At 39.0% G+C, this 71,854-nt stretch overlaps 2 protein-coding genes across 3 annotated transcripts; one reads left to right on the top strand and one right to left on the bottom strand.

The window, feature by feature from the left end:
* Nucleotides 1-510: 510 nt before the first annotated feature.
* Nucleotides 511-22,448, top strand: zbtb11 (zinc finger and BTB domain containing 11). The gene is made up of 10 exons (XM_028444571.1): nt 511-820; nt 6,027-6,277; nt 6,358-6,589; nt 6,860-7,821; nt 9,405-9,704; nt 9,775-10,180; nt 10,833-10,950; nt 11,031-11,189; nt 16,973-17,148; nt 20,745-22,448. The coding sequence occupies exons 1-10, from the start codon at nt 511-513 to the stop codon at nt 21,269-21,271; spliced, it is 3,441 nt and encodes a 1,146-aa protein (XP_028300372.1). The 3' UTR covers nt 21,272-22,448.
* A 5,880-nt stretch (nt 22,449-28,328) lies between these two features.
* Nucleotides 28,329-57,730, bottom strand: LOC114461386 (tumor protein 63). Of its 2 annotated transcripts, XM_028443366.1 has the most exons (12): nt 57,455-57,730; nt 53,707-53,964; nt 40,036-40,222; nt 39,812-39,927; nt 35,698-35,807; nt 35,476-35,600; nt 35,268-35,350; nt 35,055-35,179; nt 30,789-30,934; nt 30,379-30,526; nt 29,414-29,507; nt 28,329-29,310 (listed from the first exon to the last, which is right to left on the bottom strand). In XM_028443366.1, exons 1-12 carry the CDS (start codon nt 57,494-57,496, stop codon nt 29,014-29,016), a joined length of 1,731 nt encoding a protein of 576 aa, XP_028299167.1. In that variant the 5' UTR covers nt 57,497-57,730; the 3' UTR covers nt 28,329-29,013. The 2 variants fall into 2 exon arrangements, with proteins under 2 accessions (XP_028299167.1, XP_028299169.1); XM_028443368.1 differs by lacking the exon at nt 30,379-30,526 and having other exon boundaries at nt 29,169-29,310; nt 57,455-57,727.
* Between the last annotated feature and the right edge of the window lie 14,124 nt (nt 57,731-71,854).

The raw sequence follows: 71,854 nt of genomic DNA on the forward strand, positions 1-71,854 counted from the left end.
TAATAATAATAATAATATCCAATATTATTATTTAAACATCTTACCGTTCAAAAGTGCATCACAAACTGTCTAATTAGCTCTAGCTTCATTGCCTACAATAGTAAACTGCTCACTTACGTGGAACTATTGAGGCTCCATGAGCCGCCATTGCTGAAAAAAAAAACGAACCATCGGAGTGAACGGAGTTGTCGCAGCTCTCTCTTTATACGGCTCTGGGGAGAAGGGTCTGTCTGCGGCTGGGAGGGACTATTCGGACGCAGCCATGCTTCACCTACGCAAAATCCGGTTGTGCAGCAGCCATTTTGTCTGCTCGGTCTCTTCTGACGGCTTTGAACTGCAGTTCCACTTCAAGGAAAACATTTTAAAATAATGCCGCAGCTTCGTTGTATAATTGTATCTACTTTCTAAGCGGCGTATTAAATCAGTATACATTTAGGAGAGGCTGAATTGGGTCAGTGTATTGAAGAAAAAGGCTTTGTTCGGGCGGGAACAGCTTGAGTCTGCTGAGACATGTCGTGTGAGGAAAGCTACTTGGCCATCAATCGCTATCTAACCAATGAACGAGAGCCATACGCTCCAGGGACGCCTAGCAACACAAAGAGGAAGATCCGTAAAGCGGCGGCCTGTTACGTAGTGCGGAACCAGACTCTGTTTTACCAGCGGCGGCTGAAGGGCCAGAATGCGTTCACAGAGCTGGAGGTGGTGCTGGAGGACAGCCGGAGGAAGGAACTCATCAACCGGGCGCACATCAAGTTGGGAGGGGAGCACTTCAACCAGCACGTCACCTGGGAGCTGCTCTCCCAGAAGTACTGGTGGAGAGGTGAGAGACCAGGACTCAGATTACACACATATACACACATCGCTGTTAACCTGAACCCAGTTTGAAGGTTTATTAAAAACAAACCAAGAGTCGGGGTGAATGTAAAAAATAAACGTACAGAAGAAAACTCTAAACTGCGTTCTGGCACCTCCCAGTGACCATAGAAGTACTTGCAGGGTCTCGGCTATTTTGCTGTGTGTTCAATTGTCTTTTGTATTTTTTTATTATTATTTTTTGACTGCACGGTAGGAGGTGTTGGATTCAAACTGAGCAATCTGAGCAGTCTAAAAATAATATTCCTTTGAAAATTCCTATTTCCATTTAACTAAGGTGTAATTTAGCATTTCTTAACAAATATCTGGGTTTTATTATGCAGTTTTACTTAAAAAGGCATTTTTATGAAAAAAGAAAAACACTTTATAATGGTTTTGCTACAGTATATATTAGGGATGCACCAAAATAAAAAATTGTGGCTGAAGCCGAATTAAATACAAACGTTTGGCCGAATACCGAATAATATATCGAATGCGGTTTTTAAGTTTTTCACTATTTTTTTTTAATAGTGCATAAATAGCCTAGAATAAATTTTTAGACATGTTTTTAAAGAAAGTAAATGTTTATTGAATATGTTTTTTTAAATATTCCAGTAGCCTTTGCTTTTCAAAAAAAGCACAACAAAGTTTTTCGTTTATATTAGCCCTTCAAATAAAAAAAATAAAAACTCAAGTGCATTAAAGGGGAAGTATGATGAAAAAATCACTTTCGCATGGTTTTGCTACAGTGATATACTGTACATTGTTTTTGCCTCATTCAGAGGGCCAAAGTTGAAAAAGTTGTGTTTCCTCCCTTGTTATTCCACATTTTGTAAAAAGTCAGCTTTAAACGGGCGAGTTGGATTTTTTGGGATGATTTGACGTGTTTGTGACGCAATGCAATGCAGCAGTCGGACAAAACAATGGACTATTGTCTTAAATGGACTATTTCTGTGCTCAGACAAGTAAGGAGGAGAAGGAAGACTGTTAATGAGTTAGTGCTGCTGCTCTTGTGGTAAATACACAAGCTGAAGTAGTGTGTGTGTTTATGCCCAAAAATTCGCCTGTTTATAGGAGCGCTCTGAAAGTGACCACCATGCCAGGATAGTCAAGTGGTCTAAGGAGCTGCACTCACAGCTAATGTGGGTTTTGCTAATGTAGGTTCGAGTCTCACTTTTGACAGTTTTTTTTTTCTTCATTTTAACAAATTTACCACGGCAAATTCCACCTTTGAAAATACATTTCCGACAAAATTAAACATTTTAGGCTTAGGGTTAGGGCTAAAATAAAAGGGTTAGCAGGGTAGCTAAAAATAAATGAGCTAAAATACAAATGACGGAACTTTAAGTCATGTGGTGCACCTATCACGTGACCTAAACTGGCCAATGAGGAGCGCTGTGTATCCATAGAGTGGCAGGCTATGGATACGTTTAACGTAACCGTAGCCACGGCCTTTATTGTTAAGCAATTGGTTACATCAATTTTAACCTTAAACATAATATCTACAGTATTCTCCAATTGAATAAATATAATATATATTGGAGATTTTAGATGCAGTCCGATAAAATCCGATATTCATTTTCTGGCTGTTATCGGACTGATATCCGATATCCATATCGGATCAGGACACCCATAGTCCTGACCCCAAGGTTGAAAAAAAACTGCAATAACCTAATGACTCTATATCTATTGCTTGTATTTTGTAAATCTGTTCTACTATATTTTAGTGATTTATTGGTCTATTCTCCCATCTGTACTTGAGTGCTTTTTTGCGCACCTGCAGTTACGCAATTCTCTCCTGCTCGTATTTTCCCCTTGAGGCTGCTGACATGCCCATCGCGCGCAAGGAGGCCAAAAGCGCGCAGTCTGTCAATGGAGGAGGTGTGATGGAAAGGAGGCGGTGATGTCATTTGTTTGGGCTCTCTACAAATCCCGAAACATGGAGTTATCCCATCACTTGTAAATGTCATTGAAATCCGTGAGAATTATTAAGCGCCTTTTTAATTTGAAAAGCCTTCTGATAAACAATGTAACAGGTTGATTTGATCAGATTACTGCAGTGTGAGGATCAGACACATATTTCTATCTGAACCACAGTTACAATCTCTCCTTATTTCCCTTCATGTGAACTATAGATTAATGTTTGTTTGTGTGGAAAGCCTGATTTTATTAACTCCTTAAATTCCTGCAATCAGAAATGATCAGCGCGCATCATCATCGTCATCATCTGTCACCAATACGGTACCTGCTCTAGAGCGTGACGCGTTACAGGGAGGAAATAATCATCTGCTTTAAGAGGAGACAAAGCTGTTTGCATCAAACTGTGACTTTAAGTTGGACATAGTATGAAAATAGTTGGACATCACTGTGCCAACGTGGACAGATGTCTGCGCCTGTGTTAATTAATCGAGCAGCAGCAGCTGTGGCACAACTCGTGTGCGCACAGAGCAGCTGTGTCCATATTTCTAGTGCAATCTAATGTTTCACCTTATTAGGCTTAGAAGCATGCATGAGAAAAACAACTTAAGCAGACGGGAGAATGAGTGTAAGGCCAGATTTAAATGGGAACGCCCACATTTCAGAGCTGCTCCACCCAGAGTGTGTAACTGGGATGGAGGCGCGTAGCGACTGACTTAAGTACAAGTGGAGAATAGCGTGCAGCCAAAAACAGCGCCGCTTTTTTGACTTATGCGCATGGGAAAATAGAGCCGTTCTTGAATATTGTGTTTGTGACTCGGGGTGTTGAAAAAAAATGGATTCGGCGATATATCTCAATATTACGTCGCATGATTCTCGGATTTATTCAAAATGCATCCATATCAATTTTTTTTTTTTTTTTTATTTAATTTTTTTTTTTTGCCAAGCTGGTCATGTTGGTCATATTGACCAGCTTGTGTTTTTTCAAAAAAATCTAAAAAGAAAGTACTGACTGCATTTATTTGTTGTTCTAGACATATACCTCAGCACTACAGCCATTTGCACTAAAGTCAAAGTTGGTTTAAAAGCCACAGGCAGATTGTATGTTTCTTTTTTTATTTTAAGTTGTTGGCACATGGAATGTAAAGCCAATGTTTTGAGTATAAAATATACTAAGTACACATTTACAGATTAGTTGTTTCTTAAGAAAAAAATAGCAATAATCACCATATACTTTAATATTGGGATGTATTGTATCGTGACCTGTGCATCGGGATACAAATCGTATTGCCAGATGCCAGGCAATACGCACCCCTATTTGTGACATACCTTTGCAACAATTTAGGGGCTGCTGGTAATTTTTTTTGTGGGGAGGGGGAGGGGATATAACTAATTAGTTACAGTTATTTTGTCGGGTTTTGTTGTAATTTTGTATGTTTTTGGAGTCATTTTGTGTATTTTTGTCCATTTCTGTTGTTGTTTTGTGTACTTTTGGTATAAATATTGTTTAGTTTTTTGTTTTATTTTCCTCATTTAGTATATTTTTATTATAAATAAATTTGTGTGGTGAGGGTGTGCGTCTCTCTCTCTCCGCCCGCGGTGACGGTAACTGGATGCACACACTGGGACTGTGCAAGCTGCTGGGTGTGCGCTCTGCTGTAGTGCACACGCATGGCTACAGTGTGCAGTGATTGGCTGCAGTGCGCCACGTGACTAAAGGGTCCGGCAAAGGATGATTTTTTAAAATACAATTATTAATTAAATGGACCATTTCAGTCCAAACAAATCCCACTTCACACAGCTTTGAACCAAGCTGCAGCTATGTAGCAAGTATGAGCTCTGACACCAGAGACGTTTGAGACACACACACACACACAGAGAGAGAGAGATTCCTTGTTTTAATAGATAGATAACAACTCTGGGTTTGATGTGTGACTTCACTGGTGGGTTTAATTGTATAAGCAAAGTAATTAAAGACTTTTACAGAGGGGTATCCGATAAAGGAGGGTTAACAAACTTAGAGTCTGTCCATAAACTCTGGGTCAACATACCCTGCGATGGGAAAATCTGGGTAACCACCCGGAAAAGAGTGATTTATTCACGCTGATGGGTGAAATAAGCCAGCGTTTAGGAATATGAGCCTATTCTAAATGTGTGTTCACACTGAACGCACCTGCAGTGACTATAGTGGCTTAAAATCACCTGTGATTAGACGCGCTTTTTGGTCACTTCATCGCTTCAGTGACATGACGAGTGGGGAATATAATGAATAAAATGTGTTTGAGGAGACGTGGCAGCAGCATAGGATGGCTGCATAGAGAGACCTCCCGTTACACTGGATGTAAAGACAGGGACTGCCACTAGATATTGCATCATTTATATTGATTTTTAATGTAATATTGTCACCAGAGTCATCTCAACATCCAAACAATGTTATAAAAAAAGACTGAAGCGGGACGTGAACCCTTGACCCATAGCTTCCAAGAGTGGATTTACAATTCACTGCGCCACCATAACTTTAAAGTTAAGTGACCTATAGATCAGACTATATTACAATATGAAACAACAATCAAGCCTTAAGAGTGGATTCATTTCATTTGTCATCTCCCCTTTACATTCTCCACAGGTTTGTATCCAGGGAACTTTACTACAGACATCAGTAGGTGTTTTAATGCAGATCAACCTCTTTCACTTAATACTCTGCATCCACAATGTAATAAAGAAAACCACCATTTGCACAAAAAAAACATTAGTTAGTAATGATGTGAACACGTCTGTGGTGTGTGATGTTACTAATGTGTGTCAGATAAAAGTGTCAAGATACAGTAAAGTGTTCAGAAGTGGTTTTTAGGTTAAAACCTGCCAGTGACCAGGTTTAGTTCACTGACAATGTTGCCATGGTAACATACTCAGAAAAGAACATACCTCGTGTTTAGGAATGGGATACTCAGTTTCCCTCATTTGAGTCCGAACATACTCAGAGTTTGAACATAACTCGCTTTATGGAATACCCCTCTGTTGTAATAGGTAGCCATTTTGGTCATTTTTGCATCATTTGAAAAAAACTTTCATAAATACAAATTATCAAGTGATTGAGTGAGTTGTAGCTATTTGGTTTGGTTAGCAGGAAATAAATACCTGCACTATACTGCCAAAGATATTCACTCTACTGCCTACAAATATGTTTGAACCTAAGTAACCTTTCATTCTTAATTCATAAAGATTTTGTCACTGACTCTGTTTTAAAATCATGCTAGGTATCCTTAAGGCTGTCAAAGACTACATCAAGGAGTGTTCCCACTGTCAGAGCAAACGAAGTACAGATGACAGCGTGGGACTCCGCTCGCTTTCACAAACGGGGCGGCGCAGAATTGCTGCCTGCATGATGGATGAAGAAGATTTAGATGAGGAGGAAGAGGAGGAAGATGACGGCTTACTTTTCACAGATCCATCTATTGAGCTCGGGGCCAAACAGGCCAAAGGTTCGGCAAAGCACGAGCTGGTTTTTGTAAGTAACTAAAACAGCATTCTACAACCTCTGAGGGGTAAGGGGTGCATTTTAATGGTTAGTTGTTGTGTGGTTTTCAGGTGGACAGTAAGGGGGAGGTCAACCAGTTCATGTCCAAGCACAGTCAGACCATGTTAGAGAAGCTCAACCAGCAACGGATCACTGATCAGTTCTGTGACATCACATTGCTGGTTGAAGGAAACGAGTACCGCGCACACAAAGCTGTGCTGGCAGCGTGCAGCGAGTATTTCCATGAGCTGTTTTTAGAAAAGGGGGCGGCTTCCACACACGAAGCCGTTGTCGACCTCTCAGGTGAGCCTTTGATTTTTACATTTTATATAATTGAAGTTGTTGGTAGCTAAATAGGTAATGATAATTTATTTATTCTCTTTAGTATTAAACTCCTTTAACTGAAAAAAAGTTTTCATAGTGACTTATAAAAGTCTAGAATACCCTGCGATATTTTGAAACTGATTAAATTCTATGACATTTCCTAGGCATTTTGATCCTTGCTAGATGACTGAATGACCAAATCTAGTTGTATGGCTGATAAAGGGCTATCCTTGGCTCATGTCTCTGCAGGCTTCACCAAAGCCAGTTTCCTTCCTCTGCTGGACTTTGCCTACACCTCCATGCTCACTTTTAACTTCTGCTTCATGGCCGACATCGCCAACCTCGCCCGACACCTCCTCATGTCAGAGGTGTTGCAGTTATGTGAGTTTGTGCACAAGCAGGTGGAGGAGCAGAAGCTGACAGTGTATCAGAGGGGAGACGTGCATACAGTTGTTGCAAGTCATATCAGTCCTCAGGAGGATGAAATTGAGACTACGTCCTACATGATGACCATAGAGAGCGAAGATCAGGCGGTTGTAGAGCACAGTGCTATCACTGTGCCAGAGGAGGATTTGAAGTATGTCTCGCCATCTGAGACGGCATACATTCAGAAACCAGTGGCTATTGTCACGCAGGCGGTGGAGGGAGACAGAGTGCACGGTGGGGAAAATGTGACTCTGATCAGCAGTGATGTGCAGGCTGTCACAGGGGAGGCCGTTACTCTAATCTCAGGCAGTGCAGAGGAGGCGATGATGACTGTAGTCACCCATAGCGGACAGGCTGGAGCCAAGGAGTCCCTCGCCATGGTGACAGCGTGCCTGGCGATGGAGCAGCCACAGGACAATTCTGAAACCAAATCATTTGTCATAAATGTTGAGCCAGACGTAGAGCCGACACCTGCAGATTCTCAGGAGACAACTACAGGTGTGCAGCCGGTCGAGCCAGCGCCCGTGCCGATAAAACGTAAACGAGGCCGTCCAGCTAAGTTGAAGAAGGAAGTGGACGTGCAGGAAGTTACACCAGCAGAGGAGGAGAATCTGCCCGATGAACCTCTTGTGGACACTGAAGACGCAGCGTCTGATGACAGAAGCAGGAGACGCCTCAGGCAGCGCTCTATCGCTGAGGGCGGTTACGCTCGTCTGCACATGGGGCTTGAGGAGGAAGAGGAAGAGGGCAAGTCTTCAACACAACCACACCCTGCCATGCCAAAGGTCTGCTTTTATTTTTATATTTTTTTTTTTTCAAAGGTCTGCTTTTAATGATTAACCAATATTCCTGTATCACGTGTATTATGTAATTGGGTTTTTGATTTGGGATTAAATATGACTTATGAGCTGCGTTTTCGTCACCCTTGGAAATAAGCAAAATCTAATTAGCGCAGTAAAAAACAGGTAATGGAAACAACTGAATTTAGAAAAAACAATCAAATATTGATAAAAACCTTTACGCTATCATGAGGAGGTTTTTCGGATGTTTCGATATTGAAATGTGTCGCAAAAGCGCTATGGAAACACTTTTTCCGCAAACACACTTTTCTCCGAGAAAACATGTGAGGACACCGAAGAATTTCTTAGCATTATACTTAAAAATGATTAGTGCCACATTAGATGTGAAACAACAAAGGAATACAGAGGGTTAAAAGGAGATTCTGAGCGTCCTTTTTCCTGCAGCAAAGTCTTGCGGGAAGAGATTTCACGGGAGTTGCAAGGTTCCTGCCCAAAACAACCTTCGATGGAAACACGTTGAAAGCGCAATTATACTTTGTCGACATATATCACTTTTTTTTTTGCGAAAATCAGTGATGAAAACCCAGCTATTGACTGAAAAATGACAGTAGCGTAGACTTATTTATTTGTAAAACAGACGACAATACACTTTCATGAACTAAAACATGTAACTATGCAACATAATTTCAAAAGCTAAGTTCCATCTTCAGTCCCCAGGACAAACCAATTCCAGAATAATTAAAATAACATTATATTACAGTATAATATTTTTAGAAAAAACAGAATAAAAAATAATGTGGAAAACACAGAATTAGAAGAAAAAAATGGAGTGTAGAAAAAAGAAAATGTTTTTTATAGTGCCCTATCTAAGTCATGTTAATGTTTGCCAGTTTTTTCAGTTCAATTCAACTTTATTTATATAGCGCAGAATACAACAAAGTCATCGCAAAGCACTTGGCAATATAAAACTCATAGTAACAAAGAAAGAACCCTACGATGAAAGTGCGGCTGAGAACAAGGCAAAAACAGAGGAGAAAGAAAGAGCTCATGGATCAACAAAGAAAGCTGCTCTGAGAGGCTTGTCCAGACCAAGAGGAAAGAAATGAGGCAAATGATGGAAACTGTTAAAAGGACTATGAAACCAGTAGCTCAGCAGCAATGGTGTTAAGTAACAAAGCAAATAACTGTACAAATGTTAGGTACTTTTATTTTAACATCACAATTCTTCATATATATATTTTTGCTGTTTTTCACAAACCACAACTTGAGTGGCGTGAATACATGTTTTTTTTTTGCTTGAAGAAAATAGTGTATTTTGCCTTAGTGTACTCTTCAGAGTGACAAGGTGCTAGATTTCTATTTGAGAAAGTGGAAGTATAGAATGCAGTTGTTTAATATAATGTGTGGTGTTTTAATAAAAATAAAAAAACTAAACATTTAAATATATAATTTTTTACAAGTAATTAAAAAAAAAAAAAATTACTAGACATTTCACTCTGTTTTAGGGAATCTTAACACTTGTGTTTGTTACACATCTTCACCCTAATATGCATTTGTTTGGTGTGTAGGTATGTCCGAGGCCTGGGCGTAGAGGAAGACCTCCAAAGCATCGCCCAGAGGATGACACGGGGCCTCAAACTGTGTCTGCTGCAGAACCAGAGGCTCACACTGTGGTGATCACAGAGACAGAAGTACTCGGCACAGAGAATATGGTGACAGCAGTGGCTGAGCCAGAGGTTGGAGCCAAGCAGGAGAGTGCCACTAACAGAGAGCACACCTGCTCAGAATGTGGCATGTCCTTTCCAAGACGCTACGCCCTCATCATGCACACGCTCAAACACGAGAAGGCTCGTGGATACAAGTGCAGCGTGAGTGTTAGCATTGGTTTACATTGTCAATGTTTATCAAACTTTTATACAATCATGTTTGTGTCTCCAGCTGTGCAGCAAAGAGTTCCAGTATGCTGCTTCACTCCGCGCACACTTAGCCCGACACAAGCAGCTCAGCAGCCAGCGGGCGCCGGTCAGCAGAGTCCCAGCTGAGCCGATCACAGGGGACAAAGAGGACAGTGACACTGATGAGAAGATGCTCACCAAGAGGGAATTTGTGTGCGACATATGTGGAAAGACATTACCTAAGCTTTACTCTCTGCGTATCCACATGCTGAGTCACACGGGTGTGAGGCCGCACTCCTGCAAGGTGTGCGGCAAGACCTTTGCCCACAAGCACAGCCTGAAGATGCACCGAGCGCTGCACGACGTCACCAAACAGTTCCAGTGTGAATACTGTCAGAAGACGTTTGTGAGCAAGCGTAGCATGGAGGACCACACCAGCCTTCACACAGGTCGGCACTTAGAGGAACTAGTTCCTTTCTAGTCACCCTGTTAGAGGTGCCTTTTTACCGTCACATTTTAATGTTGCTGTTCCAAGGTGTCCTCACCAAAGCAACATTTTAATTAGATATTTAGAGCCGTGATTGCTGCATGAGCACATTGCAGGTAATGAGCAAGAACCTTTATCAGTTGATTTCTGGTAAATTAAATGAGTTTCCTAGTTATTAAAAAAAACACACACACAAAAAATACAACCTTTTCAACAAAATGCGATGCATGGTGCACTATAATTATTTTTCCATCAGGCCAGCAAAGGTTTTGTTCCAACTTTCTATAAACATTCTTAATAAGGATGACAATGAATTTAAAGAATTTCAAACAATGCAAAACTGCTAAAGTGTCCAAAATATTAGACATACATGAATAAATGTATTAGACTTCCAGTTAATGTTGCTGTAGAAAAAGTTAAGGAGAGCCTAAAACACAATAAAAACATTTGGACTGAAACCCTATCTGGTTCATATCATTTATTCTTTCAAAATAGAAGACAAACAAAGCAATGCATCTTTTTGTGTCACACCATTATTAAGACCACTTTAAGCATAGTATAAAACCCTCTGTTGCTGTGTGTGTCACCTCGTGTATCTTCTACTCCATGTCCAGGGGAGTCAAAGTACCTCTGCAACATGTGTGGTGCCACCTTCCACCGCGGATCTGCCCTCAGCAAACACCTGAAAAAGCACCAACCCAAACCTGACGTGGCACCATTTGTATGCGCTCAGTGAGTCTCCTATTTACTCTCTTCTCAACACTTAATTTTAGCAATGTGCTTGGATTCAACTTGCTTAAAACCTCTTACAGCTGTGGTAAAAGATTTTTTGAAGCCAAAGATCTCAAGCAGCACATGAACAAGCACATGGGCCTCAAGCCGTTCCAGTGCCAGGTGTGCGGGAAGTGCTACAGCTGGAAAAAGGACTGGTACTCCCATGTCAAGTCCCACAGCGTGGCTGAACCCTTCAAGTAAGTCCAGAACAATATAATCTTTTTTTCTTTTCATTTTTTTTTACTTGCAGAATACATCAACTCTAAATTCTCCTTTCTACCACCCTCCCTCCTGTCCTGGCTGCATTAAACTCATGTTAAACTACCACAAACACCCTCTAAAGCAATGCAAAGAATCACTCACTCCTAAAGACAGAGCTTCCAGTGCCCGTTTAACTTTGCTGTGCCTGTATAAGCTCCATCCGTTTTTCGTGTAGTGCAGCGGTGCTCTGTGAGAATGTGATCAGCTTTAATCATCTTCACCTGCTCAGTGTTCGAACTGTTGTGTCTGGCTAACTAAGAATAACTCAGTCCGCGTTGTCCTTTTGTTCTTTATATTCCAGCCTTTTGTCTGTGCATCGTAGGTACAATAGTACATGTTTGCACAGTCAGCAAGCTACCAAATACAACCGTTTCAGTGGGAACTTCTGGTTTACAAAATAAAAGTCAGTTGGAGCAACGTTATTAGAATGTTACATTTTAACAACATCTCATCAGAGCTCCAGAAAATAGGATAATTTAAATTAGGTTAATTTAAACTAAGTTGATCAAAACTTAATCAATATACCTGATCAGATTCAGTAAACCATTTATCCCTGAGAGGAAATTGTGACATCAATGCTGTTCTCATACATCTTTATATAACATATAAATAATTGAAAAGGAGCAGTCAGAATAATCCATGTCACTACAACTTATATCAACCAATTAATTGTATCTTACTTTATTTTTGACATACATTTTTGTTTAATTATAAGGTTTTTTTTTAAATTTATTAGTATTTATTTTGTTTTCTCACAGGAGTTGATAACTGATGATTTATTTAAGAAATGAAAATTTTTCTAAAAAAATGGAATTTAAAGATTAAAGTGGAAAAAACGGAAATTGGAAAAAAATATGATTTCGAATTACGATTTAAAAAACTATTTTATACATTTAAATGCATATGCGTTTTATTTTATTTTTTTCTAAATTCTGTTTTCCACATAACTTTTTTTAGAAATATTAAGCCATTTTTTGAGAAAATATTAGTTTTTAACTTCTGTGAGGAAACGAAATACTAATAAATAAAAAGCCCATAATTAAACAAAAATGTATGTCAAAAATAAAGTAAGATACAATTAAAAGGAACATATAAGTTGTACTGTGAGGAAACAAAATAAATACCAATAAAAAGAAAACTATAATTAAAAAAAAAATGTTTGTCAAAAATAAAAATGTAATTTCAAATAATAAGTAAGATACAAATAAAATGTAGATATAAGTTGTAGTGACATGGATTATTCTGACTGCTCATTTTTATTTATTCATGTCTTATAAAGATGTAAGAGATCAGCATTGTCAATCAATTTCTTGAGTGTTGTTGTGGTCTATCCACAGATCTTCTGTAGCTCTGATGAGATGTTGTTTAAACATGCTGAGCAGGTAAAACTGAATAAAGCTGCTGCTGTTTTCACAGTGTTCATGAGAAGGACAGTGCTTTACAGGCACTTTAAAGTTAAACGGGCACTGGTCTGCTCTGATTTAGGAGTCAGGGATGATTTGCATAGTTCTTTGCCAGGTTAAACAGTGTTTAGGTGGTGTTTGAAGCGGCCAAGATGAGAGTGGGAAGGACATTAACGCATAAAAAAACGTCCTTTCCCTAAACGGTGACTACGTTTAAACCCGATTCTCCAGCATCTGAGATTACGTTTTTGCAGTAGTGAAAACCTTAATATCGATGCGATTAAGGTTAATCGTTCAGCCAAACTTTTTGTGCCCAAAGTACACCAAAGGACAAGTAAACATCTGAAGGCACATCTATTGTGTAAAATAGCTTTTATAACACGTTTTATCACTCAAATCATGTTATCTGTAAATGTGCATAATTATTTATGAAAGCCAAATAAAATGTGACAAAGACAGCTATATTGCTCATGAAATATGTTTACGAAATATATCTAAAACAAATTAAGTCTATTTTGTCTATGTATTATGAAATAATAGAAAAATAATTATTTTTGTGTTGCAATAATATTGCAATGATTAGGGCCCTATAAAATCAGTTTTATTTTTTCCAAATTCTGTTTTCCACAATTTTTTTTTTTTAATTCTGTTTTTTTTTTTTTTTTAATCTTTTTTTTCCTCCATAAAATATTAGGTTTTAACTCCTGTGAGAAAACTAAATGAATTCTAATGAATAAAAAACAGTAATAAAACAAAATGTCAAAAATAAAGCAAGAATTAAAAGGTAGATATAAGTTGTAGTAACATGGATTATTCTGACTGCTCCTTTTTAATTGTTTATATGTCATATAAATATGTATGAGAACAGAATTAATGTCACCCAATTGCAAATTCCACTCAGAAATCAATGGTTTACTGAATCTGATCAGGTTTATTGATTAAGTTTTGATCAATTTAATTTACATTCACCTAACTTAAATGGTCCTGATGACATCATTCCAGACCATAATAATTAAACAACAAATTATTGGTCTCGTCCACAGCAACAGACATCTTTATCCACAGATGTTGTGTAGCACAGATGAGATGTTGTTAACACACAGTAAAGTGGTGGCTCTGTATTTAGGAGTCACTGCTGATTTCAGGTGGTTTAGGAGCTGTTTGAAGCATCCAGGACGGGAGGGGAGTGGGTTAGGGTGCACCTATTAAACGGTCCCCGGAAACATTTCCCCATAAAAAAATGTTGCTTTTCCTCATGGTGACTGCGGCACACGGTTTTGGAACCACTGGCGTAGAGGTTGATTTGCCCGCCTGGCCGCCTCTCATTGCTCCGGACAGTGGACAGTTTACATTATAAGCAAGAGAAAACCAGATATTTACCTGATGCCCTCACTGCCACGGGCCCTTTAGAGGTCGCGGGCCCCAGGGCAATTGCCCAAATGGTTAATCCAGCCTTGACCGGAGCTTTTCTAGCCTAAGCTACCACCTTAATGCTAAATATGTTGCGGCTGCAACATGCTCCGAGCAGGCCACACTCGACAAAATGACAAGGTTCAAAGCCAAAATGAATAAGTCCATGACTGCTGAATAGGGATGTAACGATTCACTCAACTCCCGATACGATTAGATTCACGATACTGGGTTCACGATACGATTCTCTCATGATTTATTTTACAAAATGGGACTGCAGACAAATTTTTTTTTTGGGAAAAAAACTAGAAAAATCGGTACTGTTTTCCTTTTATTTTTCATTGTCAAAAGAATTCCTTGATAAACTATTCAAAACAATGCAATTTAACTAAAAATAAATCTTGAATGAAATAAATAAAGGAATAATACAAATGAAAATGAAGCCTATTAATTTAAATTCTGGTTCTATAATAAACAATGCAAAACTGCATAATAGTTCTTTTTCTTTTTAAAAGTGCAACTGAAAACAATTGGACTTAAAAAAAAAAAAAAAAAAAACGTGATTACACTGATTTACGTCATATTTGTTTGGACCAGCAGAAGGCGCTGGTAACACAGTGGTCGGTTGGCATGCAGCTATTCTAGCAGTGAAGAAGAGAAGCTATGCTAGCAGACAGAGCTAATAGAAAAACGAGACTTTTACAGATATTCAAGTAATATTACAGATATTCTTTCGGTGCTAAAGGGGTAATGAATCATTTATTAACATATTTAAGAGTAGAAGGCGGCCAGAAAGAAAGTATTAGCAGACCCCGCCCTCTGCTGGTTAAAAAAAGTACTGCGATTCAATTTTCAGAAAATCGATATCAACCGTGATACCTATGAATCGATTTTTAACTGCCTTACGATTAATCGTTACATCCCTACTGCTGAATGAACAAATTGACTGGCTAAATAATTGCAGCGATCTCACCAGTAATTTCTCACAGCATAGCGGGATTGCGTGGCACTTAGTGGGGAAAAATTTGTACTGTATAAGTTTCTGAGGGCTAATTAAGTGACGTAAAGCTAAAGTTGGGTTTGGTTTTGTTGGGGCTTTTTTTTTTTAATCTCGGTTGCAGCCTTACTTTAAAGCTAAACGATATTTGTTAAATTGGTGAAGGTGATGATGAATGTAGTTATAGAGTTACTCATGCTTAGGTCCTCTACTAATAAATACTCATAGACACTGTAGAGACAAGAAATACAATTTTATTCAAAAGACTGATTTTAAGATGCGCTTGTCAAATTTAAATAAGTATTATGTGGGACCTGCAGTAATATTGGAACGACCAAACACACGGAGAATGCACACATTTAATCAGGCCGAAAAAAAAGACCTGCCTCGAGAGAACACGACCCAAACCTGTCCAACCAGAATTAATCCGATGTCTCTTTAAACCCGAACACGTTTCAATCAGACAGTATTTACATCCGTGCACGCGCATGTAGAGTGATCTGTTGAGTTATAAACATGACAAGCAGGTCCTGAGGTAAAGATGGGCATCCGAGCAGATCGCCTGTGTTAAATAGATAGTGGGGCTGATGAATTCGTGTATCATTTGTTCATTCAATTTTCATGATGTAACAAAAACGTGAAAAACGAAAAAAACACTCCAAAACCAAAATGAAAAAACGGGAAACGCCTTGTTTTTCAAATTCAAGCTCTTTTGCTTCGATACAGAAAACGGAAAATTAACACCTTTATTTGTTTTCTCCGTTACCGATTGGCCAAAGTACGTAACCCGGAAGTGAAGCTTTACACATTCCGCGATATCTTTAGCTTTGCAACACTTAGGAGTCTCTAAATCCTCCGAAATGTCCATGAGTAGGTTCTTCGCCCAACACCCGCTAGAGCAAAAAGTGCACGTTTTGGATGCACAGTTGGAAGCAGCGATCTTGTCATGCCGAACTGCCGTTAGCATAGCCGTTAGCGTCGGATGAGAGTACACTTCCGGGTCACGTACTTTGGCAATGGAGAAGTAATGGAGAAGACGAATAAAGGTGTTCGCTTTCCGTTTTTTGTTTTATGTACTGAAGCAAAAGAGCTTGAATTTGAAAAACAAGGCATTTTTCTGTTTTTTCATTTTGGTTTTGAGCAAACGAATGATACACGGAAAGCTAGAAGCGGTGCTGTAGCACCATCTGACCCAACTTATGAACTACTGTGTAGAAAGACAATTTCAAACAAAATTCATCAGCTTCATTAGCTTTTTTTTTTTCATGCCACAGATATTCTGTTTTGCACTGTTTAGTTTCCACATCTCTAGATAGAATGTACTGTACAAAGTGCTGTTTTTTTATTTTTAATTATTACACAAAGGCAAATTTGTTTTAGAAAGTTTACAAAAAAATCCAGAAAAGCATGAATTTGTGCTTTGTGGACAACGCAATCATAATAATAGTTATTCATATTGCACATTATGTTAGCACTCAGTGATGAATGAACATTGTTTTATTGTTTAAGCTTATTTATTGTTTTCATTGATTAAGTCTATTTAAATTGAAAAACCTTGCTTCTTGTGTCAAATATTGTTACGCTATTAATTTAGATTTATCAAGATTCATTTATTACAAAGTCTCTAATTAATTAGATATATTTTTGTAATCGAGTCCCACCACATCAATATTACTAATAATAAATTCCATGGAAAACAATGGTGAGGCTGCTACACATCATCTCTAACTAGTCTTGAAAATGCACGAATGGTTGATTGTACTGGTTGATTGATACTGTGTTTATATATATATATATATATATATAAACTGTGTATATATATATATTCATTTTTTTTTCAAAATTGAAAATTTCCTTGATTTATGTTGCATTCAATGAGTAAGTTAAAGTTGTTTGATGGTTCTTCAAGGTGTAATGTTTGTGGGAAAGAGTTTTTTGAGAAAGCATTGTTCAGGCGCCACGTGAAGAAAGCCACACATGGCAAGAAGGGCAGAATCAAGCAGAACCTAGAGAGAGAGTGTGAGCACTGTGGCAGGAAGTTCACCCAACTCCGAGAGTACAGACGCCACATAAACAGCCACCAAGGTAAGAGCACAGAATCCGTGTACCTTTCGTTCTTTGTGGTTATTACGTTTTAAAACCAAATCAAGATAACACACAGTTTGGTTATTATTTAGTTTTACTGACTTCAAACCAAAACAGAAATACAGAAAAATTAAAAAACAGACAAGCAGCATTTTTCTTCTAAATGATAATTTGCTTACATGAATCAAATTTCTTTTCTGAAAAGTACCCTGACCTAAATTATTTTTTTATCTCTTTTTTCCATTTAGGGCAATTATTTTATTATTATTTTAAATAGGTGAATTGGTTTGTTTTACAGGGGTGTATTCCAGAAAGGGGTTTCAACAAAGTCTGAGTCTATTCATAAACTCTGGGTCAACATACCCCGTGATGGGAAACCCTAATTATCTGATTCATTACAGCAGGTATGAAGTGGGTCAATCAATCCTGAGTATGTAAACCTTGGGTTAATTACGTGCACGAGTGCAATAAAAAGCCATCATCAATGGAGCAAAGATTACAGAAGCTGCCATGGCAACTACCCGGAAGAGAGTGATTTATTCACCCCGATGGGTGAAATAAGCCCGCATTTGTGGAACATGAGCATGTTCTAAAGGTGCGTTCACACGGAACGTTTCTTCAACAACGATAGTCACTTAAATTGCTCGTGATGAGTCACGCTTTTTGGTCACTTCATCACTTCATCGCGCCAGTGACGTGACGACCGGGGAATAATATGAATAAAACGTGTCTGTGGAGCAGGGCAGCTGACGAGGACTGCTCGTCGATCACTTCTTCTACAGCCATAGGTTTACAGCACTTATCATAGACAGATCCACTAGTACTTACGGTTTAAATGCTGAAATTACAAAGTTGCTAAAGAATGAGTTCACTCAAAATGTAATTATAATTTAAAAGGTGTATTCAGGGAGCATTCCACTTTCACTTGGTAACAGTAAGTTGGGTAAGTGTACAGCCCTCCCGCTACAGCGACTCTAAATACAGTGACGGCTGCTTGATGTCGCTTCATTTATATCTACTAATAAAAGCAAGTAAAGTCTGTGTGCGTGTGTGTGGAGCAAATATCTCCCCGATGCCATATGAGTTCGACCTGAAACTTGGTCAACGGCTTCCAAATACCACGTGTGTGTATCCGTTATTTTGGAGTAATTTGAAGTTAAATATTAAAAACTTTTTTGTACTGATAAGTTAATATTTCATTGTTATTTAAAATTGTTCCTGTGATCCCAAACTTCCTTTAAATCGCGGGTCACGGACTTCACTTCCTCCTCCGTCTCCATGACTGTGGGCGGCGGCTGTGCTGACGGTTATTAGCCGACCATATCACAAACATTCTGCTTCTTCAGACAGAGGAATGTAAACGTTTTTGTGAGCGGATGGGTCCACAACACGGCTCCACTATCATTATTGTTTGTTCTGCGCAAGGGTGAGTGTTTCTTCTTGTATTATTTTGTGTTAAGATGCTAGCAGCTACAATGTAAACACACACACAGGGCTGATGCACGTGCGTGCTGAACGCACACAGAGCCGTTTAGTGAGAGTTGCGACTTTGGTGTTGCAAAACGTTTATTTTTCGTGGCACTTCCGTGTCTCTCTTTTTTTTTTTTTTTAAATCTTTCAACAACCTGCGATGTGTGAGAGATAACGCACGGAGGAGATGGAGGTAGACACACACACACACACACACAGTATTTATAATAAAATTATACTAAATAAGTAAAATAAAACAAAAAACTAAACATTTATACAAAAAGTACACAAAACGAGGACAGAAATGCACAAAAATATACAAAAAGGCTCCAAAAATACACAAAATGACTCCAAAAAACAAAAATTACAGAAAAATACGCCAAACAACAAAAAATATGAAATGACTCAAAATACACAATAATATATATTTGTACAAAAAATACACAAAATGACGACAGAATCGCACTACAATGGCAACAAAAAACTATAATTACAGAAAAAATGCACAAAAAGACAACAGAGAGATACAAAAATACACATGCCTCAAAAAACATACATTACAGAAAAATACACCAAACAAAAAAATATAAAAATGAGTAAAAAACAAACACATTTTTTATGCGCATGTCCAATAGAATTAAACCAGGTAAGTCGCACTATTTTACTTTGCACCCACACATAAACCGCTTTATAACACCACAGAGTACAGATTATGTACATCCAACCTTCAAACACATACTCATTTGGACATAACTGACAACTATACTTAAGCTCCTCCCACTATATGAATACATACTTCTGACGGGCACTGTACTAGTCTATCTATAAAAGCAAAAAAGGTTTTTGCGTGTGTGTGTGTGTGGAGCAAATATCTCCTGAAACATAGTCAACGGCTTCCAAATACCCCAAGTGTGTGCATCTGTTATTTTGGAGTAATTTGGACATTTCCAAATGTTTATTTTAATTTTATTTAACTTCTGGACGCCCCAGAAGTTATTTGAGGTTGAAAAACAGGATTTGACGCCATGATTGATAGCCTCTGATCTTGCGTAGCTCTGTTTGTGTATAGCATAAGCAGTTACGTCGTGAAGGAAAGCCGAGATGCCATTAAACTTTTCCGTTCAGTTTTTTTGTCTTTTTTGATTTGATCATCTGAACAAGACATTGGTAGAATTTCCAGTGGGAAAGATACTTAAGTTTGTGGCTTAGCTGGGCTATGTAACTCATTGGGGAAGTATGCTAAATGGGCGGGGGTGTGTTAACCAGGGCTCCTCCCGCTGGACCGTACTGCGCAGACTCTGGTTCCAAATGATGTCAATTTGCAAGATGGAAGCGCCCCTAAGCTTGTGATACCCGATCCATGACTCTACAATCGATTCATCTTGGAATTCATGGATACTTCCTATCGATTAAGGAGGCTGCTACCAATGCAGCTGTATCTCTCACTTGTTGAACCGGATATCTGGTCGCATCGTTTTATTGTTCACAACCATACCATGGTGACATATTTGGAGAAAAACATACCTCGCCTTCAGGAATGGGATACACAGAGTCTCCCTCATTTAAGCCCAAACATGCTCAGTTTGAACATAACCAGCTTCCTGGAATGCCCTTCTGGTAAGTAACTTGAAAATAGTCTAAATGACCTGAATGTAAAATCCCGATCTCAATTTTATTGTAAATTTTTCAAAGACAAAACCGTGATAATTTTTTTCCCCATATCGCCCACCTCTATGTATTAATAACGTTTCAATTCACCAGTTCATCATGTGTGACTTATGCATTGCTCCTTTTTTTGTCAGGAGTAAAAGTCCACCCCCAACTGTGGGTCCCCTCTGTGTGGTGAGTTGAAAACATGAAGCTCTTGTCCACAGTTTCCCCGTAAATATCCAAATATTACACAAACAGAAGATTTAATCTTAAAACAGAAAAAGCTGCTTCTCTGTTTTGGTTTTAAGTCAGTAAACAAAATAACCACACTGTTTATTTGTTATTCTGATTTGGTTTTAAAGCAGAATAACCAAAGAATGAGGGGTACACGGATTGCTCAGGTGCATGTGTGTGTGCACTTTTTTTTTTATTTCAGTTTATTTAATTTACCCAATATGCTCCTTCTCACCAATCAGGGGTAAAACCATTTGAATGCCTGACGTGTGGTGTGGCCTGGGCAGATGCACGCTCTTTAAAGCGCCATGTGCGCACACATACAGGAGAGCGGCCTTACGTGTGTCCGCTGTGCCAGGAAGCCCACATCGATGCACGCACGTTACGGAAGCACATGAGCAAGTACCACGTGGACAGCCTGCCTGGAAAGATAATGCTGGAGAAGGAAACGCTGCAGTTCCACAACCAGGGCACTCAGGTGGAACACGCCGTCAGCATCCTGGCGTCCGACCTCCCTCCGGAACTGCGCAGCTCCCAGCAGCCTTCAGAAGAGATAGAGACGGTGCTGATCACCGAGGAGACAGTGGAGACCATGGAGGCGGTGCAGGCGGTTCAAGCTGTGAGCGACGGATCGGTGGCAACGCTTTCAGATCAGGGCATAATGCAGGTGGTCAACTATGTCCTCGCCCAGCAAACCAAACTAGAAGATTCACCCGAGGTCATTCAGAGTATGGAAGTGGAGGTGTCTCATGTCGCTGAGGTTGAGTAACTGACTGGCTACATGGTCTCTTCAATCTGTACAGAATATATAACACTCAATGAGTGACAGAGAGCATCAGAAATTCCTATTTTTGTGAACATGTGGATACAGATCATTAACCCAGACAACAGTGACTGTCTCTCTCTCACACACACACACACACACACACACAAACACAAAAACAACAGTGGAAAAAAGCCCTAACCACTGCACTGAGGTGACTTATATTTAAATACAATTTACATAAATTATGGAAAACCTACCATCTGTCTTCTTTATTTTTTGTTGGACTTTCCATCCTAAAAAGTATTTGTACTTTAAACAATTATAAATAAATCAATGTGACTTTATAAATGGAAGGATTATTAAAGTAGGAGAGCGATTGTGTGTACTGTGACTAAAGGAAATATTTTTTAAGTTACCTCAAAGCATCCAGTAAAAAAACAGCGAAACAAGGTTAAACCGTTGCCAAAATAAAGCAGGTGTTATCAAAAAGATGGACCAGTGGTTCTAATTGACAGGTCTATGGTTAAAAGTTGGTGTCTCACCTATAATTCTTGCTGATGAATCACTTTTTTAAATTGACCGACTATAGCATGTCTTTTAGGGCTTTGAATTATGTTAATAAAAAAAAAACCCTGCTAAAAGTATTGAGACTTTTTTTCAACCTGGCTACACATTGTCTGTCACACAGATTAGTTACTTTGATGTGGAGAAACATGACTGTTTTCCAAAGCAAAACCTGTTGGAACACCTTTGGACTCAAAGCAGTCCATATAAGCTAGACTTTCCAATTCATTGTCAGTGCCTGACCTCAAATGTGTCTGAAGAAGAAACTGTTTTGGTTCAGCTAGGACTAAAGAGGAAATGTAAAACCTTTGTGTTGAGCCTAAAATCAGCCTCTGAGTTGGTAGTTATTGGTTAATTAATGAGAAGCTTTTCCTGGAACATTTGCAGCCACTATTTTGCTGTTTTGACGTGTCTGTTTTGTATAATAAGTGAAAATATAGCTGAAATAAGTTTTCCTGAATCAAAGCTCCGTTTAATTAATTTTGCTGCCGCTAAGTATTGCTTTCACTGTTGTTTCCCACAAACAGAAGAGTGTAGGCACTTGATTCCACGATGTTTCTATAATGTGTACATGACATTCAAAGCTTTCACACAATATTAAAAATACCTTGCTTTATTTTTTAGTTGTTTATTTCATTTTGCCAAGTTTTGTTCACATTTCGTTATAATGCATTTCACGTATATTTTGTAAAAGTAATTTCATCAGTTTCTTTTTTGTTTGTATATACACCGCTCAAACAATGTAACTCGTACGAAAACGCATAATTAGCTAGGACAAAGATAAACACATTTATTGTCATATCTTGACAGGTACATACACAAAATTTGATCACTGCTTGTAACCCATCCCTGAGGAGCAGTGGGCAGCCGCTGTGTAGCACCCAGGGAGCAGTTTGGTTAGTGTTCAGGGACTTGCCCGACATCCCATGGAAAGGACCCAGTTGGACAAGTGACATTTAGTTTTAGACAGCAAAATGGTTCTAAATAAGTGCTTAAAGTGTAAGTTAACCCTAAAACCATTTTTTTTCTTTACAGTTCATATATGATTAGGTATGAAGTAATGTAGTTTATTGATTCTAGTCCCACTTCTCACCCTTTAGTCTAATGGCGAAAATAGAAGGGTTGTACATCTGTTGTGGAGGGCTCTGCATGTCGTAGCAATTACGCAGGTGTGCTGGATCGCATGCATCGGAAATTGACACATTGATTTTAAGTGAAACGTATCAGTACCGTTGCTGTTCCACAGCAGATACGCTATGCAGCAGTTGGCATCTGGTGGAAATTGGGGATTAATATTAAAATGTATTTTTAAATGTAAGAGTTAATGCCCTCTATAGGTTGAACGCTGTCTATTGTAACTGATTTTTGCTATTGGCTGAGATCATTCACGACCACTAACCGTCACTGATGGCCCCACCCTTCCCATACAACATTGGGGGAGGGACTGGTTCTCTCCTCAGCCGATTGACAGCTCCATGTGGAACTGCCTGCACTGTGGGAGCCAGCCAGCAAGTCTTAACTACTCAAGGAGCAACGCCCCCAATCAAGACATTTTTTGAATATATCCCTCGTGGCAGGTCAGTAAAAACTTGGGGGTGTACTTACACTTTAAAGTACTGAACAGTAAGGCTGGGCGATATGGACCAAAACTCAGATCTCAATATTTTTCTCTCAAAATGATGATATACAATATTAATCTTGATGCAGAATGCCACACTGGAACATTTATTAACAGTTGCACAAAATGTAACACTTATGGCGTTTTCTCTTATAATGGACAGCATGTGTGAGTGAGTTCTGTAATGTAGCTTGTTAAGGGAAAGGTCTGGGTTAGGATGCACTCAGAAATCCATTTTACTGAGCTTTTCATGCTGTTCTGAGAAGTAGTGAAAGCAGCTACTCCTAAAACAGATTGTTTAAAACAAAATAAGCTATAATATATATGGCCAGTATGTGTATGTATATATATATGTGTATATATATATATGTGTGTATATATATATATGTATGTATATGTATACATATGTATGTGTATACATATATATATGTATACATATATATATGTATACACATATATATATGTATGTATATGTGTATACATATATATATGTATATGTGTATACGTGTATATATGTATATGTGTATACGTATACGTGTGTATACGTGTATACATATATGTATATGTGTATACATATATGTATATGTGTATATATATATATATATGTATATGTGTATACATATATGTATATGTGTGTATATATATATATATATATATATATGTATATGTGTATACATATATATATATATATGTATATGTGTATACATATATATATATATATATGTGTATATATATATGTATATGTGTATACATATATATATATGTATTGATATAGGCGATCTTGTAATTTTTTACATCACCAAAATAGAAAACTTGAATGTTGATATATCGCCCAGCCCTACGGAACAGCTTCAGATCCCAGTGTGAGTACTTAATGTGCACAGGCTGATGATTAAGTGATATGTACAGTAGGTGCTGATACAGTATAGGAGATCATATGTTTGAGGATTGATTTGTAGAGGATGTTGTACCTGTGCCCAAAGTCTGTGGATATCACTATCCACAGGCAAGTTAGCACAGAATACAATTAAACAACTTCCTTACTTGGTGTACGGGGTGGTTACAGTCATCATATGGGAGGAGTATTACACCATGGGTGCAAAATCAATAGCTGGTCAGAAAGTGAATTTTACAAGTTGTTTCCTTGGTTTAAAAGAAAGATCTGGTTCATTTCTGAGGAAGAATCGATTATTAGGTTTAAGTTGGCTCTACTAGACCTCAGTACCGCTTTGGACACCGTAGACCACACCATTCTTTTAAACAGACTCAAACACCTGGGTCCACATGTACAAAGCTTTCCTCTAAAAATGGCGTGAAATAAGCGTAAGTCTCAATCCAGAGACAGGCGTACGCTCGTAAAAAGTCAGATGTTTAAATCTGTGCGTAGGACTGGATCCACGCACCTATCATTTGAACATCTGAATCAGTGTGAATGTGAGCGCACATATGTCACCTCCATGTTCATGCCTACATTTACATATGTAAATCATATTGAAATTAGAGTGGAATTCCACTCAGATGATCAGAAAAAGCTGCCCTTTTACCACCAGTAACACAGGAAGGAAGAGCTCTTTATTATTTGACTGACAGCAACTCACTGAGATGATTCAACAATGAAGATACTTGAATTATTATAAATATTAATATAGACACAATGCTTGACTGTGGGTGCGTTAAGAAGTGGGAAGCGGTTGCTATACTACAACAACTAATAATAATATTAATCGCAAAATGACGTTCTGATCGCACACATCAGGCTTAATGTTTGTCTCTGTCCTTCATCTGAGCATCAAACAGGCTGTGAATGTGTAACAGATAAGTGTAAAACGAGTCACATTTAGCATTCAAGTGTCCTGATGGAAATGTGTCTGTTACTCAGGAAATCTGATCAGTTATAGTAAATCCAGCTCACAGAGCTTTGACAGGCAGTGAACAACATGTGTCTGACTCACATTAAACTGATAAAAAAAATAATATAGAAACTGCAACTCACAAAAACTCTTTGATACTGGTCAACAGCAGCTCAGAGGTTCATGTGTGAATGTATTGTATTATTTTGGTCGTGTGCCTAATTAATCCTTAGAATTTAAAGCATCAACTATGTAGAAACATTCGTACCCACCTCAGGACTTGACATGTAAAACCGCACATTTCCACCCTCATTTCAGTTTTTGAACATTAGAATTTTGCCGTGGATTTTAAAGACGCATGTTTTTGGGTGTATCTGGTGGGCCTCTTTGGTGCTGTACACAAATGTTTTTTTTCTACCTCACAGACAGAACTTTTCTGGTAAGTTTTGATATGTTCTCCTCTAAGGTCCATAAATTAACATGTGGTGTCCCTCAGGGATCAATCTGTTCTGTTTAATTTGTATATGCGCCCTCTCGGTGATGTCATAAGGAGTGAACTTCCACACTTATGCTGATGATACACAGCTGTATATTTCTATGTCTCCAGATGACACCAGTCCAATGGATGCTCTTTTTAACTGTTTTTAAGATATCCAATCCTGGATGCAGAAAACTTTCTCCAGCTCAATCAGGACAAAACTGAAGTCTCTTTTGGTCCTGAGGCCCAGAAAGAGAATCTTTTACCTAAACTTCTAACACCATCTTTGATTCCCTCTATACAAGTTAAAAACTGGGCCTTTTTTTAGACTCTTAGCTCACTTTTATCCCTCACAAAATAATATAACAAAACTAGGTTGTTATCACTTGAACTCTCTCCAGACCCTAATGCATGCTTTTATCAGTCAAGTTGACAACTGTAATGCCCTGCTTTTTTTTTTTTTTTTTTAACAGTAACGCAAATAGTTACTTTCCTTGGTAATGAGTTACTTTTATTATAGAGTAATTCAGTTACTTTTTGGAACAAGTAGTGAGTAACTATTACTAATTACTTTTCTAAAGTAAAGTTCCCAACACTGCTTACTACACCAGTGTTTCCTCAGATGGAACCCTCTGCACTAGGGGCTGTGATGGGCCATGGCTGCAGTGGTGCTGTCTCATGGGCCCTCAGTGGTGTGAAAATTACGGCGTTTAACATAATGGCTAAGGCAGTGTCATGTTTCATGGTAGCCAATCAGAGCCAGTGTTTTTACACTTGCCAACACGAGGAGGTGGGTTAAAAACAAGGTGAGCGATTATGATTGGCTAAGGCGGCGTCATGTTTCATGGTAGCCAATCAGAGCCAGTGTTTTCACACATGTGCCAGCACACGCGCCACACACACAACCACGACAGATTTGATGAAGCAGCAGAGATGGCGAGCGTGGAGCAGTCTGATGAAAAGTTGGCATTTTTAAAGGTGGCGATACAAACACTACTTTAAATTGATTGTGGTCAAAGGCAAGAACGTGCATGTGAAGTGTTCATTATATCCAGGAACGAAGACTTTGTCGACATCCATTGTAAGCAACTCAAATTTAATGACACACCTCACAGCGACACACGCATCTAAAAAATCTGAATTCTTTGACATAGAGTAACATTTTTTTAACAGTAATGCAAATAGTTACTTTTCTTGGTAATGAGTTACTTTTATTATAGTAATTCAATTACTAACTCAGTTACTTTTTGGAATAAGTAGTGAGTAACTATAACTAATTACTTTTTTAAAGTAACGTTCCCAGCACTGGTGGTGAATAGCTTTTGCTTTTTTTGCTGGACTGGGGGCTGTTCCTCCGCGCCCTGTGTCCTGCTCCTGGTGCAGACGTCTCCATACCTAAATCCTCTGTACCCAGCCATATGCCATTGTCCTTATTTTAACCTGTGTGTCTGTATGCGGTGGATGGGTTTGTAAGGGGTGGGTGTTTTATTTTTTTTAATTGTTATTTTTGTAGATTGATTTGATGATTTGATTTGAGACTTAAGTAATTCACATCAAACAAGATCCCCATGTGTTTGTAATAATAATAATAATGCATCAATTTTATATAGAGCTTTTTTGGACACTCAAAGTCGCTTTACAGAATTAAGGGATTATTCGTTCACTCCACACTTAGTGGTGGTAAACTACTGTTGTAGCCACAGCTGCCCAGGGGCAGACTGACGGAAGTGAGGCTGCCATAGTGCGCCATCGGCCCCTCCGACCACCACCAACACACACACACACACACACTACATTCATACTAGGCAATGTAGGTAATGTGCCTTGCCCAAGGACACATTACCACTGAGGTGACTGCCACCCCTCTGTAACACCTGGAATTCTCAGGCCCAGACCTGCTTAGCTTCCGAGATCTAACGGGATCGGGCAATGACAGGCTGGTATGGCCATAGACTTTATTGGAGCACCCTTTGTGGATGTGATAGACAGGAGAAAAGCTTGTTCTTCTTGTTTAAAAAACAGCATTTCTTTGAATGTATCTGTGTTTATTCATATTTTGATGAAGTTTTTTTTTCTATTTTTACACAAATATATTTTGTATGTTCACTTTTTGTAGCGCTCCATTCAGTTGGTCCTAGAATGCAGGTTACCACATCTTTTTCACATTTTAATATAATAGTATTTACATATTATTTAATGAGCAACAATACAGCTCTTAGTAAAATGTGAATTTCTTTCAAGAAATAAATAACTGGACACAAAAAGGTTTGACATGCAAAAAGGCAAGTATGGATATTTATTTCAGATTTATATGAAAATACCCTTGATATAGTTCAACGTATTTACAAAAACATTGTACAAAAATATGAAACTGCAGGTGGTTCTTGCTAATAGTGCAGACTACTCAAAGCTGTGTGCTACAAACCATGCTCTTGTTCCAATTGGCAATGACAAAGATCATGCAGTTCTTTAAGGAGACTTAAAAAGCTATACAAATTTATTTACATTAAATCTCAGCTGTTGGACAGTAATTCAATGAAATGAGCCAAGACCCAAACATGATCCCTCTTTATTAAAACAAACACTTTAGTGAAAGCATAAACTGTCAGAGTGCAGCCACAGCCATGTTTGTTCACAGTTCAGAAAACAAAGAAAAACAAAGATATCAGTCATAGAAAAACACTGGGTAAAAAGCATTTGGCCTATATGTGGCTACATCAAATGAATGACCATATGTCACTTAAACAAAGTTTGACTCGTACTTCACAAATTTTCTCTCTCGCTCGCACGCACGCACGCACGCACGCACACACACACACACACACACACACGAAGTAGAAAACAAGTGACCTTGATCCTTAATACTTCTGAGAGGAAATGTTTTACAAGTATACAATCATACAGACTTAAGCGACCAGTGTCGTAGCTGACTCATACATCTGAAGAACAAAGAAACACCCGTGCGCTCTAATAATGCACTTTTGATCTCAGTCAGGCTCCCACATTGGAATGAACCAAACGTTGATGTGGCCTTTAAACATTTATGAAGTGCGCTCGAGAAATGACATCATTGTTTAAAAAGTTATAATCAATGTCAAAAAAGGAGATAAGTGCACATCTGAATGGAGCTGTTGGATGGAGGAGGCGGGTTCTTGGCACTAATATTTGAGGTTGGGGTTAAAAGTTCCAAAAGCAGGCATGAAATGACAGGCGGATCCAGGGAAAGGTGCGGGGCTTACTCTCCCTCTTCCTTGATGCGCTGCTGTTTGTTGCGGCGAGAATCAAGATCGAAGGAGAAATCGGACCACTCATCACGTGGGGGGAACGAGATGGTCTGACGTAGAGTGAAGCGCACAGCGTCAATGACACGTTCGCTGCGGGCTTCAGAGGCGCCCACACTGACGGTGGACGCTCCGCTAGTGGTGCGCACAATGTGGGGCGGAGGGGAAAAATCCATGGCCTGTCGGTGCTCCAGGATGCCCTTCCAGATGATGTGCTGGAACTCGGCGGGAATCTTGAGCCTGCACAGGTCCTATTGTTCATCACACATGAGGGGGGAGCATTAGTATTCGCAGGTGGAGCCACTCTTCTCCCTAACCCATCAAATGACTGCTGTTGGATAGGCAAGGGCTCACCTCCATGTTATAGTTCTCTATCTGGTAGATGTTGCTTAGGCCCTGTGCTGTGAAGTAGTCCAAGCAGCCTGCGCAGCCCAGCCGAATGAGGAAGCTGCAGGACGAGGAGGAGGAAACATATCAATAAGCTGAAGGAACACATTTGGGTTGACATGTATAATTTGAAAGAAATCTCAGAGATGTAGGCATAGGTGTTTAAGTTTCTCTAAAAGGTGCAAAAATGTCACATTAGTATCATACTACAGGCTTCTGGCTTTGCTTGGAAGGTGTAGTAGTCTACGCACATACGCACATAAAGGATGGCCAAGCCCAAACAGAGCACCCAGTTTCAGGCAACCACAGTCCACATATAGCTACTCTCAAAGGTCAATTTAGAGACTCTGAATAAGAAAACATCTTTTTTGTCTAATAGAAAAAAGACAATAGCTGTGTTGTCATTGGGAGCTTTCTCTGCAGCTACTGGTGTCACTATCTCTCCAGGTATTGCATTATCAATAAACTGTTGAAACTGCAAACCACAACAACCCCTAATGCAATAAACAGCAACTGGTGGCTCAAGGGCCAGATGTGGCTCTCCAGAGACCCAACCTGCCAAAGTAAGGATTGACTAACCCCAAATTAATCCAATATTGGTAATAAACTACTGTTAACTCTGACAAAGGCTTTATATAATATATCAATATTTTTACAAAAGTAATCAGCTCTCGCACTGTGTGCGAAGAATATTATAGCCCTTGGCCAAATGTAGTTCAAGACCTTTTGCCTAATAAGTATGTTTTATATGCCTTTATCAGAGCTCAGAGTGACTACATTGGGATCCTTTGAGGGGCTGAACAAAAATTATGAATATATTCACTTATAGAAGAATATATTTACTCAATCAAACATTTCTGGGCCAGCACAAATATGAAGGAAATTTCTGAAGTAACCAGAAAGTTGAGGGCAGCTGTGGGTGGAAGAGGTACCTGGAGATGCTGCTGTCCATGGGGTATGGAGGAGGGGGCGTGCAGTGGGAAGAGGGAATCAGTGGCAGCTGAGGCTGCAGAGCATGTGTGGGGCTCAGTGAGCTCATGTCCGAGTTCATGGGGATATGAGAACCCATCATGGGAGTCACTGCGGAGACAAAAAGAGCTGCTGTCAGACATCCTGTCTGAGGCTCAGGGATTACATTGACTGGGGGTGGGTGAGGTGTGATTGGGGGGTTGCTATTCTTACAATGACACATAGTGCATCAATCATAACAGAGAATCTCACAGAGATCACATAAGTTTTGAGGAGTAGGCTGGCTGTGAAGCATTTTAGGTGGTTCTGCCTGCCAGGATATGACCCTCCTGTACGTGTGTGGTATGCCCATCAGGGACAGTAATAAACTTACTGTCAGTAAGGCCTCCGGACATGCTGGATGGAGTGAGCGTGTTACGCTGCTGGGGGTTGATGAGCTGGCTGACAGAGGGCAGCTTGTTGATCTTTCCGTGAGTCGGAGAGCTGGAGCCAAAGGAAGGCTGACATGGCATGGAAGTCCTGTAAGGACGCACAGAGACGTAACACACTGTCATTATCACTCAGGCCTGGGCACTGGAAACAACAAAGACGCTGAAAGAAGCAGCATTACATAACATTACCTCATATTGATCCTGCAGTTAAAGAATTATTCTCAGGTAAAGAACTGAAGCTGTTTATTATCACGTGACAAACAAAAGTGCAGCAGCCATTAAAATATGACTCTGTTTCGAACAGAGGCAACAGTCACATCTGAAGCTATTGAGAAAAAACACAAACTGTCCAGCAGTGACATTGGAAAAAACATGACCAGCAAGTGTTCTTAGTGACAAATTCTCATTTTTTCCTCACGAGTCCAGCTCTCATGACACAATGGCACAACACAGTCACATAGAGCTCAGCGGGTCAGATAGAAAAAACTGAACTCCAAGTTCAGGTTTAATATTCCTCCATTATCCAGACACATGCTGGTTGGAAGAACAAAATTATGCATGCAGGTCAGTCCGAACATAGAAGGTAGTCCATTTTAGAAACTGTCTGGTCAGTGGAGGCTGACAGCATCTGTAATGAGTGATTTTCTAGAATCCAGAGTTTGTTTTCCCGTTCAGACTCCGAGGACTAATAGAAGAAGTAGATGAGCAAAAGTTCATAGAAAGCAGACAGAAAGGAGGTCCATGTCCAGTGAAGGAGAAGAAGGAGGAGGAGGATTGTGGAGCAGAGTTCAGGAGGAGCTGCAGCTTGGCCTTTGCTCTCCTGAAGGTTCCATAAGCTCACTACCAAATCGGCTTTTAATCAGGCTGCAGGGAGGAACCAGAGAGAAAGAGGTCACTGACGGAGGTGAAAGGTTGAAGGGTGATTCTGCACCAACACAGGATCTGAACATTAATTTGTGCAATCCTTTAAACCAGTGGTTCCCAAATGGTCCTGGTGTGCCATGGGATTCTGTGACATCCATACATTATGCAATATACAACTATACAAAAAATATTATTTTTTTATTTACTACTTTGTATCCACTCATTTCATAATACAGAGGTAAACTCTATTTTTTGGAAATCTTTTGTTAATAAATATTTCATGTGTAATATAGTTGTCTTTGTGACATTTTTTTTGGCATTTGTAAATAATTATGCACATTTACAGATATTGTACCTTGATGATAACACGTGTTATAAAGGCTATTTTGCACAATAGGTGTGCCTTCAGATTTTTACTTGTCCTTTGGTGTGCTTTGGGCACAAAACATTTGGGAACCACTGTTTTAAACTCTCTTTGGAGGTGCATAATAATATAGGATAATTTCTAAATAATGGTCTCAAACCATAAGGATGAGCTTTTTTTTTTGAGAACCTTAAACCATCCTCAGTCTTCCTGTCAGTACTTTTAAGTGGTAATGCCAAAAATGTCTCCTGTGGAGTTATGTAAGGTACACTCTTTACATGACACCAGTCTCTCACGCATACAAGCAGCCATTCACACACTGATTCACTTCTGTAGGCAATAGCTGATTCCACATTCCGACATACACGTTTTGTGGATTGTGGGAGTCTCTGAGGAGAAACCATGCAAAGGAAAGGTCCACGGAAGGTTTCAATGCCAGAGAATTAAACCCAGGCTTTGGCATAAGCGCTAACAGTGCTACGTCATATACATTTTCATAATATAAATTGTATTATTCATAATAAAACACCAAGTGGATCTACTAATATGTTAGTGAGGCAATAGGCACTAAGGAGTTTACTGTTACACTTACTTCAGTACTTATTTGATTGTATTTTTGGAGTAGTTGCAACAAATCATACTTTTTCCTTTGACTCACGTGGATATTGTGAAAAAGTAGGTTGTACCTATTTCACAGAAGGTAAAATAACAAATTTATAGCTTTTACAAAGTTCAAAACTTAATTGTTACTTAATTGCCCACCAAATTACCAAAGACAAAAGTATGCGCATGTTTTCATGTTTCCCTCCGTTATAAAGAAATGTAATTAGTAAGTTGAAAAATTGCTGCTATCTCTCAGATAAGTAATGAGTAAACAAATTACCCGGTACCCATCTATTCATTTTCCAACCCACTTGCTCCTTTTCAGGATCGTGGGGGTCTGCTGGTGCCTGTCATTGGGTGTATGGTGTGGGTACACCCTGGAACAGGCGCCAGACCATCGCAGTAAACAAATTACTTTAATTGTTGTTAATTACAGTTTTGGATTTAAAAAAAGATGTATGAGTGTTTACTTACTCATACACATTTGTATTAATATCATGTTTGTTTTTTTTACTCTTGTTTCTTGCATACCTTCGCTTACATCGTCTTTTATGAAGAACTGCTCAACGATGTGAGGTTAAAAGTAGAATTACAGGAACACATGAGTGCTTGACTCAGAATACGAACATATTCTTATCTATTCAACTGTAATTGTGGAGCAGACTCTGTGTTGTTTATGTGTATCTACTTTTTAGCTTTAAGAATGTGTGGCAAGGCTGGTCTGTGTGCAGCATCATCATTGTCCACAGGGTGGCATTGTGCACAAACAATTCACTGCTTTGTCATTCGTGCAACGTGTTACAGTTTTTTTTCAATTGCTAACAAGCATTAGTCAAAACTGAAGTCACATGTTCAAAACTCTTAACACAGTCTGCAAAACTCTCAGTCCATGTGGACTAAACTGTGGATCACTTTTCATTGCTTTCATACAAAATGCATTCAGTGACCACAGTCACCAAACATCATCAACTCTTTTCTCAGTCAATAGTTCACCACCTGCAAAACACTGAACCTTTACAGCATTTTTTTCATAATGCTAACACACTTTGTTCAAAAGAGTTAAAAACAAAGACAAAATCAAAACAGAATGATAAGGGAAAAAACAAAGGGAATGTTTGCTGCAGCCACATTGAAATATCAAAAATATTGACAATAAATATGAATAAAACAATGATGAAATTCCAAACACAGCTGAGTGTAGTTATCAACTGAAAACCAATTCAAGTGATACGTGCTCTGCCTCATTAGAAACAAAGGAGTGGATCTGATTCTTTTTCCTTGGACTAAGTAAGGATCAAAGAGCAGCGGATGAGGTTGCAGGAGGAGCGACCAGGAGAGGAAGAAGAGCTGTGGTCTCTGATGAAATCAGGGCCACAGCGATATACCATGTGCTAAATGCTTTAAGGTGCAGCCAAACTTGCAGCGTTCAACAGTTGCATCAATTGTGAGAATTTTCCAGCAAAACAATAGGCAAGACAGCAAAAACAATTACTGTGTTGAAGCAGATTTTACAAAATAAAGTAATCTATGGCTTTACATCAGCTGGAAGTTTGAAAAATGTATTGATGACACTGTGTGTTTCCACAGTGAGATTATTGGCTAGTGTGGTTGAATGAGCTTCTTTTGAGACGTGTATGAAATGTTTTGTTGGTGAGAAACACTTGGGAATGAGATTAACTGTTGAGCTGAGATGCCTGATGGCTATGCAGACTGTGTTTTGAACATGTGACTTCAGTTTGGAATCGAAAGAAACTGTAAACCAGGAAGGTAACTATAAAGAGGAATTTTTCCAAAAGGAAACTCTTTAAAAGCTCTGACTGAGATATAAAAGACACAAATGTGTGCCATTAAAAAAGTAAATTTAACAAACATTGTGGATTAACATCTCAATCTTTAAATTTCCAGGTGTTACAGTGAAAGAGTCAGGCTATAAGGTACATGGTACAGTGTGTGGGAATGTGCACGTGTAATAAAGTTGAAGCCAATAGATGAAGCTAAGGCACAGATTATTTTTTTTGGCAGAGCACCCAAAGGCGTTACCAGGAACATTTGGAGGCTTCTCTCTTAACAAAACATATCCAGGTACATTTGTCAAGATTCATTGGCTTTGGCTCTGATCCCATGAGAGAGCAACAGGAGGAACAAAGAGAAAGAAAAACAGCTCTGTGTGATTCAAGGCTTATCCTTTGTGCTAACGATGAGAAAAGAACATTAGACTTGAGTTTTCTTAATAACCAAAAGTTTTTACAATAGCCCACAGCAATATCTTCCAAATGTCTCTTGAGTTCAACTGCATCAAAACAAGAAGAAACATTTGCTTATAGTAAGAAATAAGCCTTAATGTAGAAAGTTTATTGGTTGAACTTGAAGCACTCACTGTTTTTGAAGGAGATTCTGCTGCTGCTGTCTGTATGACTCTATTGTGTTCTGTGGCAGAAACTGCATCAGTTCCAGGGATTCTTTGATTTTGACCAAAATCTCATAGATTTCCCGACCTTTGATCTAGAGTGACCCAATAACATAACAATGGTCAGTGAACAGGTCTCAAGTACTTTGATACATGGTTTGTAGGCAACTCAGATACACTTACAGGCAAACAAAACACCTCCTCGTCAGTGGATCTTCTCTTCTTGATGGTGGACATCTGGATGCCGTGGGAAACCTGACGGAAAGCTGCAGAGAGGAGGAAATAGCAGTTAGTATGTCTCCATACATATATAGCATGTCTGGTTGTGGTCGTCCACACTGGTAGTGAGAGCAAAGGTCAGCAGCCCGTCACTGCTTATGGCATTTCGTACCATCACTGCTCTTTGTGGCATCCGTGACGTGCTGCTTGCGGATGCTGTCCTCATCGGCCTTCCGGTCTCGACCTGGGCAGGCGCAGATTCTGGCTTCAAAGCATCGGCGGCCTAAAACCTGACCACTGAGAGAGAACATGAGACATACGGTTAATGATTCAACAGCACACCATTTTCAAATTGGAAATAAAAAGATAATGATATATATGAAGGTTTTTTTACTCTCGAGTTTCCAATGTGACAATGATGAGAATCGGGCGTCTGTTCATTCCGCCAACGCAGCTGGAGTTGCACATGAAGTTATATAAAATTGTGGTGAACTCTGTCCCCACCTGAGGAGGGAAACCATAGGAACGGTGAATGATAACATTAATAAACATTGTTTTTTTTTTTGTTTTTTTCTTTGTGTTTATTACAGCACACATGATCCAAATGTATATTTGGGAAACATTTCAATAATTCAATGGTTTTGATCTAATCAAGGTGGTGGAATGTCAGTTACATTTCTTAACTATTCTCCTTATTCCTGGAGGTGCTAATGTAGATGATTACAGGCCAAACTTCCTCTGTGAGCAGTTCTTTTATTAGGGGGCCAAGCCCGCGGGGCCAGGGGATCAAAAGTTGATAAAAGAATTTTGTTCGGGTAAAATATACGCAAATTATTAACGAGTGAAGTTTTCTAGCTAGCTATAAAAACTGGTGCATATCTCGGTCAAAATAAATGCCAACAACACCAAATCTGAGATCCTTGGTTGGCATGTGACTGTGGGGGTATGCGCCAAATTTTAATAATGTAGGTCACTAGGGGGCGCTGCAAATATGGAATATTTATATCTCCTAAATGGCAAGACCGATTTTTACCGAATTTGGGGGGTATGATCTTGGGTCGCTCCTGAGGCCATATCTAAAAGTTATTTGCGATTGGTCAAAGTGGGCGTGGCTTATTACATGACATATTGCTCTTTGTAACTCACTACACATCAAAAACCTACTTTTTCAAACTCCTCCTTGGGGTTTTGTCCAATCAGCGTGAAACTTTGCACGTAGAGACTTCCTTTGGACCTGATCTAAAGTTCAGCAAAAAACTTTGTTGGGGCAAAATATGCGCAAATTAATAACGACTAAAAATTTCCAGCTAACTATAAAAATACGGTCAAAATAAAGACGAACAACAACAAATCTAAGGTCCTTGGTTGGCATGTGACTGTGGGGGTTTTAGCAAAATTTTAATAATTTAGGCCACTAGGGGGCTGTGAAATTATGAGAAATTTATATCTTTTAAATGGCAAGACCAATTTTTACCAAACTTGGTAGGTATGACCTTGGGTCGCTCCCGAGGCCATATCTTGAAGTTTTTGTCAGTGCTTACTCTTAATCTTTTGATTACTAGTGAATATTCCACATCCAAGGCAAAACAAGGGCAAGGCAATTCAAATTTATTTGTATAGCAAATTTCAAACATAGCACCCCCCCAGTCAAAATGAGTAGTGAAAAGAAGATTTAATTGTTGGCAGTTTGTTCGACTTTTTTGCAGTATAATGACTAAAACCTCCTTCACCATGTTTTCTGTGAACTCTGGGTTATTGAGTCACTTTAGCTTTGTTAGTGTCTCCTTTTGATTTTTGCAGGCATCTGTCACTGCAGCGCCGTTTAGAGGGGAGTTAATCTCCTGGCTCGCCCCCCACCCCCGGTAATGATGGCCACGGGGCTTTAGGGGCCCTGGAGTTGCTGTTTGTCAGTACTGAGCGGCCGGACATGAGAGTCTGTCGCTGCTCTGTCAGAGGTGGCTGTCACTCAGTGCAGTTACATGCGGCTTGAGAAAGCCAAATAAATGGCTTAGTCCGATTCATTGGCTTTGGCTCTGGGTTTTTAAAATTCATCCAAGCAGTTCAGCTTGGCTGGATATTGAAAATAACATTGGAAAAAGTTATAAAATAAAAGCTCCTTAAAAACCTCAAGAAATAAGAAATTCCATTTAGACTAACATTTTAAAAATATTAAATTGTTCTTTGCAATAAGCTTATTACAGTTACGGTTTCCTTCTGTAAATTATATTTTTTCTCAGAATTGGGCCTGGCCTCTGTTTTTTCCAAACTTGCAAACGCATGCCAATTTAGTAATATTTTCATATATTTTATCTGAAAATAAATAATGAATCCAAAATCCCATTTATTGACCAGCAATACACAGAGTCTCTGCAGTATACATGTAATGTTTATGTGACACCTATTTTGTATGTGCTGAGCGTTACAAAATGTTGTGGTGCTTTCTGGTGACGATTGCAAAGCGATGCATTTTATTGGGGAACCCAGAAAAAGTCCCAGTATGCTAAAGGGTTAAATTTAAAAGTGTTGGTACTGCTTACCAGGCCATATGTGAGGGAGCTTGTAAATGTGTGATTCAGTAAAACATTCGTATTTGACCAATCTCAGTGTACAAATGATCCGGTGTTGATAAATCTCCTGTTTCGGATGCCCCGCCCACTAAGGTCAAGATGAACATTGGCATTCTCACATCTGAGGTAGAGCAAAACAAAAATCTACTCTTTGAACGTGTGACAACTGGAATTAATGAAGCACATTTGAATGCTCTGTGGAAGAGGATCCACTACTGAGCAGGTGACGTCTGCCCCCCCCCATATTCGCTGCGAGCAACTTCACAACAGAGATCCTGGAGACACACTCCAGGAAATATGGCGTTTAAATCAGCCTCAGTTTGCACGCTTTAGGCAATAAATATGATCGAAACGATTTTGAATAGCAAATTGTCCCTTTGTCTATTGTGCGTTCAGCCAGTTTCACCTATAATTCATCACATTACCGATTACTGCAGTGCATTTGTGAAAGTTTAAGGAATTATTTACATATAAAAGCATGAATGAGGTCCTATTTCTACTGTACAGCCCCCACTGAAGGTATGGAGGAAATAAGACCTAATCTCCAAGATGAGCATACCAGTGCTGCGTCCTGTGTGCGCACTGGGTGAACCTATGCGCTCCTGCTTAGTTTATTAGCAGAGTTATATGGTATTCCGTGAAAGAAAAAGCAAAAAAGTGGTTTTGGTAATAACGTGGCTTCATAATTGTACGTAGTTAAATTTGGTTTAATAATCAGTTTTGATTCGTTCTGAATGTGTACAGTATCTGCTTATACTAAAATGACAACTGAGGCTTGTTTAATAAATATTTTCAGTCTCAGTCAGATTACACTGTGCTGCAGCACAAATCCACACATTTAGATTTGCGTACACAGGGTCAGACCTGACGTGAGGTCTGATCATAGCTTGCGTGAATATGGTCGAACTTTCGTTGTCCGCTCAGATCTGAACGTACGAACGGTTGATAAATGAGGACCACTGTGAGCATAATTCCATAGCTGCATGCATGTAAACGCCAGTGACGTGCCGTGAGGTTCATGACTGGAGAGGCACTAACTCCTCTGGAGTTTTCTGAATGAACCCAATAGAAGCTTAAATGTACAACATGTCTTTCTCTTTGTTATGTAATTTTTCAATTACATAACAATTATTAAATAGGGAGAAGTATTGCCTTGTACTTTTTATTTGATTCTTTTCTCCGGAATAACGATTCTGATTTCCTTTATATTTCAATTTGGACCTTTATTGAAACATTAGTTAGTAGTCAATTTCATGTTGTAACAATTCAATAGCAAAAAAAAAACATTTTTTTAATTATTAAAACAGTAAGTTTAAAAAAATATTTAAAAGAAAAACAAAAAAAAAAACATTTTTTGCCAGGTGTCTTTTTTTTGATTAAAAAATTAAATTGTGAATTCCTTTATTTTATATATGAAGTTGTGGGGATATTTGGGGTATGATTTAAGACCTAATGGTGGGAAAGCCCATGCCCAGTACTAAAGCTCACTCCTGACCACAAGCCCCCAGTCCTTAATGCCGACCTCTGCCCCCTCAGTGAGGCACAGTACCTCTACACCGTGCATGTTGACTGCTCGCTTATACTGTGGAAGATGCCAACAGACTGTGGAACGTCACCATGTCAGTACATGTTTAGCGAAAACAAACATGTATATTGGTGATATATGGGCATGCGCCAACTGCTTGCTCAGTCAGTGTGAGTGACGGAGTGACATCACAGGTGAAACACAGCTCACCCCTTCCTCTCCTTGACCTTATCCCATGGATTTCAAAAGGCAATGCATAAAATCCAGCAAATTTTCATCATAAAAATGTTAACATTTTTACAGAAAACAAGTTTATGAAACAGACAAGAGGACACATTGATTTTATCTTATCATTGTTGTTTTTTACATGTCACTGGTAAACGCACTGACTGACAGCGTGTTGGTAAACTGCTCACCTGGGGAGGCTCATAAGGCACTAAGACGCTTTGTCTCCCAGTGATGGAGTCTTCCACATACTGGGCGTGGCTGTTTCCTTCCACGCGGATCAGATGGCTCGGGGGAGCAATTTGGCCTAGAAGCAATATTACAAAGGTTATTAATAGTCAATGGCAAAACAATGATTACCAAAGAAAAAGCTGAATCTGACTCTTCTTGTTTTAGTAAATATTGACAGACTGACCATCGTTGAACTCACGACTCAGCTCATGGTTCGGGCAGCGCTTCACCACTTCAGTGACGTGTTCGGCTTTCTTGTACACTGGCATGGCCCTGATGACAGCACCCTGGGGTGGGTTGGTCAGGACTTTGATCTGAATGGGACACGTCTTTGCAATTTGGCAGTAAAGCTTCTTCAGGTCTGTGGAGTACTGCAGAACAAAAAGGGAAAACAAGCAAAATTCATGCAAGAGTCATACATCAACTTCAGCAAACATCTTTTATGTGTTCACTAAATCACAAAATGATCATTACAACCCGTAGTCTACTAGTTTATATACTTTTGTTTTCATTTTTATCAACTTTACCATTTTATCTGGCTAAAATGAAACTAAGACTTAATGAAAACAAAGACAGCAACTAAAATTTAATGAAAATACATATGTATTCCACTCTGTGGAATACATATGTATGTGAGTATTAAGTAGTGCTGTTGATTGATCCTGGTCCAACTCTCAACATTTTAGTCAAATAATTTCAATTTGGCTGCTCTCTATGGGTTGAAACCTAGCTATTACAATTAATTTTAGTACTAAGTTTTCAGAAGTTTCAGTATTTATAATTTGGTTTTAGTCTCAGCATTTTATTCAGGTCCCATTAACATGCGCTCTGGCTGCTGCTGGAGACTATTTAACTATTTGACTTTTTAACTATAAAGACATCTCAGGGATGTGTGTGTCAGTATGCGTGTATGTGTTGTGTGGGAGATGTGTATGTTTTTAACTGATCCTGGAGAAATGTTCTATCAACTTGTCTGTACTGTTGTGTATGTTTTGCAAAATGACAATAAAGCTTGATTTGATTTGATTTTATAGTATAAACTGGGTGTGCCTTAACTGCTCCAGGAGCCCCGCCCCATAATCAAGGCATTTTTTTGTTTGAAAGTGTCTATTTGTACGGTTGCCCTATGGACAACCCCCGGTGCTATTGGTACGTTTACCGAAGTACACGTATGTAGCGCATTAGGGTTAGAGTTAGAGTTAGGATTAGGGTGACTTTTTAACTATAGGTATAGTCTTAGTCACATGACCTAAACTGGCCAATAATGGATAGTATGGATAGAATGTCGTTCTATTGACATGGCAACCGTACGGATAGCCACTGCCTTTGGGTTTTGAAGTTGCTGACCTTCCCTGCAAAACACTTATTTTCGAAGACCCACCATTGTACTACTGACAAAACTTCCAGTTAATTCCAAAACAAGAGCCCTATTTATAAAAACGTTAAAAAGCGAATGGACGACAAGAAGAGATGCTTTTGTTTTGAAAAGGTAATGATGGTCCCAGGACGATTTTACATTCCGCTCGCAATGCATCATGGGGCAATTCAGTATGACTAGTGTGCCCACCATTCATACTTAAAAAATGTCCCAATATTATTCATCTGGGTATTTCTCACACATTCAATCTTATCATACTATCTACATATTAATACCACATACTAATTTTGAGGTCAGACTTAGTGTGATTAGTACTCACACTAAGGTTGATTTTTTCAAGGTGGAGCAAGTTAGAGTGAAGGGGCATGTGTGGGATTTAAAGAAATATCAGTTAGACTTATCCAGACATAAACCGGTACATAGCGTGTACATGAAGCTTGTGTTTATAGTTGTATGCAGAACGAGTGGCTCGTAAATAAAGCTGAGTTAGTAAAGAAACTCGCCTTGGATTATTCTACATATGCATGCACAGATTTGAATAATGTCAGGCTGTAGGTTCGGCCGTAAAGAGCGATCAGTTTCATTCAAGTTTGAATGGGTTTGGGCCGTATTTTGTCAGGCTCTGGCCAGGTCGTGTCTAATTTTATGGCCTGATTACAGCTCTAACTTGGATACCTTTATCAATTATCTGTATTTAACAAGATAACTTTATTAGTCACTTATTAATATCTTCTCTAATTAGAATTAGGAATGCCACTTCTATGTAAGCAGGATCATCATCTTTATCATTATTAGTGTTAGTTAATGTATTAGTTAATGTTTCTAAAATATTCATTCCTCATGACAGTAAAATAGGTCATTTTATGCCATTTTATTTATTCACTAAATCTTTAGAAAATGTGGTCTACATCCAGCTGTGCTTGACCAGAAAAGAAAAGTCATGTAATGAGATGCCGATATAGTTTTGAAAAAATACAGTAATTCTTCAACAACTAAAACTATGATTAAATTAAAATTATTTTTGCAGCCAAAATTAAAACCGATTATGAACTACTTTTGGCGTACATTTCTGTACATGTCATACATAATTGTACTGCTAAAATAAAGACAGGCAATTTTCCGTTCAACATGTGAACTCATGAGCTTTGAGGGCTTTGGACCCTTTGAGATTTTAAAATGTTATGTGCATTACAAAATACATTTATTATTATTATTATTATTATTATTATTATTATTATGGTCATCATCAAGAGCAGATTAATTAAGTCTGGCTTTCAGGAAAAATGATTTAAAACAAATAGAGATCCAACAGGTGATTCTTCATACTCAGATTGCCTCACACTGATGTAGTGCAATCATAAATAACAGATGAGATTTGAGCCCTGCCACTGTAGAATTGATACAGGCTGAATTGTTGCTAATGGGCACAACCCAACTGTGTAAACAACCTATTCAAATCACTGCTGGGTAAGCACAGCTTAAATCCTCTATGTGCACAGGAAGACTGGTTGAAGGATGAAGGGGGAGGTATTTTTTCCCCTGCCCAGTTGGTTTCTGAGCAAAGAAAAGCCAACATTTTGAATAATGCTCGGGGCTGTGCGTGGGAGAACAATTCTACATAAAATTCCAGCTCAAAGTGTGTTTCCAATGAAAAGCACTGTCATCGTCTGTGCTGACTTAAAATATTACTCCAGCTTGGCACAGATGTTTTCTGTTTTGATCTCCAGGCACTACATTTCCTTTCATCAGGACAAACTCAAACCTGCACTTTTACACCTCTTTTCCCACATCTTCCCGCACCAACAGCAACTATTGTTCAGTTTATACACCAGCATTACAAATTTTGCATTATGTAAAAAAAAAAAAATCAATGATGCTACAAATACTTCAAGCTCAAGCTCAAAAATGCTAAAAGTACCAATGCATTCAGAGTTCTTTAGGAATAGGAAAATGAACATTAACAAAATGACTGAACTGAGTCTTCATGTAAATCAAAACATCTTTCCAAACAGATCATCTGAGCTCAAGACAAATGGTTGTAGCTGTCCCTCTGCTTCTAACCTGATACTCCCTGTTTGCCTTTGTCAATCAGCTAAATGAGGTGGAGAAAAGTAGAAATGACTGACAGAGTGCTGCAATAGAAAAAAACATGATTTTCTGCCCATCTCAATGCGCTGGCATCCAATCAGAAAAGTTTCATAAGCAAGAAAACCTAAATTTGTCTGGATGCTGAACTTTCATGCACATTCCCGCACACGCACACACCCAGAGATCCACCCCAGCCCAGGGGCTACAAACTTTGAGTACACAGCTATGTGCTGCTGTCGCTCTGTTTGCTCAGTGGGGATAGCAGGATCTGGAGCATGAGGTTAAAGCCAACACGGTTCAGGGTGGAGGAGCAGCCAGTTGACTGATGGCTTTCAGTGGCTCACACAGGGCGCGGCGCTATGGTGTTACCATATAATTATGAGCCATTCATTGGTTGCAAGGTGAGTTACAGAGCCCAGGAACGCACCGTGCACAACACAAAGAGGCCTGATAGCAAACATGGGAGAGAAAACAGTAGTGTTTGCACATGGGATACTTCATATCGGAACCTGCTGCAACTACCTCCATGCTGAGTGCAGGAGCATTGCTGAATGTTGTGAGGTCAGAAACACAACTACTGCTGAGATGTCTAAAGATTCTAGTTCATCCAGGTCTCAGAAAATCCTATAAACATGATGGTGACAATATTCGATAAATATATGAAATTCTTCTGAGCAGGAAAACCTCTTATATAGATGCAGACTTTCCATATGTACGCTATTACTTTCTACCATGGAGAGCACTTGAGCACACGAACAAATACTTCCTGTGCAGTGCAGGTTGAGGCAGGCCCACAGCTGTAGCGTTCTTTTCTCTCTGACAGGCGCTGCGGGCGCATGCAAAAGTCAAGTCCTGACAAACATCGGGCCTTAAACAAGCGCTGTTTGGCGCCTCTGGTCTTGTCTTCTTCATAACTGACATGTCATGTCATGCCTGCAGCTTCTTCATAACCTGTTTGATTCAGCAATTCTCCAAACCCCCTTTTTTCCTTTGATGCCTAAGCAAAAAACCTTTTTGGATTAAATCTAGGATTTTATAAGCCTAACAGACTTTTATTTGTGTGTGTACCTTGCAAAACAAAGATTTAGGTGTTATTTACTAATGAGCTTCAGCACCTTTCATGCTGACATGCTGCTTTTTAAAAATCCTATAGAGGCAAATTGGTTTTCATTTGCTAATCAAATTTGTTTTTATAAATCTGTGGTCACCATTTTAGTGTAGCTCAATGGTAAAAATATAACATGAAAAATCTTAACTTTTGTTTCTGTATTCACACAGACATTTTTAGTAACATTCTACGTGATTTCTAAAGACATTTCATGGAATGACACCTATGACACATATTCTTGAAAACATTCTATACAATTAGTGTTACGGTTAGTTAGTGTTATTAGATAGTTAGAAAAAAATGTACATTTTGGTCAGTTGCCATTTTGTCCATTGATATTTTGTCAGGGATTCCTTTGGTACTGGATTTCCAGCTCGGCTTTACAAAGAAGATTTATTAGTGTGCATCAGGTGGTTGCACTAAATGGTTAATTAAACAAACAAAGTCTTGTCTACCAAAATTACATTTTCTCAAGAAGCTATACCTATAAGCAGGCATGTGTTATTCTGTGGTTGGTGATGAGATCAACTTAAAATCCAAAGTTTATTGATATCTGATCCACTTGTATTTGTCTGTCAAGATTAACATATGACTTTGCTTTGAGCAACAGCACAAAGGTAACACATGGCTGCAGATTTATGTGTGAGGCTGTTTATTAGAGAGAGAGAGAACAAAAACAAGTTTTTTACTCTAGCTGGTAAAAAAAACAAAAACAAGCGTTTCCACAGAAGTTATTGAGAAATCCCATAACCCACACCATCAAAAAAACAAAAACTTCGAAGTCTGCCTTTTTAAAATTTCCCCTCTACCTTTTCCCATCTGTAGCTTACAGGGCTTGTTTCTCTGTGATGGGCGAGTCTTGACAGGCTTCTTGACACAAACAAGTCTCAGCCCCATCTCGTGAGGCGTGGGACGGGCCCGCAGATGTTCCAGGGGCAAGCTGTGTCTTGCTGCCTTTCGCTGGAACACTCTTCTCTTTGAGCATTCACGGGCTCTCCTCCTCCTCCGGCGCAATGTGAGATGCAGCCATCAAGCTTAACTCTCTCAAAAAGACAGAAACCCACTCCAAGAGCACAGGGTTCAAAAAAGAGGCATGCAGTATTTACACAAGTATTATCTGCAGGTCCTCACTCCATTACTGTAATCCCCCATGAGCTCTGCAGCATCCCAGTGATAGTGCAAACTATGACATTCCTCTTCTTTCCCTATATGTGGTGGCAGCTAATACACACGGCAAACACAACCCATCGTCAGACACACAATAGCAGTGTCAATGGCTGACAATGGCAGCCTTTTTTTCAACACTTCATCAATTTACTGTGTGTGTCTGACCGGAACAAAAGTTTATTTTTCTGAGTGAACCACAAAGAAGGGATATGCCATGGAAACGGCAAGGAAACAGTGTGGTAGCAGTTCTGGGAAAGGTTGACGTGTTTCACCTTTCTGTGTGTGTCACGCTCATCCCAGACGGGAAGAGGTTAAGGTGTGGGCTCCAGATTAGGTGTGTCTCAAAAAGAACAGTCATTATAGTACAATACACAGTCCGTTAAGTCTTGTGAAACATCCCATAAGCATCAAAAACAAAAAAAGGAGAATGTCAGGAGAGCAGGAGAAAGCACAAAGTCAACCTGCGAAGATGACATCTTCAGTGGTTTAGGCTAATAGACTGAAATCAGGTGGGTTTTACACTAGATACCTTCACAAAGAGAAAACACAATGTTTCTAAGATCGATCAGTGTGCCACTGCAGTCAAAATGACTCTATCATAGAATCAACAGAAAACAGATTTAGATCTGTGACAAACACAGCTAACATCTGAGAAGATGACCAATTGATTTGTTTGGTGAGCATCAAAAAAGAAATACAGAAAAGAACAACAACCTTGTACCTTGTCCCCCAACCCATGTTTGCGTTCACATCAGCCCTGATCGTCGAGAGTCTCCTTCGTGCACATTTAATCTTCTTGCTAAATAACAGGATAACAGATATTCTTGAAACAGACAGGACAGTGGCGGTTCAGGACCATTAATGAAGACCTCTTTTGTACTGGTTTCAGGGGCAGAACGTGGTTCGGTTAATAATTAAGGGGAAGGCTGAGTGGGTTTTGTTACATTTGAAGAACCAGGACTAAATCTTGGCGTGCACGTTTTCAAGTAAGCTGCTATTTTAGCTCATATATTTAAATTTGGTGTGATAAGAGCCTTCCACGCATTTATACTGAACAACAAAAAAATACTACTGATTCCAAAAAGCTGTAAATATCTTAATACAAAACTGAGCTTTAGCCTTGACTAACACCTAACAAATAGCAACAAATCGAGCCTTTTCTTCCTTTTCCATGTGAATCAAACAAATCCAACGAGTCTTGCATCATGTGTTGTGACTAAGAACTAAAAAAAAAAAAAAAAAAAAAATGTGTTGTGACTAAGGGACTCAGTTTGTTTCACATTGTGTCAGCGATGTCTTTAACACGGTGATGGGACGTGCCACTCACAAAGCACACTCTCAACTTCCTCACAGTTGCACATCACTGAAATTGTTTTTTTTTTTTTGGATGGTGAAAATGAGAGGGATGAGTGAGGTAATGTGGGAATTGAGTAAATGTCACAATCCCACACTTAGAGTGGTGAGGAAATGAGGTGAGGTGGCCCAGCACTCCCTGGGTTTAAAGGTAAGGTGCCCTCAAGATAGTTTTTTTTAATCACTAATCAATCATACAACCCCAGATGTTCCACATTAAAGGAAAAGGAACACAAATACACAAAAATAAATACATTTTAAAGATTAAGTCCCATAATTCCCAACCCACCAGTCCTGAAACTAGCACCCGACCCACATGAGGCATGTGTTGGGTATTAAAAGTAAAACACAGCTAAATAAGAAAACAGTTACAGAAGTTAATGCAGCATTTTGTAAAACACTTAAAAAGACACACAGATACAAAGAATAAGTAGTGTGGCTATGGAAAGACCAGTGAAAAAGCACCCTTTAAAACAGAGCCTACTCTATATGCGGGTGGATATCACTCATGACAACTCATGTAAGAGAGATAGCAGGCACCCACCCAACCACAGGTGAAGAGACCAACCACAGCAGCTACTGCCAACATCTACTCACTGATGCAGGGATGCACCGAGGAGGCACTGGGGTTAATAACACTAGGACAGTAAATATTAAACGATATTAGCATCAATAATGAAAATAAAAAACATAATGCTATAAATAATAAACACAAAAAAGAATTATAACTGGGTGAAATGCATTAAAAGTACATCAATAAGTTGGTAAAAAATAACAATAAATAGACTTAAAGACTAAAAATATTAAGTAAAAAAATAATAAAACCATTAAAATAGCAATGCTCTCTCTTTTCATCATTTACTTTTATCATTTAAGTTTCATCACGTCACAGCTCATCTTTAAGTTAGCATTTCATTGCGGGATTTTTAAAAAGTTGACTATTTTTAGACAATTTAACATGTTTTGTCTTCATTGCCCTACCCTCTTCTCTTTTGGTCCAATCAATACTAGAAAATGTGCCAAATACCACCTATCTTATCCGCCAGGGTGCATGAATACACTGAGGTGGCAACTTTGTGCATTGCAGAGCAGTATGCCACAGACACATAAAAATCCAAGCAGATGGGACCCTGATGTAACAGCTGTCCCTTAGCCCTGTCATGGATAATGACAGAGCAGGAGGAGCTGGTTGTACAGGTTTACTGAGCGCCACAACGTGACATCTCGCTGTTCCGAGCATCACCACACCTGGAGCAACGAATAAACCTGTTTACCTCTGTCATCAACAAAGCTGTGAAGATGAAAACAACAAGATCATTGTTTATATAATGTAGGAAAAAAGTCTTGGGGAGCCTATTTTCTGTCACTGGTAATGAGGTAACAAACCCCAGCTGCTCAACCAATGAGTTCCTAAGGTTTTGTCAGAATTGGAAGCCCATATATTCTCGTTGATGTTTTCCTCCAGATGTAGGACTTTCAAGTACTGAGCACCAAAATTAGCCTTGGACATAAATGCTCAAATAAAGAGTTCATGGGTCAAAGTGTCTGTTTAAACTCTCCCCGCCTCATAGAAAGTCTCGCTATCAATAAAATAACATTTAGTCATAGTTAGCTATCACTAAGAAAGAAAGAAAAAAGACAGCCATAACTTGCAACACTAAAAAAAGAGAAGTTGGCTGGAAGTAATACATTTATGGAAAGCAAATGCGTTGTTTCAACAGGATGTAATTTTGTTAAAGGGGTGGGATTATGAAAAAATCACTTTATAATGGTTTTGCTACAGTGATATATATTCCTATAGCTTCATTCAAAGTACCAAAGTTGAAGAAGTTTTGTTTCCTCCCTCCTCGCTCCTCCCTCTTAAACTACCTCACAGGTAAAACAAACATTGCGGTTTAAAATAGAATATACATTATAATTTATTGTCATATATGTAAAGCTACATACACAAAATGTGTTCTCTGCATGTAACCCCTCCCTGAGCAGCAGTGGACAGCCACAGTGTAGCGCCAGGAAGCAGTTCCATTTTTGGTTGGGATGTCCCGAGAAAACTTTTTTACTTCCGATATTTGCCAATACCGATATCAATCCGATACCAGCACGAATCATACATACTTTTATTACTTATTTTGCTTGATCAAGTGATGTTACTTAAATAGAAAACAATATTCAGCAACAGTAGGTATGAGTAAAACTGACGCATTTATTATTAACCTATTGGTTCCATACAATTTAACCTTCAACATAATGTCTACAGTATTCTACAATTGAATAAATATAATAAAACTCATATCGGAGATTTTAGATGCAGTCCGATATTTTAGATATTCGTTTTCTGGCTGATATTGGACCGATATCCGATATCAATACCGGATCGAGACACCCCTAATATTTAGTATCCGTTATAACGCCTCATATCGCCTTTGACTTGATCTGACGTGTTTAAGACACAATTGGATGCAGAGGTTGGACAAAACAAATGATCATCTTAAATGCACTATTTCTGTGGTCATAGGAGGTGAGGAGGAGAAGAAAGTGACTTCGTAGCTTAATACTCCGGTGAGTGTTCAGCTGACGGACTACGCTGTTCCTGATGTGACGAACACAAACTCTGAAGCAGCTTAAATATCCATGTGTTTTACTGTAATGTGCAGTTTTTTGAACACAATAACAAGAGTGTGTGGATAGAAAAAGAAATTTGCTTTGGTGATCACTGATCGCATTAAGTCTGCGTCTAATGACACGCCCACTCATGCATATGCATGAAGGCCCCAAAACAGCCTGTTTATAGAAGTGTCATTAAAAGGACTTTTCAGAGGGCTAAAACTCTGGAAAACAGGCAAGATTGGGAAAAATTTTTTTTTTGACTACATAATGTATTGACTACTGTCAGGATGGAAGAACCAATTCACCCAGAATTCCAAACAGGATTGCGTACTAAACTTTTAAGTTTGGAAATGAAATACAAAAATATAAATGAAGTGCCTTGAATAAAACTACATTAAAAAAAGATTTAACTGACTCTTACTACTTGTTAAATGTAATATTGCGTTACAACATGCAGACTGCAAAAACCTAGAAGTCTACATTTTACATGCCATATCTCTATCCAATTTAAACTAAAATGTCATATTGTTCAACGCTGACTGCAAAGGTCAAGGTCAAGAAGTGCATTAAAAAAGGTGAAAATCCAGCAAGAATATATCTTTATATTTAAGGTATTAAAAGGAGTACGGTAGTTAGAGTAATCCAAACTTGTAAACCACTTTATTGAGGATAAACAACATGTAAGTACAGTTTTCAGTATTTCTTTAATATTATTTTAAATTACATTTTTGTATTTTTTTCGACAGTGTTTCCATCAAGCTCCAACAAAATTCTTATGCAAACATTGCCAGGTGCACCATAAGGGGGTTGCCCTTCAAAGCAGTGGACCAGTTGCTAAGTAGGCAAAGAAGTAAACCAGTAAACTAAAAGCTACTGGATTGATCACCATCGATATACTGTAGTTCCTTGAGAAAAATCTTCAACACACTCCCACTTTGACCCTAAAAAGAAGTTACCTTCGGGCATTTCATTAGTCTCTGCATTATATTATTTGTAACTACTCAATGGAATCAGTAATACAGTCATATAGAACAAGTCTAAAAAAACCCAAGAAGCTACATCCTACCTTGCTAAATGTGTTACAATCAACCTTAAATTTCTAGTTGGCCTGAACCATGTAATTTAAGCCTAATTAACCCAAACACCTCATGCTGACACATCAACATGTAGTTCACTAAACAAGAAGGTTTCCCGTTAAATGCGTTTGCTTTGAATGTTCAGCCAGAAAGTCATTTTTATCGTCTATGAGACGCACAAAGAAGCCTGTGACATCTTACATGTGTGATGTGCTCTCACAACAGATACAAAGACTTGTTGTTTTACTCGATGTTCACCCACTAATAGGCAACATAAGCTTGGACTAGACTGTCATGAGACAGGTTAGTTTTTCCCCACTGATGACATGTTATTGGTGCCATCGCCACCAAACCTGTCAAGTTTTGGATTTGAAAATAAGGGAAATTTTCTGGCGCCCACTACCAGCCGTCCCACCCACCCAATCAAGCTCCAGTATCCCTTATATAGCTATTATATATATATATATATATATATATATATATGAAATATTATAGTTTTCTATATAAATGTATAAAATAAAAAAACTCGATATATCTTGAATCTCGATATATCGTCCAGCCCTAATTCCTAAATTATAAAACAGCCTAAATAAAAACATAAATGTGTTTATGAAGCACATGTGTTTATTTAATATACTTACAGTTTATATACAAGTCAACACATTGCATATTTACTGTTAATTTCACATTGCTTGTCTAAAAGTTAAACATTAACATTTTATTTTCATTATATATTTTCTTATAATTTCTCATGCTCACTCATAGGGTTCTCTGGTATTCACTAATGACTTATTAGACACATTTATTACAGACTTTATTACACATTTATTACAGACTTTACATTCTTTAACACTTTTTGAAAACAGTGTATATTTGTGGTGCTTGTGATTGGTGGATTTTTAATGGTGACTTACGTCGTTCCTTCCGCTGTGGGAGATGTTAATATCTCAGTTATTAATCTAACAGAATATGTAACTGTGTCACATCCTGCTGCTCTTTAGGAAGATAAACTCTCTGTCATATTTCACTACGTATTTATACGAGTTCTTTGTTTTTATCACCAGATTGTTTTATTCATCATCTCTTTTCTGAGTTGTTTCTGGGTTTGTTGCTGCTGTCGGCACTAATCTCACAAGAACTGCCACTCAGGCCATTTCAGGTGGTAGTTTTCGCGAGGCTAGTGACGGCGTTCAGTTTAGTAAGTCATCTTTTAATTGTTATTACATTAAAATATGGGATATTTATGGGAAAGAGGGATAAAATACGTGAGTTTCCCGGCTAAAACGGGATACTTGACAGGTATGATCGCTACTCACCAAAGTTCACAATTTATTTAATTTTTGCTTCAAAGGGGACCTGTAGGGAAAATATATATAACAAAAATGTGTTTAATATATTACCATTGAACATAATATGTGCACCTTTTTTTATTTAAAAAAAAACATACATTTAATGGACTTAAATCAATTTGAAACCTTTTGGCATAAACTATGGAGAGCTGCCATTTTGGACAGGATATGACACACTTTCTTTCATCAGCCTGGCCTGTCGCTTTAAATAAATGCTGCATTGAGAGAGGTAGAGGCGCAACAGGTCGGTTTACATTGTGGGAAGTGTAGTTTTTATGTTAGCTATCGGCACAAAACAGCAGTGTGTCACCAATTGTTTAGCGACAAAAGTGCACCACCTGGGTTAGGAGAAGATTAAAAATCACCTTTCTCACCAACTACCTGCTTGTATGCAGCCCTGCAGCATTAGCCTAATGAACTGAGCTGTTGTTACCAGCAGAAACGTGGCTGTGTAGTTAGGTCAGGTATAGTGAGCAACTGTGATGAAAGCTGCGTGAAAGGATGTTTGTTCATGGACGGGAGGATGCGCCATAAAAAAAATGGTGACAGCTACAAGGAAGTAGGAGGGAACAATCTAGTCGGGGTGTAGTAGTGCTCTGAACAAGAAAGTTTACAAGCTGCATTGAGATTTTCTGTGAAGAAATTCTGTCGCAACCGCGTCTGGTTTCAGACGTAACTTTGGCTTTGTCCCCATTAGTCAGCCCGCAGATCTCTCTTATAGCAGCTCAGCTTGAAGCGGTCCTCGCATATCACCGTATTTCGTCAGAACGGAAACATTTTAAGTGTGTATCCAGTACCAATATTATGGAGCCATGGTCTGGATAACTCTGACTTAGTGTTGTTATTTGGCTTAGACATGCAAAAGAAATGTTTTTGTGTTTTTTTTATAATCTTGTTGTTGTAGCAACCATTAGCTTTACTCTCCGCCATTGTTCAGAAACCGGCGTAGACCAACGGAACACTGTTGTCTAGCAACAGCTAACAGGAATCAACAAACATGCTCCATACTTAATGCCCGAACGCATAAGATTGTTCTAAAGAGTCATTTTACTGTGTGTTTTTTTTCACAAAAAGGTGTACATATTTTGTTTGTTGGTAATACATTAAATACATTTTTGTTAAATACAGTACATTTCCACTATAGGTACCCTTTAACTTAAAAGGCTATATCAGTCACCATCTACAGCTTTTGAACATGTGTGCTTTCATACAGTCATTGCACCAATTTATTGAAATCTCCAAAAGCTTCAAACTCATGACCTAAAACATGTAATATTTATGACATAAATAATTCATATATGATTGTTTCAGAGGAATACTTGTATTTTGGAAAGCCCTCTGCAAAGTTGTTGAAACATGTACTTGGAACTTGACTGTGTGCCTTACCTAAAGTTTTTCATAACCACATCAGAAGACCAACCTAATCATTGCAATGTCATTTCACTAGAAGCAATGGTGGATGAAAGGCTAAATAAGATGGGTCGTGACCAATGGGTTTATGATTATGAACTTTAGAACAGCAGGAGATTTGGGTTCTGTAAATGAAGGGCACAATGAAGTGCAAAACCCCTAGCGTATTATAAGAACTATATAAGCTTGTTGAGCTCAATATGTTGGTATTGCAAAATGCAGTGGGAGGAAATGCATCTTTTATCCACCAGAAAGTAAAAGTAGAACTCAAATTTATTTAGAAAAAAATGAAAAATGAAATTAAAATGACAGCACTTACCGTCCAGGTAGCAGACTTGGCTGTGCTGGATTGCTGAAAGGACACATCAAAGGTGTGGGGTCCAGCGTAGTCTGTGTTGGAGGGAATGGCGGGTGATGGAGAGAGGGCATCAAAGGTCGAACTAGGTTGGGCATAGGGTGACGGAGCTGTAACGTTGTTCTGTGCATGGTCGTTATGGTATGGGCTGGTGGATGTTGAACCGGCATTCTGGATGCTCTGATCCATGCTGTTCAGGAGCCCCAGGTTTGTGTACTGTGACTGCAGACAAGAGGTAGAGAAGAATAGGGATTATGATTAGGAAAGGAGAAATTTGACATCATTGGATGAAAGCACTGAGGAGTGTTAGCAATTTAAACAGAAATATTAAGTTAGATCCACAATGGTCAGTTTGTCAGCTGAGATGGAATTTTGAACATAAGTGATGTGAGACAAAAGGATTTTGCAGTTGCAAGCTAGTTATCTAGTTTTTTCTTCTTCTGTCAAGATACATTGGACATTTTCTCAAACTGCACCTAAACTTTCTCAATAATGTTGCAATTTTGTCTAATTACTTTTGAAATTCGCTTGAGTTTTTAATTCTTTGAAAATGACGTTTGAAAACACACCCCTTGATCAGAATCGGCCCCGCCCCCTCCTGCTTGAGCTGTGCTTGCATCGACTCATTTTTCATTCCATTCATAAATGGCACATTCATGGAAAAGGTGCCATGGCTTTTGTGCTGCCAGGTGTTGTGTGGAGCCAGTGACCAAAGTAAATCTACATAGTCTCATTCTGTAATATAAAATGTCAATCAATTTCACTGCTTTGTTACACAGAGGCACAAACTGACACACCTGAACGAGGTCAGTTGAGTCAACCTCAACATGATTGCGTGTTACTGGGATGAGGCTCACTTTGTGTGCTGCTGCAGGGCTGCTTAACCCCACAGGAACAATGACACCACATCTTAAAGGAGGTTGACTGGATGACGATTATGGTGGTCATGCAGGTGTTAGGAGACAAGTGTTTTGTCAATTGGATTAACACCCACGCACACACACACATATTGTACATGTTGCAGGGCCCAATATTTATACTTTATTATTGACACGCCACAAAATGTATCGCATCCTGATGGAGATTGCAAAGTGATACATTATAATGGAAGTTATCAACTTAACCATCAACCCCTACACTAACACTATATAGTATTGTATAGTCCCCAACCTAATCATAACCCAAACCCTGAATAAAGTAATTGAATGAAATAACTTCCAATTGAAACATATTGAGTTGAAATATTGTGTAGCCTGCAAGAAAAACATGGCTGCAGTGCCAAGTGAGATTGTGTTATTGAATCCAACACTTCTGCTGTATTGTATAGGTTCTGTATTTGATATGCTATCAGAAGGGTAATTACTTCTGATTACCCATGATCCATTTTTAATGAGCAATGGGTGTCTACATTGTATGTTATGTTGGCTTCTTTAGAGACACTTTTTCATGAGTTGTGCCCCATTTATTGAGCTCTCTCATGAATGTTTAACGTTGCCTTGTCATGTACTCATGTACCCCTAATGGTACATGTAACCCTTGTTGTGAAAAGTTGCTTCTCAGTTGTTCATGTTTGAGCAATATTTCCCAAATAGGAAGAGTGAACAATCCTTCTTGAATCTTAGTGATACCTTTGATGGTACATGAGACATGTAGCTTCCCCCAGTCCCAGCTCCTGGCAGCCGCTTTGCTGGCTGTGACAGGCACTAATTACCGATGCCCAAATGTTAATCTGGAGAGAAGGTTGATTCTGGCCAGAGACCAAAAACAGATAAAAGCAAGGACACAAAGCAAATGTCTTTCTTCAGGTCTTTCACAATAAAGGCAGTGAGAATGCATTGGGTAGTTTCAATGAGAATCAGGATCAAAGATGAGGATTTCAGTGTAATTGACCAAATAGCTCCAACTGATCCTCACCTGACTTCATCGTTTTAATGTTTAATTAGCTGGAAAGTGGGATAGCAGCTTTGTGTGAAGAAGTTCTTTATGCCTCCTTTAATCAGCTCATATTTCACTGTAATACAGCAACCATTTAATAACCCCTTCTTTAGCAGATCTTAGAAATCCAAGCTGTTTATAGCTGACACTGAATTTAGACCTATGGGATGTCAGGCTCAGCAGGAGCCCCGTAAATCACTTACCCTGACATCCTGGAACTACTTTGATAATGTTCACAGAAAGAGAGTCAAATGACTGCAAGTGGGATACATGCTGTGAATACTGGTGAATTAGCTTGAATCTGAAGTAAAGAGCTACAGATATCAATGATATTTCCTTGATGCAAAGTAATGCATTGAAGTGAAGGATCACAAATATCTAAAATAGAAAAGACTGAAAAAGTATCAAACTAATGTTTTACTGAGTATTATAATAATGGTGCCCTTTATTACAGTAATCTCTTCACCCTGAAACTGCATTTTCACCCATTTTCCCTGAGGGGTAGCAGTGGGCTGCTCCATTGCAGCCGCAGGGGGAGCAAGCTTTGGGGGTTAAGGGTGTTGCTCAAGGTCCCATAGTGGTGGCCATGCCCCCCTTCTCTGACCACTAGGTTTACGTTGAACAATCAAAATCAACACCACTCTGTACAGCTAAGAGATGACAGGAACTGTGACAGACCATGTCTGGGGGTGGTTGGGTGGGGAGTTACTCCCACTCTCTGGTGATCAGCATCAAGAGCGACTACAAGCACTATGATGAGTGACCATAGGATGGGGGAGGAAGGCATTAAAAGCTCAGTAGGGTTGGGTGAGGCATGAGTGAAAAGAGGGGTGGAGGGTCTTTCTACACCTTATCCTGCTGGGAGGGTAAAGCAGGTAAATAAGTCTACATCAACATACCACTAAAGCAATCATGTCTGCACACTAAAAGGTAGGATCAGACAAAGCCTAATGGCTACAGCAGCTCCTTGTAGACTGGAGATGCTGAAGGTGCTGGAGGGGTTAAAGTTGGGGGAACCTGATACCACTTGCAGACTGAGGGGTTCGAGTCGGACACCAATTAAGGACGCCCTGATTTAAAAGACAGCAACCTGACACACCTGCTATCTGCACACTACAATCTGACCATCAGGTGTTTAGTTTTAAGGAAACGCAGCTATAACACAAGTTCCTGGTGAAATAATCTGTACAAAGATATTTGAAAAACATTGCGGATACAACACAATTTTGTATTTAGATTTTTTCCAAGAAACTCAAAAAGAGAAACATCTGGCATTCCGCCTTCCTTTGACATCATTAAACAAGCTCAAATCTATCTAATTGTTCCCATAAAGTGTCTCGTCCCAGAGAGCAGAAACATCTCAAACATTCCAGTCCTCTTTGTACCTTTTGAAGGTGGACTCTTTAACGGAATTCTCAAAGAGGAACACTAGCTCCAAGGCCCAGGAGTTAACTGCCATTTTACAAGACGAAATATTCACAGAGAGAAACTTTCAGGTGTTTACATTCCCCTGCAATCAGTGCACACAGATGTGCACTGACACACAAAAACTGTTGAAAGCACAATTTAACCCCTCCAAACAAATGTATCTGAGATGATCAATATCTAGAAGATCGAATCACTCATTGGTGTTGTTTCTTTCCACAGGTAAACCAACCGGTCATCATTCAGAAATCTGACCGTATGTGAGCTGCAATCCACCACTTCATGAAACTTTGCCCAACCACATTTGTGATCAGACCTGATGCTTCCTCTCCAGCTTCTGCTGGGGGCTTACCTCGCTGTAAGAGGAGGCCGTTCCCGTCTCAAGGTACAACATGTTGGCGCTGAGGTTGAGCAGAGCTGCCGCTGTTTGCTCCACTGGCTCCAGGATTCCACAAGTCTCTTTTCCTCACTCTGAAGGAGTGATGTGAGCTGACAGATACAGAGTGGACAAGCAGAAGCTTCTATAGAGATCTATTGGGAAGATCATATATACCTAAAGAAGAAGGGGAGGGCTTCGAGGTGCTACCTGACCAATAGGTGCGTCCACACCCATCCCCAGAAGAAGAAGCCTCTCCTTATGCTTCTCTGCTTTGAAGCTCTGCAGTCACTCACAGGGGGTGTATGAAACAAATGACTTTATTAAGTTGAAAGTGAAAACATGAAATTTAAAATTTACTTTTTAAATCTAACAAATATTACATTTCAAAAGCAGCAAAATGCATTTCCATTTTTATTTTTTACTACATATACGAACCCTGTATGTATACAGGGTATTTAGATAACTATTCCAATAAATTCAACGTTGGATAGACTGGCTTTAAATCAGAAGGAACAAATATAAAGTTTTGTCCGAACAGAAAAATGACAATGCAAAAGTAAAATAGTAAGAGAAATCCCTGCGGTGGGTAGAATGGCAGTCGAGAGGATCGTCTGCAGATGCTTGTTAGCATTAGAAAGGCTCCTCATTGCATCCTCTAATACTGAACAACAATGTGACTCCTGCTCATTGTTTCAATCAAAGATGACTGAGGCTGATATCTTATAGATGCCACACAGCAACAACACTATGTTTTAAAATGAGCATTCATGTGGTAACTAGTTACATTTCATTGTAGGTTTAATTTTCAACACCTGAGATCAATTTGTGAGTTATTTTTTTGCCTCTTGTCTTCATCAGAAACTGATCCTGCAGATATTAGAAGTATCAGACGGCTGATCTGGCTGCAGTGCTGGACAACAGGTAGTGGAGACGTGTCACCAAGGCACAAATCACTGCTGTCACTACCGAGCATTAGAACTCAGGTTTTAGCCTAAAGGTGCCTGTGATTTAAAGGCTGCTTTAAGTACAATTGAGAGTATCGCCTCCGATCAGCAGCCACACCCGGCTCAGGCCCACAGCCTGCAGGTTACTGCGTCAGAAAATCTAGACTTACACTTTAAAAGGCTGAATTCAAAGACATCTCTTTGGAGCTGGTAATTAGTTCCAGCAAACAATCATCTCACTTATGTTAAAACAACAAAAAAGGGCTCAGCGTTAACACCTAAATGATAAAGAGAACAGCAGCTGCGAACGAAGAGCACAAATAGTTTGTCATCAAATGCTTCTTTAAATAATAGTTCAAAAATTAAGTTAAAATGCCTTTTAGAATTTAATTGTAAATGTGTTTCTAATCCAACCCATTCATTGTAAACCCCTATAGGTGAGATTGTGCAGTACAGGTAAAAACTCTATGAACGTCATACTGTAGCCAAAACAAGATCATTTGCTACTTTGATGGCTCATGTACGCCAGTGTTGCAACTGATAAACTTCAAATGGACAAAATCCAAAACAACAAAATCCAAACTCAGTATTATCTGCCCTCACAAGTTTAGCTCCCAAACCCAGCGAGTCACACCAGGCTTCACTTACATATACAGTAGATTTGTGTGTTAACCTTGATTTAACCAAGACTCTCATTGAGATTAACAATCTCCTCATTTTTTCTGAGTCCATGAAGCAGTAAGGTTTAGGGAACTCACTGAACGTCGCACAGTAATGGCTCAAAGTGGATTCGAACTGGCAACCTGCTTACTCAACCGTTAGGCTACATGATAATTGGGTCTTAACATAGACAATATATGGCGCTTTATTTTTTTCATGCCCTGTAATGTTCAGACCCTCAAACCCTAGCCCAACCCTAGCTTTTATCCTAAGAAGCAGGAGGTAATTTTAACAAGGAACATGTTTCTTTGGCCAGTGCACAATTTATTAAGTCCCCTTACCTAATTTTAGCCCCATAAATAGTTTTACCTGGTTGTTTGCTTGCCCGTATTGCTTCTGCCCAATAACTGACTCTATGTAACTTTGAATATTGATTTTTCTTTTATTGTTATAATGTTAGCCTTCTGTTTACAGGTGTTGTAAATTAGCACGTGCTAACACACTAAAAACAATATATCTGGGTATTATGTCATTGTGATGTCCACACAAAATACATAAACAAATAAATCCTAACAATAGTACGATAGTATTCAAATACATACATGAGACAGGGATTTTGTAAAATGTTGTAATGGATTGATGCACCTGTAATTTTGTTAGCTGGAGAGCTCTCCTGGTGATGCTCAGCACAGGCAGCTTTTAAATGTCCAGGGCTCAATCAAAAGAGGCTTTTACTGAGTTTTTCCTTTTAAAAGAGTTGCTAAAGACAACTAGATTAGTTTAGTATCAGGTGTCAGTCTGGAGAGGCTGGGAAGGCACAGACACCTGACCCAGAAACAGAGGAAGCTCCCGACCTCACTGACAGACGCAAGCAGTCAATGGAGCGACGGAAGGGAACTCCCAACACCTCAGAAGGTTACTGAGTATATATCGCTTAATGTATTAAAGAATTCAGCTCCAATCACTGACCACATGGTAGAACAATCAACATCAAAGTTCAGCAATTAAATTAAGGTTGAACCGTGTTTTTTTTTATTTTATTTTTTTTATGATTATGAATTTATTTGGACATGTGCTGACACACTGCCATAAACATAAATTATTTTATTCACAATAAGGTGCAATACATTACATTACTTGTTAAATCAGTTTTTAGAGGATATAATTACTTATTAAGTGTGTCTTTGCGCTTGTAGGTAACCGAAAATCACATTGTATTTCATGATAACATTTATTAAGATCCAGGGAAAATAGATCTCTATTAGTTTTGGGGTATGAAAAGTAAAGATAAATGAAAGGCACAGATTCTGTGATGGCTGAGTAACACAGCGCCATGGGTAAGCCCAGGCCCACCCGGGTGTTGTTCATTCAATAACCAGCCCAAGGAAAACTTTGATTGTGGCTTGCACCCCACATGTTGACTCTTAAGCCCATCTACAGGCAGCATCGTCATCAGGAAGTCGCTGTCCATATGAGCATGGCCAAATCCTCGGCCCACATTCAAGGTTTTTGAAACCGTAAGTGATTCATACCATAAAAACAGCAATTTAATGCTGCCAATATGAAGTCTGTTTGGCTAAACAAAAGAAGAACTGTTGTTGGTTAGATTGGATTTTGGCAAACAACACAGTTGTATAGACCCTTGCGACTGACGTGACGGCACATTGACCCAGTGCCATCTTGGAAGATCTGGCATTCCGCCTTCCTTTGACATTATTAAACAAGCTCAAATCTATCTAATTGTTCCCATAAAGAGTCTCGTCCCAGAGAGCAGAAACATCTCAAACATTCCAGTCCTCTTTGTACCTTTTGAAGGTGGACTCTTTAACAGAATTCTCAAAGAGGAACACTAGCTCCAAGGCCCAGGAGTTAACTGCCATTTTACAAGACAAAATATTCACAGAGAGAAACTTTCAGGTGTTTACATTCCCCTGCAATCAGTGCACACAGATGTTTACTTGAATAATAGTGTTTTTTTTAAAAAGTTGGTCCAAGGAGAAAACTGGGTCTGATCGGCGAGAATGACCCCTACAAAGTTCCTGTTGACAAATGGAATGAAGAATGAAGGCGACCATTGCTCAGTGGTAGAGTGGGTTGTCCAGTAACCGAAGGGTTGGGGGTTCAAACCCCGCTCTAACCGAGTCATTGTCGTTGTGTGGGCAAGGCACTTTACCTACATTGCCTTGTATGAGTGAGTATGCATTGTGCATGAATGTAGCTTACTACCACTGGTATGACTGTGAGAGTGACTGGTGTGAATGAATAATGGTTTCTGTAACGTGCTTTGAGTCTCCTCGAAGAAAGCGCTATAGAAATCCAAGCCATGTTGTTATTATTTCCCTGGAGTGACTTATCCTGACAATTTAATTTCCCAAGCTTTCGGTCAAAGGACCTTCATCAGGATAACAACATGGCTACAATGAACAGGCTTATATAATCCAGCCGTGTTAGAACACCCAAACACAGCGCAAAAGTTTACCATCTCTGTGGGCTCTCTGCTTCGCTATATACAGTCTATGGTTTCATTTATTTATTTATTTATTTTTTACTTGTCTGCACATGCTGTCAAAGGTCAATAACAAGAAGTGCAATCATTATGAGACAGCAATGCATGTTTTGTTATTGCAATAAAATAAATTGATTTATTTTATTGGTTAATTGTGATCATCACCAGCCCTCCCTAAGGAAGGGAAAGAGATCTTTTGTTATAGGGAGGATAGGCAGTGTTACACCTAGGTGGGTGGAGGTGGGGAAGAAAAGAGTATTTTACAGTGAAGTTGTAGAACATATTGTGCTTATTATTTTGTGTAATCAAGCCAATATAGTGACAAGTGTGAAGCTTAGCTATAATGGTGGTGGCTGTGGACAGAGGGAATGAGTGAGTGGTAATACCTAAAGCAGGCATTTGGGATTAACGTGTCTAAATTTAAGCCCAGTATGAGTTTTATCCCACATCCCAAGGCGTGCCAGTGCATTGTAGACCAGTATATGTGCAAAAACCGCTACTGCAACCCCAGGAACTGCCCCGGGCCCGCAGATGCAGCCAGGCCAACAGAAAGAGCGGGGACCAGGGAGCCCCAGGCCCCACCAAAGGGAAATTTTATGGCACCCACCACGAGTCCCACCCGCTCAACCAAGCAGTATCCCTTATATTTTAAGACAAGTGTACAATAAATCTAAAATAACCACTTACTAAATACAATTATGTGATTAGAATCTGGTAGGTTGACCTTTATTAACCTTTAAATGCTGTGAACATTCCTACTAGGGCTGGGCAATATGGACCAAAACTCATATCTCAATATATTTTCTCAAAATGGTGATATACAATATAAATCTAGATAATTTTATCAAATAAAGTCTGACCAGAAAGACAATTCTGGGTAAAATATGCTGATGCAAAATGCTACACAGGGACATTTATTAGCAAACAGCTGATCAATATGTGCACTCATTAATCAATCTAACTGAGCTTTACATATTGTTCTGAGAAGTAAATGCAGCGAGTCCTAAAACTAGTATTTTGATACATAATAAAAAAATCCACCCCATCTCTAACTGCAGCTGCAGAGAAAGTAGGCGATATTAACTCCGGGAACTTGGCAAGAAGATGGAGAAGTTTATCTCCCTCTGACAACGAGCCTGAAAGCCCATCTTAGGGGGCCTCACCCCAGGAGCATCAGAGAGAGGAAAAAATTAAAGCATCGACCAGATGGTTGTTTTTAACATCCACCAGAAGTCCAATGTCTGCCCCCAGGAGGGTAAAACAACATCAGCAGCTACAAAGCTCCAATTGAAACGCTGTTCAACACATCTTGTGCAGATGGGGCTGCCGTTTGCGGTGGCTAACGGCAACCCGTCCCCTCCTGCATAGATCTCCGCCTCTGAAGCAGGAATGACGCTCCTCTGGGCGTTGGTGTTGCAGAGAAACTTTTGACCAGAGACAGTGTCTTTGATGAATAATAGCCTCCTCAAGTCGCTGACGTTCAGGGCTACGACTGAGCGCCAGCTATTTCATTTCCCTCTGATTTGAAACTGCAGGCAGAACGGCACTTTTTCGCCTTGTGGCCAAAACGTGTGTGATAGACACATAGCCCAAAATTCCCACGTTGCTCAGAAAAAGTATCTTTCTCTCTTATTTGGGGAGGAGAGGCTGAATTTTGTGGATAACGTGTCTGAGAAGGGCTGTTGTGTGGCCAGAAAAAAACAATTGGCTTCTGCAGCCAGTGCCCGAGGCTCGGTGATGCTGGTGTTGGCTAATGTAGTCTGTACCCGGGGAGGCATGTGGCCTAGGAACATCTCAATAAAGAGAGCTGTAACCCATCCCTTGAATGGTCTTTGGAAGGTGGGCTTTGAACATATTTGCCCTAGATGGAAGGATTGGAGATGAAACACACCAACTTAGAAGTCGGGGAGCTTCCCAGTGCTGCTACAACATGGTAGTATTTCTTCTTATCCTGATGCCCCGGTAGGCAAAATGTGATTCAACTTAAGCAAACCAGACTCTCATGTTGCACTCCCAGAACTCCGGCAATCTCACAAAAACATTATTGTTTGCCATGTCCACTATCTGAAACTTCTTTCAGACCTGAAACGTCTGGGTAACCAGTGTAGAGCCGAAGAACGGGAGTCGGAGGCGGTGTGTTCAGCAGAGATTCCCAAACTTTATTCTTCGTTAACTCCTCTCTTTTACAACTAGTAAAACAAATCTATAACTTTCTGTGTCACACCACAAACCTTCTTGTAGGTAAACAACGCACTCTCAACCCAGTAAAGCACCTTACACAGTCACTGGGCGAATTATGAACAGAACGGTCACCACAATGCGCACAATTTTCTGATCTTTTACATTATGCTAAAACATGTTTGTAATGTTTTACACTGACTACCTCATTAATGATTATTCAGCCTGTTTCTCCATTTCTTCACATAAATTTCAAAAACCTTGAATTCAGAACCATTAGTTACAAAAGAAACTGAAAGAAGGAAGAAGAAGCTCCCAGTGCTAAGAACAGTCTTAGTTATGACAACAAACGGTTACATTCCCAGAATAATAGCCAAACTTCCTCTTGTAACACCCTAAAAACACTCTTTTAATATGCTGGAGGCTAACGGGTGGAGCAGTGCAAAATGAAGGAAGAGATTTTCCAACAAAAGTGCAACAATCGAAGTACTGATTCACTTTTCCAGTTAAGATGGATGTGAGGCCCGATGCGCTGGATAAGATATCACAAAAAGAAAACATACAATGTTGACACAATAATGCAAATAGCTGCTGGACTCTAATAAGAGACAGCATGAAGATAAATGTGTAGAACAGAGAAAGCTGATCATCTGTTGTCCTGCTCTATGCAGGAAAAAAAGACGAATCCTAACACAAACATGTAATTAGATCTGGGAGAAGCCACGTGGAACTACACCATTGAAAGCAATTTTTAAAATTCAACTATTGACAAGTCGGAGCTGGGCTCCTACACTGGCTCCAGATCGGGGCATCAGGTGTAGAATCAGCTGTTTCGGATGGGATATAGCATTTTTCCAGCCATCACTGTTTCTACATTCCTTCATGTTATTCCTCCACTGGCTTGCTCCTCTCCTCCCCCATTCAGTTGTTGCCACCCCTCACCCTTACACACATGAGACACATACTGATAGATGAGACCTGGGACCTCTGCACAAGAGGCAGGTGCTGCTTTAAATTGTTGCCCTAGAGCAACAGAAAAAAACTAAAAGAAAAAGGAATTTCAGATTAAACACAAACCCTGCATAATACAAATAAGCCCCCCAGGGCACCAAACAAGGTGCTACGACCTAATGACTCATGAGGGAGGCACACCTTCATAGACAAGATTGGAACGATTCACCCATTACAGCTTTTGATCACAACACACTCTCCACAGTGAAGTAAATGACTAGGACTGTGTTATTGGCAACTAGCCATTGGCACACAGCTCTCAACCCCACACAAATGCCGCACGAGTTACTGGCGTGCCGATCAGCGCACCACTCCCTGCTTTGGTGCAAAGGAAAGTGGGTGAGGGTTGGGCCATTAATCACTAGTTCAAGAGAGAGCAGGCCCCCTTGGGGAATGTACAGGGTTGCATTACTGAGCTCCTGGAACAGAATTTTTTTATTTGCTACTTTTCTTCCCACCCTGGCTGGACAACGACATTCCTTCACAGGGAGGGGAGCATGCATGTCTACAAGCAGAGCTGACAGCAATCTGTCCTTCATGCAGGTCACAGTCACACATTTAAAACCAGAACTTTGTGCTGGGTTGAGCTGATAGCACAACTAAACTAAAGACACTTTCACAAGAGGAAAAAATAGCAACCAGAACTTTCCAAAGAGGGTTACACACAATGATCTGAGATGCATCCGTTTGACCCCATCACTTTGAGCTCACTCCCCACAGCTCCTTCATCCTAAAACACAACGCTAACAGTAAAAACAAAACCTTAAGGCCACCCAGGTCAACACAGCCCCGGCTTAAATAAGATATCATCTTACAGACAGGATCGTAGGGATAAAAACAACAACAAACAAGCGAGTTATGTTGCAGAACCATCACACAGCCATTCTGGGAAAAATCCATAAGTGAGATTCATTATAAGAGTATGGTCTGTATCTTCAAAACTAGTGGATTTATCTAAGGATACAGCACCCACTTGGATCTCAACTTACCCTGGAGGAAACATACAGCACATCTGAAGGACCAGCGTAACATGGAAAAATAACTCCTGCCAAAGGCAAAATAACCTAGGTCACATTTTACCCTTCCAGGCCAAACTATAACAGGGGTGTAAAATAACCTAGGCCAGACTATCCCCTTCAGGGTTTGAAATAAATGACACTTTTATTATTATTATTATTATTCTTCTTCTTCTTCTTCTTCTTCTTCTTCTTCTTCTTCTTCTTCTTCTTCTTCTTCTTCTTCTTCTTCTTCTTCTTCTTCTTCTTCTTCTTCTTCTTCTTCTTCTTCTTCTTCTTATTATTATTATTATTATTATTATTATTATTATTCACCCTGTTTTCAACATTTATTCACAAATCTTTCAAAAACCTTGAATTTAGAACCATTAGTTACAAAATAAACTGAAACAAGGTAGAAGAAGCACCCGGTGCTAAGAACAATCTGGTTTATGACAACAAACTGTTCCAGGCCAAATTATAACAGGGGTGTAAAAGAACCTTGGCCAGACTATACCGCTCAGGTTTTTATTGCATTTCTTCACAAACATTTTCAGTTAAGACATTTGACATCAATGCACTTTCTTAGACACATGATTAGGTTATTGGATTTCTCCTTTTGGAGTAGCCACACAGAGCCATGCAGTAACCTTTTTGCATGTGGACGTCTTTTCTATTTTCATCCAATGGCAATAGATAGGCTGGGCAAATTGAGTTGTCACTTTGTATTTTAAAATTACATTTATTATTTTATGACTTGTTGATAATCTGGCCTGGGGGATGAATTGGCCTAGCCCAGAAGTTTAATACTGCCTGTTACCAGGCTTGAGGAGTGACGGATTACAAGTAACAGCGTTTTGTAATCTGGATAAAAAAATAATGTAACTGTAATTCCTTACAGTATATTTAAAAACATCTAATCAGATTACTGTTATTTTTGATAAAATGGGCATTACTTAGTGGGATTACATTTTAAAAGCAAGCGGAATATACACCATGCAACAGATACACACAGTGCACGCGCACACATTGCGACAATTCACATTACTGCACCACGACAAATAAACACGTGAAACCAATGCGCTTCCTGGCTGTTTATCATCATGTACCTGGAGCTTTTACAGCACGAAAACTCCTGCGTCATTTTTCATTTAAATGCGAAAATGGAAAGCCTATCTCAGTAGAATGAAAATGTTGCTGTCATCCAGGGACTCCACTTCCAATCTGAAGAAACATCCAAAGGTAAACACACAGAAATACAGCAAGATAAAGTGAAGCTTTGTTAGCTTGCTAACCTGAGGCTACTTCTACTTACTGCTTAAAACAGTACTACGTAACTAGTATCAGGAAAGAATGGACTGTATGTGCTGAAGTTAGTCCACAAAAAAAAAATGTAATCACCCAGTTTATACTGTAACATCTATACGGACGTTGTAAAGAAACTGGGCCGATTCGTGAACACAAGCGCGCACCGTTATTATGTGGTCAATGTCAGCTGTGACCACGTCAAATAAAACACGGAGGAGTGAATTACGAGGATGAAACCAAACAGCCACACCTCTCAGTCCCCTACATCCTCCTGTTGCCTTCACTGACTGCTAAAGCTGTATGAATTAGAAACATCTACTGCAAACACATCCAACACACAGCAAAGCTGTTACAATATAAACCTATTATGGTAACAGCTAACTCTGATCATAGTGTGCAACAACATAACGGCTCTACATGTGTTTGCTGTGTGTTATACTTTGTATTATTTGATCTAGACTGTGCTGTAAGTTATAACCATCCAGTCTTTTAAAAGCACTTCTTAGGGAGTTTTAAAGACAGGAAAAAAAAATGTTTTCGTGAAATATAAATATTTCTCCCAGAAGGCTGCATCAAATAGTATTTGGCACACATTTCATTAAGTCACTACTTGTACATTACATGATACATGAAACACAATGCTAACACCAGTGTAGGGAAATTACTTATAGTAAACTTTGACGCAGGTTATTACCTAAACACCTACTTCAGGTGGTGCTTTTTTCTAATAGAAATGACAGTTTTTACTGTATTGTGTTTGTAACCTTTGATTATAGAACTTGTAAAAACCTGACATTCTACTTTCTGTAACCATAACAATTAATATATACCATACAATAATCGTTATACTCAGTGACATGCCGTCAGGGTAGGCAAGGCAGGCAGTGCCTACCCAAGGGTGAATTGATATTTTGATTATTTGTTTTAATTATAATATAATTATAAATTATTTTTCTATTTGCAATAGCCTACAGTACCTATAAGTTTGAAAGTGTCCGCATTTTGTGCGTTTCATAGCCCAAATTACTAAAAAGCTCTATTTCCTGGAACAGCTGCACAGTCTTTTTTTTTTTCACTCCGCTGTAAGGCAGAGGGAGGCCACGCCCCCTCCCGAAGGCACGTTGCTCCTCTGCCTCTGTTCTCATTACGTGTTTTTACGTGTTTGCTCATGCGCAGTCAGGTTCCCAGGATGACAACCATTTACGTCCAAAGGCAGTGTAGAGATCTGCCTTTGGACGTAACGGCGCTATGCTAAATGATATACGTAAGTTCACGGTACATTAGTGAATAGATGCTACATGACCGCTGCTGCTACGTTCTCTAGCTAGTGGGCGGGATAACACTACAGGCAGGATGACAGCGCTAGAGATGATACAGAAACTTTTTTTTGAGGAAAAACGACAGCTTTTAAAAGATGGGAGACCAACACCTGAGTTACCAGAGCTTCAGCAAAGGTAAGGTCAGAAAATGTTTCATACTTTCTACAGTGAATGGTAAAAAAGGAAGGATTGACTTTGTGGATGCTCCTCACTGAGGCTGTTCTAAGTTGTTGTCATTTTCTTTGTGTTTCCAACACAAATAACAGATGTGCTGCCGTGTCATGAGAAATATCCTGTTGGGAGAGTATGGAGGCTATATTAAATAATTGTTTATGTTTCTTTAATGGTGTTTATGATGTTGATTTTGTTAGATGGTTAAATACTTGTTTATGTGGATCTTGTTGGGTTTTTTCTTTCTTATTATGAATTTTATATTTTGATAAGCGCATTGAGATGACTTTGTTGGAAATTGCTTCATACAAATAAAATTGATTTGAATTGAATTAACACTTGCTAGCAGAAACATATGAAATTGTCATTGGTGGTCTTGATTTGCAACGTGCCTACCCAGCTCTAGTGGTCACGGCACGTCACTGGTTATAGTATGGTCTTTGGTCTAGGTCAATGACTCAACTGAATTGTTTATAATTTAAGTACATTGATCGATAATCTTTCGACACCTAACGGCTGTGGGCTCTCAGTCTGTGTTAAACTAAAACATTTCCTTTAATGTAGTGTGATAATACAGTGAGCAGGATACATGTATTCTGTCCTTTTGTGCCTTTATTTGCATGTTTGGTATTGAAGTAATCCAAAAGTAACTAAAAGTAATCTGTTACATTATGTTAATATAGTGATACTCAGAGTAAGTTACTGATTCCATTTTTTAACAGATACCTTTTTTAAAGTAACCTGTCCCACCCTGCCAGTTACAACACCCCAGGCCAAACTATACCTGGAGTATAAAAGAGCCTAATTCAGACTATACATTCTGACCACATTTGTTCTGGCCTGGCAGTATACTGTGGGCTGTTATACCAGGCTGGAGTGTCAAATGTCATGTGTGAAATGCAGTGTTGGGAATGTTACTTTAAAAAAGTAATTAGTTACAGTTACTCACTACTTCTTCCAAAAACTAACTGAGTTAGTAAATGAATTACTCTATAATAAAAGTAACTCATTACCAATTAAAGTACTGTTAAAAAAAAAAGTTGCTCTATGTCAAAGAATTCAAGATATTTTGGATGCGTGTCATTGTTCATTAAATTTGAGTTGCTTACAACGGATGTCGACAAAGTCTTCGTTACTGGATATAATGAACACTTCACATACACGTTCTTGCCTTTGACCACAATTAATTTAAAGTAGTGTTTGTATCGCCACCTTAAAAATGCCAACTTTTCATTAGACTGCTCCATGCTCGCCATCTCTGCTGATTGATCCAATCTGTAGTGGTTGTGTGTGTGGCGCATTGTGCTGTAAAAACGCTGGCTCTGATTGGCTACTATGAAACATGAAGCCACCTTAGCCAATCATAATCGCTCGCCTTGTTTTTAACCCACCTCCTCACAACAGCTGCATATGAAGCCAGGGGTGCTTTCGGATAACAGTTTATTCAATCAATGCATGTAACACACCGCATTTAACGTTTAGTAACGTTAATGGCGTTGTAACGGCATAAAAAGTAATTAGTTAGATTACCCCGTTACTGAAAAAAAAACCCGCTGTTACCTATCGTCGTCATTTTAAATGCTGTTATGCCAAACATTGGTCAAATGTCATCCTCTTCATGGCTTCATGACCTTTAAAAAATGACATATGAAAAGAAAACAGTAGGCATATAGAGCAATGATTGTCTCCTAACAAAGGCGCAGCCCACCCCCAACCCGCCTTTGTTGACAACGGTCGAACGCAAAAACGAGTCTTTGAAAAAAGTACTTTGCGTGCTGTAACTGTGGTGGGCACCCTTGTGAGATCCACAGAGGCTAGATCTGATGACAATTCTGAACCAGATACTACAGCACACCTCCATGTGTATTGGAGTTAATTTCTATCAACATAAGGTTTGTTTAAGCATGTAAAACTTCGGACAGGGACTTAAATGCAATAATTGCTGTTAATTACAGAAAAAAAACTATTTTTTCACTCCAAACATTCCTTCCACATTGCACAAGTTCCCTGTATACCCATAATACTGATGCATCGACCGCTGAAGCCCACTAGAGCAGTGCGTCTACAGGACGACCATTTTGGAATGGTGGCAATCGCTCCAACAGTGCATTACATCTATAGAGGAATGATGTGCTTCACAATTAAAGTTGTCATAAATTGCTGAATTCTAAGCAATTTTCATGGGGTTTGTTTGTAATAAACATCAGACATTATAGATAGATAGATAGATAGATAGATAGATAGATAGATAGATAGATAGATAGATAGATAGATAGATACATAGATACATACATAGATACATACATAGATAGATAGATAGATAGATACATAGATACATAGATAGATAGATAGATAGATAGATAGATACATAGATACATACATAGATAGATAGATAGATAGATACATAGATACATAGATACATACATACATACATACATACATAGATAGATAGATAGATAGATAGATAGATAGATAGATAGATAGATAGATAGATAGATAGATAGATAGATAGATAGATAGATAGATAGATAGATAGATAGATAGATAGATAGATAGATAGATAGATAGATAGATAGATAGATAGATAGATAGATAGATAGATAGATAGATAGATAGATAGATAGGATAGACATACATATATACATACATACATACATACATACATACATACATACATACATACATACATACATACATACATACATACATACATACATACATACATACATACATACATACATACATACATACATACATACATACATACATACATACATACATACATACATACATACATACATACATACATACATACATAGATAGATAGATAGATAGATAGATAGATAGATAGATAGATAGATAGATAGATAGATAGATAGATAGAGATACACACAAAAGGAATCCAGAAAACGTTCAGATGTGCTCAGGTTTTTATTGACAACATTGCTTAAGGCTATACATTGCATTTGACAATTATTATTTTATAACTGTATAACTGAATGGGTTAATTGCAGAGGACAAATTTCATATATGTAATAACATATATGACGAATAAAGGCAAAAGCCCAGATTTACTAGAGCTACCAGGAATGACTTCAGTAACTTTTGAGGTATGTTGGTGTTTTAGGGAATCAAGATAGTTGCTATTCATCTGAGAAAAATGAAATTGTCTACCTTTCCAAGGAAATTTTCATTTTTTTCATGTTTTATAACAGAAAACACAAAAGGAGACAAAGAATGATTTGCATTTGTAATCCATTAAAGGAGCCATATAGTGAGCA

The sequence above is a fragment of the Gouania willdenowi genome, chromosome 4 (genome assembly GCF_900634775.1).
Source record: "Gouania willdenowi chromosome 4, fGouWil2.1, whole genome shotgun sequence".
In the NCBI taxonomy this organism is placed as follows: Eukaryota; Metazoa; Chordata; class Actinopteri; order Blenniiformes; family Gobiesocidae; genus Gouania; species Gouania willdenowi.

Bases quoted from the DNA above. Each gene is read 5' to 3' on its own strand.
- LOC114461386 (XM_028443366.1), bottom strand. From the start codon at position 57,496: ATGTTGTACCTTGAGACGGGAACGGCCTCCTCTTACAGCGAG. The intron at 53,965-57,454 runs GTAAGCCCCCAG...TCTTGTCTGCAG, and splicing joins CGGCCTCCTCTTACAGCGAG to TCACAGTACACAAACCTGGG. The intron at 30,527-30,788 runs GTAAGTTTATTA...TTGTCTCCGCAG, and splicing joins GTCCGGAGGCCTTACTGACA to TGACTCCCATGATGGGTTCT.
- zbtb11 (XM_028444571.1), top strand. From the start codon at position 511: ATGTCGTGTGAGGAAAGCTACTTGGCCATCAATCGCTATCTAACCAAT. The intron at 6,590-6,859 runs GTGAGCCTTTGA...ATGTCTCTGCAG, and splicing joins AGCCGTTGTCGACCTCTCAG to GCTTCACCAAAGCCAGTTTC. The intron at 10,181-10,832 runs GTCGGCACTTAG...CTCCATGTCCAG, and splicing joins CCACACCAGCCTTCACACAG to GGGAGTCAAAGTACCTCTGC.